Consider the following 72,089-nt stretch of genomic DNA (forward strand, 5'->3'; position numbering starts at 1 on the left):
CGATTAATGCGTGCAAGCCCAAAACTCACCCCTTTTGCCAGCCAAAGCACCCATTTTTGCGCTGCTGGGATTCCCCTGAGGCTCCCCTCCATGGGAAACCCCACCTCCAGACTTCTGTGTTTTTGTGATGCTGCAGGGGAATCCCAGCAGTGCAAAAATGAGCGCTTCTCTAGCAACGGAAGTCCGGAGGGGCATCCCAATGGCAACGGCTTGGGTTTGTAAGGTGAAAATAGTTTGGAAGAAGAGGCAAAAAAATCTTAAACCCCGGGTTTGTATCTCAAAAAGTTTGTATGACGAGGGGTTTGTAAGACGAGGTATCACTGTAGATAGATATAGCATAGTTGAAATCGAAGTTAAAACTAAACCAATTCAAATTCTAAAATCCATTAAACATAATAAAATCCAATTTAAGGAACCCTAAAAACCCATGTCTTAAAACCATTCGATCACATTCATCCATATCTCAGTCGTAATGTGGGCTGGGGAAGAATATCTACATTATGTTCAACAGCCCAAAACCTGCTGGCAAAGATGTGTCTTCAGTATCTTCCGAAAGGCCAGGAGAGTGGGAGCAGCACGAATCTCTGGGGGGAGTTGATTCCAAATGGCCGGAGCCACCACAAAGAAGGCTCTTCCTCTAGGGCAGTGATGGCGAACCTATGGTTGCCATAGGTGGCATGTGGAGCCATATCTGCTGGCATGTGAGCTCAGCTCCAACGTGAATGTGTGTGCTGGCCAACTGATTTTTGCCTTGCACAGAGACGTTGGGAGGGCATTTTGGCTTCCAGAGCGCCTCTGTGGTGATGGGGGAAGCCTTTGGAGCCTGGGGAGAGCAAAACACGAGTCTACTGGGCCCACCAGGATTTGGGAAACAGGCCGTTTCCAGCCTCCAGAGGGCTTCCAGGAAGTGGGAGCAGCTGTTTTTGCCCTCCCCAGGCATTGAATTATGGATGTGGGCACTCACGCAGGTGGGATAGCACGCATACACCCTCTTTCAGCACCCGAGGAAAAAAAGGTTCGCCATCACTGCCCTAAAGCCTGCCAGCCAAAAACCTTAGAGGTTTACGAGGGGCACTGTACTGTAATGATTCTCTTTCTTTTTCGGGGGTCAGTTTCAGTTGATGTAAGAAGGCAGGGAAAAATTAGCCTGAGGTAATTCCTATGCAGGGTCCCACATGGTTTGACACTATCCCACCTCTGTTTACATGGAGCCACTGGATGAGGTCTTCCATTACAAAAAGTCAGATATAGCATAGGAGTTGGAAGGGACCTTGGCGGTCTTCTAATCCAGTGTTTTTCAACCAGTGTGCCGCGGCACACTAGTGTGCCAGGAGATATGGTCAGGTGTGCTGTGGGGAAATTAAACATGGGTCCCCAAACTACAGCCCGCATGCTGGATACGGCCTGTGGAGGCCATTTATACGGCCTGCCGCCAGCCGCCTCCACCTGAACATAAACATTCCCCTCACAATCCCTCCAGCTATCAGCGACAGGAAGATTGGAGGCACAGGGAACACTCACTGACCAATCACCTTCTAGGATTCATCTCGACCACTAACGATGAATCAATAGCAGGCCTCCTCTCATCCACATCCAGGAAAGTCCCCGCTCAGGCTGCCGCGCACTTGTCATTGTGTGGCCCTGGTGAGTAGTTGAAGCTGCTACTCCTCCCCATGGTCCCGATTTTTAAGTGAGTATAAATACATTTAGAAACTGTATTATTAATTATATGTATAATATGTACTGTGTCATTTTGGTTGGTGGTGTGCCCCAGGATTTTGTAAATGTAAAAAATGTGCCGTGGCTCAAAAAAGGTTGAAAATCACTGTTCTAAGCCATCTCACCATGTAGACAGGTTACCAGTGGTATGTTGCTACCGGTATGGTAAAGGACAGCGCATCAGTAGCGATTGCTGCGTACGCAGCTTTGGGTCTCTTGCACACACATCCCAGCGTGGTTTTGCTTCTGTGCACGCGGTTGCAATATACAGTGGTACCTCTAACTACAAACGCCTCTACTTACGAACTTTTGTAGATAAGAACCAGGTGTTCAATATTTTTTCGCCTCTTCTCAAGAACCATTTTCCACTTAAAACCAGACCCTCCAAAACTGTAACCGGAAAAAAGGCAGGGAGAAACCTCCATGGGGCCTCTCTAGAAATCTCCTGGGAGGAAACAGGGCTGGGAAAGGTGGGGAGAAGCCTCCACGAGGCCTCTCTAGGAATCTCCTGGGAGGAAACAGGGCCTCTACCCTCCCTGTGGTTTCCCCAATCACACACATTATTTGCTTTTACATTGATTCCTGTAGGGAAAATTGCTTCTACTTACAAACTTTTCTACTTAAGAAACTAGTCACGGAATGAATTAAGTTTGTTATATATCATAATTTATTATCTGAAGCTCCTTGTTTATAAAAAGAGGGAGAGGAAATGATGACTTGTCAGGCATTTAAAAAGATTTAATGCTGGAATTATTTTAAAAGGATCTCAGTGGGGTCTCACATACTACTGATAATGGTCCCGATCACTAATATCTGTGTTAGAAAAATTAAGCAAGCACAATGCACAAACCTATCTTCTGTTGCTTTGTGTCTGCCTCCCCTCTTGCTTTGCCTAACCCCTTTCTAACAATCAGGCAAATGTTTTATCTTACAATGGATATATGTTTATCCCAGGCATTTAAACATGCCTGGGATAAACATATATCCATTGTAAGATAAAATACAGGAAATAGTAAAAGGGCAGACTAGATGGACCATGGGGTCTTTTTCTGCCGTCAGTCTTCTATGTTTCTATGTTTCTATGTTACAAATGCTACAGCCCCCGTTTATAGTTTGTGATGCTATTCAGACTATTGTAGTTTAGCTATTACTAACCCACTTAACAAAACAAGTAAATGCCCATCCCTCTCTCTTGTCCCAGCTTGGCTGGAAACTGGGAACCAGTTTCTCTTTTTTCTGAGATTTTAGGATATTTATTAAGCCAATGGCTATTTTGAACCATGACATTACCAAGCCCTTCAAATATAATTGTGTTCTTTTAGTAATTCTTGTCCATCATTAGAAGCAAATAGTTTAATTACAAAGCATATGCTTGGCATATGTAAGGGTTTAAGTCTCCAGCTCATGAAAGGTGCTGCTGTTTGTATGACACACGTACATGGATCAGCTGGAGGCTGAACTGACATTTCATTATCCCTCTTTGTATTTCTAGCCCTCTTTCTTTTTTTCTTGTGGTTTTTGTCTCTATTTTTTTTGTTAAGATTAATCCAGTGATGGCCAGCCTATGACACACGTCAAAGGTGACATGCCTTGTTTTAGGTGACACACTAATATTCACCAACACCCCACAACAGCTATTCTTGAAACCCTGCCCCAACATCATATGGTTTTCAGAGGCTGTGGATGCCATGTGAGAATAGGGCATGTTGTTGGGTAGCCTCCAGATCTTCTGGAAATCGCGCAAAGAGGCCATGCTTTCACACTTCACACAATTTTCTGAGAGCTGTAGAAGAGCAGTCTCTGAAGCTGCTTCAACAATGAAGGCCTTGCGTGACCCAGAATAGGCTGTGAAGACCTATCAGAAAGAGAACACCGTCTGAAGTTGTGTGCAGCAGATTCTGGGGAGTGCTGGGCTGAGGTTAGGGTGCAACATGCAATTGCTCAACTGTGCTATTCCCCAAAGGCTTGTCCAGCCACCACTCTAGAACCAGTCTTGACACTGCCAAGTGCCACTGTCCAGACTGAACCATCACATCTCTTGTCTCTGTTTAGAACAGTGGTCCCCAACGTTTTTTCCACCAGGGACCAGTTTCAGCAAGACAATTTTTCTATGGCCCAGTGGGGGTGGAAAGGGGCGTGGTTGGGGGGGTGGGATTAAGCATGGGGGTGCTGGTCCTCCCCGCCCCTCTTTCCCGCCATCGTCCTGTGGCCGGCAGAACCTGCCTCCCAAGCCCTCTTGCCCAGCAGGAGCTAAGCGCTGGAGAGAGGGGGTCAGGCTGGCCCTCCTGCCTCCCCCCAGCCAAAAACGCAAAAGCGCCCCATGGCAGAAGCCAAAAGAGGCTTGAGCCTCTCGGTCCTTCCCGCCCCTCTGTCCCATCCATCGTCCTGTGGCCGGCAGAACCTGCCTCCCGAGGCCTCTTGCCCGGCGGGAGGCGAAGCGCTGGAGGGAGGGGGTGGCGGCATGAGGGCCGGCAGCTGCTGACTCCATGGACCGGTGCAACATGCCCTGCGGCCCGGTACTGGTCCGCGGCCCGGTGGTTGGGGACCCCTGGTTTAGAAGATAAAGGAATTCCTTGAGGCCAAAGGCATGACAAAACATTAGGCAAAAGATGCAACCTGCGTCAGATACCATAGGAAAAGAGTACATCATGACATTAATTGCACAATGGTGCGCCATGATAGATATTAGATATTGACGTCATAGTGGCTTGTTATAGAAACCAAAAGGAGGAGAAATCTTGAATGTGCAACATCTTCATCTTCCATAGAAAAGGCTGATAAAACTGTAACAAATACAATCCAACTAAATTGTAAAACTCACTCCTGGTATTCCAAACCTAGCAATTTAATGATGAAAAAGAGAGCTAGGAGAGTTCTGTTACAATAGAACTAATTTTAAAATGATGCAGGCCAGATCAAGCGCCCCAAATCACAACCAAGTACACTACAATATTCTTCTTTTATTTAGTTTACAGAAGAATCTATCAGTACAGGTTGCAGAAGGAAAATGTTTAGTGCTATTTACAATTTGTTTAAAACTCTGCTCTATACAAATTTAATTTTGATCATTATGAACAATATCTTTGTAGGCCTACTGCATATAAAGCATTTTCTCAAAGCAGTAACATTGAATAAAGTAACCTGATTACATTTAAAATGAAGATCATTCAAACACGGAACGTCTGTAATGGCTATGGACTCAAATACAGAACACAATGTCAGTCTGCATCTTTAAAAGCCTAAATCTATTTATATAGTTTATTGTTGTATTATTTTACCCGCCAATCTATACTTAAGTTCTATAGCCATGTTTTTATAAGGTTTTTTAATTAAATATATTCTACATATTTTTTTACTTTCAACTAGGAAGGTTTCTCCCTAGTAGAAAAAAATATAAAATCTTTATATAATTTTTACAAGTTTAGATGAAACTACCTCATGCTTTAGTGCTGTGCAAATTTTTTAGCATATCTTTTTTTTTTTTAATTACATGAAATAAAATAATGGCATCCTTTGTAACTATGTATGCTTTAAAAAAAACCAGCTTTTGATTTCCAATACAATTGCAAGCACTAATATCAAATGCAAATGAACTCATCATTTAACATTTTTTTTTCTATTTTATCCTCTTTTTCTTTTAATTATCTCTTTGAAGTTCACTGTTGAGTAAGCATGACACTGGACACTAAGATCAGATGAATAAGGATGACTGAAAAACATCAATTGTAGATATTCAAAGACATAAATTGATTAATAAATGAGGTCTTTAATATTTATGCACAATAATAAAAGCCTATGAACTACAGGAAATTACCCCTCCCATATTAAGGCTAGGAAATGCACTCTCTGCACTTATTTGTGCTGTCTAAACAAGCACTCAACAAATGTACGAAAGAAGAGTGCACATCAATTAAAAAAAAAGTTGCAAGAGCCCTCTACAGAGTGCTTTAATATTACAGGCACATAGTTTGTTGCAGTGAGATATTTAAATATATATATATAGACAATTTTAGTAGTTAGTGTTTTGTGCCACTTGATCATCAAGGGTGACTTAGAAAGAATTTACTTAGCAGTTAACTCTTTCCCCGCCCATCTATCTCCCTGCTTTCTGTTGGCCATGACTGAATTTAAGAAAAAAAAAACCTATGGATTTTTTCCCCCAGTGCCGATTCATTTCTCGGTGTTGGAAATATTTAAGAACATTTGTTGATGAGGTCTATATATTGTCAACCGTTTTAGTGCAAATTGCCTCTAGTATTCGTGAATGGTTAAAGTTCCAGTTAAGAATGATTTTAAGATAGCAAAATGATTTCTGCTGAAGAGTAGTTAAATTTTTTTTTCTTGGAGAGAAAATTCATTGGCGAAATGATGCATTAATAAGCTTGTTCAACAACATAAAGAGTAGAAATAAAAAAAGTATTCATTGTTCTGGGAAAAAAAGGGCGAACAGGTTCATGTAATGTTTCAGTTCGGTGGATTCACAGATAGGCAGAAAGGGTTTTTGAAACGTTGTTGGTCTCTAATCCTGCAGCATGAGAGACAAAAACTATTCTACATCACAAGTAGCAGATACAGTGGCGCTTCTACAGGATGATACAACAATTGCTCTCTCCAGTTTTTTCACGATTTCTCTGCCCTACAGAAAAATAAACAAAATGTTTTCAAGATCATTAATACAAAACACCATGTATGCATTATAAAAGCTTTAGAGTGTTATCATAATGTTGAATAGGCTAGTAATAGAAACATAGAAACACAGAAGTCTGACCGCAGAAAAAGACCTCATGGTCCATCTAGTCTGCCCTTATACTATTTTCTGTATTTTATCTTAGGATGGATATATGTTTATCCCAGGCATGTTTAAATTCAGTTACTGTGGATTTATCTACCATGTCTGCTGGAAGTTTGTTCCAAGGATCTACTACACTTTCAGTAAAATAATATTTTATCATGTTGCTTTTGATCTTTCCCCCAACTAACTTCAGATTGTGTCCCCTTGTTCTTGTGTTCACTTTCCTATTAAAAACACTTCCCTCCTGAACCTTATTTAACCCTTTAATATATTTAAATGTTTCGATCATGTCCCCCCTTTTCCTTCTGTCCTCCAGACTATAGAGATTGAGTTCATTAAGTCTTTCCTGATACGTTTTATGCTTAAGACCTTCCACCATTCTTGTAGCCAATCTTTGGACCCGTTCAATTTTGTCAATATCTTTTTGTAGGTGAGGTCTCCAGAACTGAACACAGTATTCCAAATGTGGTCTCACCAGCATTCTATATAGCGGGATCATAATCTCCCTCTTCCTGCTTGTTATACCTCTAGCTATGCAGCCAAGCATCCTACTTGCTTTCCCTACCGTCTGACTGCACTGTTCACCCATTTTGAGACTGTCAGAAATCACTACCCCTAAATCCTTTTCTTCTGAAGTATAGGGTTTTATACTGGATGAAAACAATAGCTATCCTATTTTCGCAAAAGATTCACTGGAATATTTTGAACTGGCTTTGTTTTGATGGAGTAAGAGCCATAAAAATAATCAATAGGAAATGCCACAAGTTTTCTGTTGTCTTGTTTTTTTTTAAATTATTGAAATACAAAAGTATATTAGATGGTAGTTTTCTAATAATAATAAAAAATTAAAAATAGTGTATCAGATTGGCAGTAATAAATACTTAACAGACAAGCCTTACCTCTCACCTCATCAGAGGTGGGTTCCTCTCGGTTCAGACCATTTCACCCAAACTGGTAGCAAACTGCTGGTGATGTCATGATGATGTCACCAAACCAGATCGGTGCCAGTCTGTGAAGGCCACCATCTTTCTAAAACAAATTTCTTGAATATTTTGGGGGGGGATTTCCCCCCAGTTTTTTTCTTTCCGCGCATGCATAGAAGCAGAGTTCCCAGCACTGCGCATGCGGCATCATCTTGTTTTTGGCTTCTTTAGAGGGAGGGGATTTTTTCAGATTTTTTTGCTACTGTGTATTCTAACCTAACCCATGAGTTTAGGTCTCAGATTAATCCAGCAAATTAAATGTCCAATTCTGAATTTAAATTTAACAGTTCAAAGGAACCCAAGAAAACACTAGATTGATCATAAGTGTAACATATTTGCAACAAACAAAGGTTTTATTCTCAATTTTCCTCTATAATATCCAATTTAAAAATATGTTGCAATTTGCTAAGCCTACCTTGAGAATTTGGCTCTGGCAATGTCTCTCTAGCCACCAAATGCATCACTGTTGTTTTGCCAAATGGCAATTTTAATGCTGCAAAAAAGAAAAAAAATGTTTTGTAATGCTGCTCTATAAGGCACAATATTATTCCATAATTTCAACTCCATTACAATTGTTTCTTGACTCTGCTAGTATTCATAGTACACATTTTTTTAAAAAAAAAATATTAGCATTTTAAAAATTAAATCTCTCAAGCCACTTACAGACCATAAGTTGTAAAAGCAGAAAGTAAAGTATTTTATTAACTTCTCAAATCTACTGATGAGGAATAATTAAAAGTCTATGTAACCATAACTGAGTCAATTAAAATAACAGATAATGAAACTCTTCTATGCCCATGAGGTTGCTGTGGATTGAACAGCTGTTTTATATCACTTCATACTCACTGAACCTTCACATTAGTTGCTCTGTATTACCCATCATTATGCCAATGATTGCGTCAACTATGAACGGAAGAAACTGTAATGCAATATATGCTACAATCTATATAAATAAATTTAATAATACACTGATGATTAGGTGTGTCTGTGTATATAAACTCCTTTGCAATTGAGCTTGATTCCTGTTGATTTTATGGACCTGTCCATTCAGTATTCTTGTCAATAATAAATAGAGATAATGAAATGAATTTAAATAGGGTTATAGGAGAGTTGAAGTGAAGAGGGATAACTAAGATAGAACAGTTATATGAGAAGGATGGCAGGCCAAGTAGAAACCGTCTAGAATGGTGGTTAGGTAAGGAAAGATGGCTACAAATAAATGCAATATGTAAATATCTTAATGAAAGGGAGAAGAAAGAAGTACTATTGAGGGAGGAGACAGGGTTAGAGAAAATAATAAGAGAAAAAAGTGAGGGTATAAAGGCGCAAGCAACCAATATATATAAGTTGCTAGTGCAGTCAGACGGGGACACAATTGAAGGACTGACTAAATGGTGGCAAAATGAGATACAAGTAGAGGTACAAGAGATGGAAAATACAGTAGAAAATATAAGGAAAATTAAAAATACAAGAATTAGGGAAATGAGAAGGAAAATATTACATAAGTGGTATTATACTCCCGTTCAACTCGCACACTTTCAGCAGAATGTCAGGGGTATTTGTTGGCACGGATGTCAAGACAAAGGAGTGTTTATGCATATGTTTTGGGAATGCCCGATAGTGCAGGAATTTTGGCAAAAAGTGCAAGAGGACATTAATAGAATGCTAAACATACGATGGACAATCACTAAGAAATGGCAGTACTAGTTAAAAGCAATGCGATGGGAGAATTTAGAGCAATAAAACAAGCTGCAATAGAAAGCGCTCAGGCGGTAATAGTTTTGGGTTGGAAGGATGCGACAAAATTGACAATGCAAAATTGGTATAGGTACATGGTGGACCATATTCAATTTGAAATTATGGATAAAAGGATCAGTTTGGATAATGAAACTGAATTGAGACAACTGATGGGACGGTGGGACAAGGTAAGACGATATATGATGAGTAGAATCTGAGACCAAGCTACAAGAAATAAATTGGAATCACTCTATAATATGTAAATAGATATATTGCTCTTGGGTCAAAGTGGATTATATAAGAAACACCCCCGATTTTGTGGTGGGGTATGTGTGTGCGTCGGGGTGGTGGGCACATTTCACTATGCACTGTTTTATGTTGTGTGTATATTAAACCTGTTAAAAATTAATAAAAATGTTTTTTTAAAAATATATATAAAAGTGACTTGCTGTAGCCTTCTGAGACTTTTCAATTTCAAAGCATAATCTATAGCAGTGATGGTGAATCTTTTTTTTGCTTGGGTGCCAAAAGGGTGCGGGAGCGCATGATAATGCATGCTCACACCCAGAATGCAATTCCCTCCCTCCATGCACACATAAGCCCCCCCCCCCATGCTGTCACCCCCATGCATGATGTGCAGGTCTCTCTGAAGCCTCGAGACCTCTGGTAGACGTTGTGCCATTTTTCACCTTCCTCAGGCTTCAGGTGGCTTTCCTGAATCCTGGGAAGGACGAAAATGGTGTCTCCCCATCTTCTGGAAGGCCAAAAATCAGCTGGCCAGCACAAACATGCAAATTGGAGCTGACATAGGGCAATGCCTCACACGGTCTCAGATATGGCTCTGTGTGCCACTTGTGGTACGTGTGCCATAGTTTTGCCATCACAGATCTATAGCTTTGCTCTTTCCTGGAGATTTTGTCATCAAAGTCCTAATGTTAGTTAGTTAGTTAGTTATGGTTAACTCTAACTTTTAAAATTGAAGGTAAGTTTGAACACTGGCTGCTGCCATGCAGGTGTATGGATTCAGATAAGAAAAAAATGCTTTTCATCTGGTGTGGACACATTCATTGCACACAGGATCTGAAGCATTTTTCTAACTTTGAATCCAAATATTTGCACAGCCCAAATGCATTGTAATGATAGCAAGTTTATTTTGCTCTGTCTTAACTTTGTCAGTATCTGCCCGTCAGAGATGTCACTGAAACAAGCTTGGTAATTTCAAAACTCCATGATATTTACTTTTCAGATTAATGTAATAAACTGAGAAATTGGGATTTCATGATTTCTCAGTATATGGTCACACTGGCTGGGAGAAAATGGAAGGTGAAAGCAATTAGAAAAGCTGAAAAGAAATGAAAAACACAAGGATATGTTGTACTTCCTGTAGCTAGATTGATTTATATTGCTACCTAGTGGGTTTTCTACTTCCTGCTGTGAGATAAGTAGAGAGGAAATAGACAGAGACAATTTCCTCATGAGCTCTTTTAATTTTAGCTTTTCAATGGACATCTCTGATGGCTTCCTTGAAAGTCATTTAATTTGTTAGTCTTCTCAAACCTGAATTATAATGCCTTGCATGAGGCATTATTATAAAGAAGCCATTAAAATAGGGGGGGGGGAATGCCAGATGTAAATATAGAGAAGCAAGAGTACATTAATAATGCTACAAAAAAAATCATCTAATGTAATGCAGCAAATATCCTGAAAGAATGCAAACTATTCATAGAAAACTAATAATTTGATACTGATAAAACCTATTATCTGGGAAAAGCCTACATCAAGAATCACAATGCTTCCAACATTTCAAGAAATAATTTTTCTTCATGTTTGAAAACATCTTAATCCTGCACATTTCATTGTGACAGAGATAGTAGTAGAGAAAAAAGAAACAAGTTTATCAGTTCTAAAGTCAGAGTAGGAATCTTCTTATTTGAACTAGTTCTATTTCAGTATTCATAAGAATTTTTGCCTGCACTCATTCATTACATGTTCTGTCCCAGTTTCTTTCCTTTCTGTGTCTTGCTAACAAGATGAGCCTAAACACAGGATTGTTCTGTGAGTTCAATTTTGTTCATTTTCTGGAAGCTCAAAAATCTTCAAGTTTAAGTGCTATGGTAAAAATTGGAGGTAAATTTTCCATATCCAAATACATTTATACTCCATCTGTGACGTCGTTAGCAATCTAAGAATAACCCAGCAGGTACTGGATACTGTAAATGTTATTACGTTAAAAAGAATCAGTCAGGCACACCACAAGGGGGCACAACTGAATAGCTTTTCTACTCCAAGTGAGATAATACCATTCTTGTGTAACTAACTAATAGCCTGTATCTGAAAAGCAATGCTAGATGCTTTTTTGAATCAGCTATCAACCTTTTTTTACTCATAATCATAAGATCTAGGACACTTCCTTAATCTTAGTTTCATTTTGATTGTATTTTCTAACATTCCCAATGCAATATAAAAACTAAAACTATAATATAGTTATAACCTCAATTTAAAAACAATTCATATTAAAAGTACTCTCCTTTTCAATTTCAGCTATACCATTTGCCTGAACTTTCCATAAAGCGTATTTTAACTTTCGATTGTTCCGAAGTCAATGAAATATCTTTTTTGAAATTTTTAGTTAACTCAGATGATGTTTGTATGCCAATTTCTTTCATTACCTCCTAGTGTTACATTGCCATGAAGAAATCTTCCTTGATAAATAAGTCTCAGAATATTTGGACTGCTCACTTGTTCTTCTTCCCAATCTGGAAAAGCAAAGAAAAAAAATAACACAATTCAATTATCTAATTTTAAAATTATATATTACTTCTTATAAGCTTGCAGCAAGGCTAATCACACACCAGTTTATAAATATTCTTTTGAATATGCTTCTTTTCTTGTCATAAGGAGAGGTTTTTAACTTCAGCCTTAAAGAGACAAGTCAAGGGGAAATGAACTAGAAAATAACTCCAGAAATTCCTTCTAAAAATATACTCAAATATAATAACTATTTATACTGAAGTCATTTTGTAATTGATATTAAAAGATCGATGCAAATGAGGTGAAAATTTAGAAAAAGAAGGTCATTTAGGGAGTAAGGATCAAATTAGTAATTGTTTAGAAACTGCTTAGAAAAAGATCTGTTTCAACTATGTGGGTTAAGTATCAATCTATGCATATATCAAAATGGGATGATTCTAAAAGCACACACTTCATTTGATTGTTTGTGGTATAACACTGAGATAATTCACTAAGGACACAAGAGTGATAAAAGGTTTCAGTTAAGGACCAAATCATTATTTGGCTGAGTCAAGAGTAGAAATTGGAAAGAAAATAAAAGAAACTAATAAAACTAGAAAAATATAATGACTATAGATAAAGTACTAGTCCTATATCTACAAGAACAATTAAAAACAGATTCATTTTCCATAAAAAGGCTCAGCGGTTAAGATAGCAATAGCACTTAAACTTCACAGTACTTTACAGCCTTCTCTAAGTGGTTTACAGAGTCACCATATTGCCCCCAACAATCTGGGTCCTCATTTTACCGACCTCAGAAAAATGGAAGGCTGAGTCAACCCTGGAGCCTGATGAAATTCTAATTGCCAAATTGCAGGCAGCCAGCAGAAGTAACTAACCGCAGTATTGCATTGCTGGGCTTGTTGGCTGGAAAGCCAGCAGCCCAGGTTTGAAACCTGAGTGCCATGCAATGGGTGAGTTCCTGTCTTCGCCCTCCCTTCGCATGCAGCCAACTGCAAGCCTTGTGGGCTGTAAGGTAAGGCTGATGGCGAGGTAGAGAGATTCATTCCAAGCCCACCACACTCGACCAAAGGGCCACCTTGGGTGGGGGCATGACAAGACTCGTTCACCTATTGGGCCTGGCTAAATGAGCAAGCAGTTTGGGATTAAATTCCAAATGAAATTGGGTCTCCAGAAGAAGATATGAAGTACTTTCAAGTGCTTCATGTAAAAATCTATTAAAATGACATGTCTAGACGCAACTCTTTAACACATTAGTCCGGGAGCAAAAAAGATAGTGTCCCAATGAAAATCTTAGCGTATTTAGCTCAGGAATAACAGAATAACAGAGTTGAAAAGGATTTGGGAGGTCTTCCAGTCCAAATTGAGGATGCCAAAATCTGAGTGGAGGGTCTAGGAATGGCGTCAGACTAACAGAATAACACTTAGAACGGACCTTGGGGGAGACCTATACCAGACCTAGGGGACTAGAGGCTAAAACATATGACGAACGGTTGCAAGAACTGGCCATGGCTAGTTTAATGTAAAGAAGGACCAGGGGAGACATGATAGCAGTGTTCCCATATCCCAGGGGCTGCCACAAAGAAGAGGGAGTCCACCTATTCTCCAAAGCAGCTAAGGGTAGAACTAGAAGCAATGGGTGGAAGCTGAATAAGGAAAGAAGCAACTTAGAACTAAGGAGAACTTTCCTGACAGCTAGAACAATTAATCAGTGGAACAGCTTGCCTTCCAGAAGTTGCGAATGCTGCAATACTGGAAGTTTTTAAAAAGATGTTGGATTGCTGGATAACCATCTGTCTGAAGTAGTGTAGGGTTTCCTGCCTAAGCAGTGGGTTGGACTAGAAGACCTCCAAGGTCTCTTCCAACTCTGTTGTTATTATTATTACTATTTCAGAAAAAAGGCTGTCCAGTCACCTCCAGTGATCGAGCACCCAAAACTTCTGAAGAGAAGCAGTTCCACTGGTTAATTGTTCTCACTGTCAGGAAGTTTCTCCTTAGTTCTAGGTTGCTTCTTTATTCAGCTTCCATCCATTGCTTCTTGTTTTGTCTTCTGTTGCTTTGGAAAATACATTGTCCCCCCCTTCTTTTGTGCCAGCCCCTCAAACACTTATTTTGTGATCTGCCTATCATCATCATCATCATCATCATCATCATCACCATCACCATCATTACAACAACAACAACAACAACAACAACAACAATAATAATAATAATAATAATTTATTAGATTTGTATGCCGCTCCTCTCCGAAGATTCTTATACTATCATACTCTTGGGCAAAGCATGTGAGCCATTTCCTCCTTCCAGTGATCCATGAAAGTATATCTATAGTATGTAGATGCAGATGAGTAGAAGTAGGAAAGGGTGAACAAAGTTTTTACAGAACTATAGATATGTTGAGGTCTTTGAGGCAAGTGGCCAGGAGGCAAGAGGAGGCTGGGCGTGACAAGGTTAGGAGGGGAAGGGCATAATGAGAAGAGGAAAGGCGCCCCACGACGTGAGGGACTTTGAATTGGCCATACGTGTATGTGTGTATATTCAGACCACACACACACACACACACACACAGGGATAAATAACAGCAAAGGATGAATGAAGAGAATGTCCTTATCAAGCTTGGTCATGAAGTAGAGTTGTGGCTTGTAATTATTGCATTTTCCCATATAACATAGATAGGGCTGCTTATACACTCTGCTTACTGCTCTGTTAGGTGGAAAAATAAATGCATGAAAATTTGCTTTCAACATGGGAGAAATGCTATGTTTTCACTTTAGTATCATAAACACACAAGGGTATTCTACTTTAAGAAACATACTAGAAATACGGGTTAGTAGAGGAGATAATAAGATCCACGCTTGAGATTGTGTATGAGCTCAGACTTTGGATATTGACAGAGAAGCCATTATACAAAGGTTAACATTAACTCGGTTTCAGTTCTAAAGGAAATTAGATTACCCTAGTTTGAATTGCAAATCTGAGTTTGCTTTAGAATTGATCCACATAATTGTGGGTTGTTTTTTTTACTAGTTCAGGAGTAATCAAGCAGGAAATTCATTAATCACAGGCCATGATAAATACAGTCCAGGCAAGCCATCGCCATGGTCAAAGTACTAATATCTGGAAATGTTATTTCTTTAGCTAGCTTCGCTTCCAGACAGTTTATGCGTAAGAGTTCAGCAGCTTAAAGCTGCAAGATGTAAGAGCTCTAAGATTCAAGTTTAGCACTGTAACTATGCTAATCATTCAGTTGGAGCATTTAATTTAATTTGACAATAAACAAACTGCCACTTTGTTATATTCTTAAACCCCTCAGCAACTTGTGATATTTATTAGATTGGCTGGTAGACAAACTGTATACCAGTGGTAGGATATTTAATTGAAAATTAGTTCAAGGAGAAATTCTGACCATCCATATGCAACCAAAAACTGCCAGAACTGGCATGCTCTCAGGGAGACAAAATTTATACAAACTATAGTTACATCATCTTTCCATTTCCCAATTCTACTCTTCTATTATCAAATAATCCAGTGAGCCTTTGGGGGGGGGGGCGAGGTAAGTATCCTGAAGCTGATTAGGAAGTACACTTTGGACTTTTGTCTTGATGAGACAACTAGCCTCTTTTTAATTATAAAACTCTGCTTGTAAGTCCCTTGAATGTTGAAAAAAGCAGGTCAGAGTATAAATTCAATAAACAAATTCAGATTGTCCAGGTCATACGTTAATCAATTCTAACCAGCTGTTAGTCAGCGTGAATGTTGGTGAAGAATGGCAAGAACTACAGTCCAACATTTGGAGAGTCTTGCATGGCCACCTCTGAGATCAAGTTTGAAACATTAGATTACAATACCCAAAAGACATGTGTAATAAGAATGCCTTTTAATAACAGAATGTAATATACCAAGTGCACATCTTCGAATATTAAGCACCCATTGGTAACATTAACATAGACTACAACCTATTATACAATGGGCAACATAATTTTTTTTAATAAACATATATAAATTAAATAACTGACCATAATTAGTTGCTTGAAATTTTCTCTTCTTAAAAAGCAATTCTATTAGTTTTCAAAATGACTAGACAGAAATTATGATAGCTTTAAGTCGTACATGACTTGGTGCCTAGATATATTAAGGACTGCATAATCTTTGAATTGCTCAATCATTAAATTATAAAGATAAGAGCAATTAAGCACAGTATCTTTACTGAGGTGTATTTTGCCAATAGAACCCTCCTCCAAAATTTGATGAACTTGGTGCCACACTAAAATTTTCATTACTTTTCTTTGCTGTTGCTGCTGCAGCTATTATATTTTTCTTTTTACCATTTCTACAGCCTGTTAACCTTTTAACTTTACCCATTTTTAAAAAAATGTTGCCATTATTGTTTGAAGTTTTCCCCCCCAAGCCTCTACGTAAATTTTTAATTATAACGTTAGTAATCTATATATTGCTAAATATGACTTAATGGTAGTGTCACTATACTCCTAATTATATTTAAGTGCAGCAGAGAGCAATGCTAATCTAATTCCAATTATATGGTCAGTTACTTACATGCATTTAGATTTCATGAATTTTAAAGGCTTATCCATGCAAAAGAGGGCTCAGGTTAAAAAGTTTTGATATTATGAACCTTATCTGTTTATAAATATGCATATGAATATACATTTATAGAGAAACACAGGATCAATCCTATAGTCATATGCCTAGCAGACAACTTGTCTTTGGAGGTCTGATTCTTACTTTTTACTTCCAAATAGCATATGGAGAGTATAATTTTGTACGAGTTACAATGGCTTTATAGATGTATAATTAATAATATGCAAGATGCTATGAATGCGAGCCATATCACATTTAAAACCTTTTTTTAACAAAAATACTCTTTCAAAACAACTAAGGATATCTATTTGGATTGTGAAACAATTTAAAATGAGGTGGTTTGAACTTGAAATATTTTGCATTCCATTAGCCCCTTCCTTTCTTGACATTTTTTCTTGCTAGATAAGAATTCAAAATGTCTTTATGAAAAATATAGTTCTAGTGCACAATTTTGGCCCTATTGGTATTTGCATTCAATGTTATTCAACCCTCATTGATTTTAGACAGGGAAGAAATAAAACCTCATAAAGAGCTGATGCATATATTTTGAAATGCATATACAGTACAGTGGTACCTCAAGATACGAACCCCTCGTCTTACGAACAACTCGAGATACGAACCCGGGGTTCAGAAAAAATTTGCCTCTTCTTACGAAGTTTTTTCATGTTACGAACGCCAAACCCGAACTTCCGGGTTTGGCTTTCAGCTTCAGGAGACGGCTGGGAAGCCACCCGGCTGTTTTAAAAGGTCACAGCCGGGCTGGAGGGCTTCCCAGCAACCTCCCGAACCCTGAACTTTAGCCAAACTTCCGGGTTTGGGGTTCTGGAGGTTTCTGGGAAGCCCCCCAGCCCGGCTGTGACCTTTCAAAACAGCCGCGCGGCTCCCCAACAGTCTCCAAACGCAGAACGCAGTTTGCTCTCCGGAACCGGGAAGTTTGGCAAAATTTCAGGGTTCGGGAGGCTGCTGGGAAGTCCAGCAGCCTCCCGAAAAAAACCCTCCGTGAAAGGTTGGGGACACATGGAGAGCAAACTGGGAAGAGGAGAGGTGAAAAACCCTCCCTGAAAGGTTGAGGACACATGGAGATCAAACTGGGAAGAGGAGAGGTGAAAAACCCTCCCCGAAAGGTTGAGGACACATGGAGATCAAACTGGGAAGAGGAGAGGTGAAAAACCCTCCGTGAAAGGTTGAGGACACATGGAGATCAAACTGGGAAGAGGAGAGGTGAAAAACCCTCCGTGAAAGGTTGGGGACACATGGAGATCAAACTGGGAAAAGGAGAGGTGAAAAACCCTCCGTGAAAGGTTGAGGACACATGGAGATCAAACTGGGAAGAGGAGAGGTTAAAAACCCTCCGTGAAAGGTTGGGGACACATGGAGAGCAAACTGGGAAGAGGAGAGGTGAAAAACCCTCCGTGAAAGGTTGGGGACACATGGAGATCAAACTGGGAAGAGGAGAGGTGAAAAACCCTCCGTGAAAGGTTGAGGACACATGGAGATCAAACTGGGAAGAGGAGAGGTGAAAAACCCTCCGTGAAAGGTTGGGGACACATGGAGATCAAACTGGGAAAAGGAGAGGTGAAAAACCCTCCGTGAAAGGTTGAGGACACATGGAGATCAAACTGGGAAGAGGAGAGGTGAAAAACCCTCCGTGAAAGGTTGAGGACACATGGAGATCAAACTGGGAAGAGGAGAGGTGAAAAACCCTCCGTGAAAGGTTGAGGACACATGGAGATCAAACTGGGAAAAGGAGAGGTGAAAAACCCTCCGTGAAAGGTTGGGGACAAATGGAGAGCAAACTGGGAAGAGGAGAGGTGAAAAACCCTCCGTGAAAGGTTGAGGACACATGGAGATCAAACTGGGAAGAGGAGAGGTGAAAAACCCTCCCTGAAAGGTTGAGGACACATGGAGATCAAACTGGGAAGAGGAGAGGTGAAAACCCTCCATGAAAGGTTGGGGACACATGGAGATCAAACTGGGAAGAGGAGAGGTGAAAAACCCTCCGTGAAAGGTTGATCTCCCAGTTTGATCTCCATGTGTCCTCAACCTTTCACGGAGAGTTTTTCACCTCTCCTCTTCCCAGTTTGATCTCCATGTGTCCTCAACCTTTCACGGAGGGTTTTTCACCTCTCCTCTTCCCAGTTTGATCTCCATGTGTCCTCAACCTTTCACGGAGGGTTTTTCACCTCTCCTCTTCCCAGTTTGCTCTCCATGTGTCCTCAACCTTTCACGGAGGGTTTTTCACCTCTCCTCTTCCCAGTTTGCTCTCCATGTGTCCTCAACCTTTCACGAGGGTTTTTCACCTCTCCTCTTCCCAGTTTGATCTCCATGTGTCCTCAACCTTTCAGGGAGGGTTTTTCACCTCTCCTCTTCCCAGTTTGATCTCCATGTGTCCTCAACCTTTCACGGAGGGTTTTTCACCTCTCCTCTTCCCAGTTTGATCTCCATGTGTCCTCAACCTTTCAGGGAGGGTTTTTCACCTCTCCTCTTCCCAGTTTGATCTCCATGTGTCCTCAACCTTTCAGGGAGGGTTTTTCACCTCTCCTCTTCCCAGTTTGCTCTCCATGTGTCCTCAACCTTTCACGGAGGGTTTTTCACCTCTCCTCTTCCCAGTTTGCTCTCCATGTGTCCTCAACCTTTCACGGAGGGTTTTTCACCTCTCCTCTTCCCAGTTTGATCTCCATGTGTCCTCAACCTTTCACGGAGGGTTTTTCACCTCTCCTCTTCCCAGTTTGATCTCCATGTGTCCTCAACCTTTCACGGAGGGTTTTTCACCTCTCCTCTTCCCAGTTTGATCTCCATGTGTCCTCAACCTTTCACGGAGGGTTTTTCACCTCTCCTCTTCCCAGTTTGCTCTCCATGTGTCCTCAACCTTTCACGGAGGGTTTTTCACCTCTCCTCTTCCCAGTTTGCTCTCCATGTGTCCTCAACCTTTCACGGAGGGTTTTTCACCTCTCCTCTTCCCAGTTTGATCTCCATGTGTCCTCAACCTTTCACGGAGGGTTTTTCACCTCTCCTCTTCCCAGTTTGATCTCCATGTGTCCTCAACCTTTCACGGAGAGTTTTTCACCTCTCCTCTTCCCAGTTTGATCTCCATGTGTCCTCAACCTTTCACGGAGGGTTTTTCACCTCTCCTCTTCCCAGTTTGCTCTCCATGTGTCCTCAACCTTTCACGGAGGGTTTTTCACCTCTCCTCTTCCCAGTTTGCTCTCCATGTGTCCTCAACCTTTCACGGAGGGTTTTTCACCTCTCCTCTTCCCAGTTTGCTCTCCATGTGTCCTCAACCTTTCAGGGAGGGTTTTTCACCTCTCCTCTTCCCAGTTTGATCTCCATGTGTCCTCAACCTTTCAGGGAGGGTTTTTCACCTCTCTTCTTCCCAGTTTGCTCTCCATGTGTCCTCAACCTTTCACGGAGGGTTTTTCACCTCTCCTCTTCCCAGTTTGATCTCCATGTGTCCTCAACCTTTCAGGGAGGGTTTTTCACCTCTCCTCTTCCCAGTTTGATCTCCATGTGTCCTCAACCTTTCACGGAGGGTTTTTCACCTCTCCTCTTCCCAGTTTGCTCTCCATGTGTCCTCAACCTTTCACGGAGGGTTTTTCACCTCTCCTCTTCCCAGTTTGCTCTCCATGTGTCCTCAACCTTTCACGGAGGGTTTTTCACCTCTCCTCTTCCCAGTTTGCTCTCCATGTGTCCTCAACCCTTTCACGGAGGTTTTTCACCTCTCCCTCCTCTTCCCAGTTTGCTCTCCATGTGTCCTCAACCTTTCACGGAGGGTTTTTCACCTCTCCTCTTCCCAGTTTGATCTCCATGTGTCCTCAACCTTTCACGGAGGGTTTTTCACCTCTCCTCTTCCCAGTTTGATCTCCATGTGTCCCCAACCTTTCACGGAGGGTTTTTCACCCCTCCTCTTCCCAGTTTGCTCTCCATGTGTCCCCAACCTTTCACGGAGGGTTTTTCACCTCTCCTCTTCCCAGTTTGATCTCCATGTGTCCCCAACCTTTCAAGGAGGCTCTTCTCTTCACCATTTCTTCTCTATTTGTCCTCCAGCTTTCACGGAGAATGAGGAAGAGGAAAGCTAAGAAACCCTCCACGCCCTGAATGCCTCCTGGCTCAAGCTGGCGGCATCAGACCGCCTTTGTGTTTTCAGCTCGGGGAGGAGGGAGTTAGGAAGGTCCTCCTGCTCCCCCCGAGCGGAAAACCCAAAGGCGGAAGCCTCCCGGTTGTTGTGACAGCCGGGCTGCGGGGCTTCCCAGCAGCCTCCCGAACCCTGAAATTTTGCCAAACTTCCTGGTTCCGGAGGCTGCTGGGAAAGGCCCCCCCCCCCCCCGCTATTTTAAAAGGTGACAGCCAGGCAGCAGCGGGTTTTTGCGGGGTTTTTTTCTTGTTGCACGGATTAATTGACTTTACATTGTTTCCTATGGGAAACAATGTTTCGTCTTACGAACCTTTCGTCTTACGAACCTCCCCCTGGAACCAATTAGGTTCGTATCTTGAGGTACCACTGTATTAGAATTTCAATGTTTTATTTTTGATAGGATATTCTTTCTACCCCTTCCATGGAATAGACTGGAATACTGACCAAACAATAAACACTAACATTCTAGTACTTACCCATTGGCCAGTTGTCATATACATGTTTTGCAATGTCCCCTGCTGAATCATTTGGTGAGAACAAGAACTCTTTCGTTTTTCCACTTACCAAAATGAGGCGCAAATTTATCTGTAGAAAAAAAATAAAAAATCAGGAAGATCTGTTCTAAATTATAGAAGCAATTTTTTGCTATAAGTGTCTGAAGCATTCATTTAAAAGGAACATCTACTGTATGCAGAAAAAAAGAAAAAATGTCTTGTGTTTTATGATAATGTAATAGGATTGCAAGTACGACATAAAAAGTGATATCCCTACTCCCCCCCCCCTTTTTCTTCAGTTTCTAATACAAACACATTCAATAATACATTTGTATATTTACACGTTGGCTGGAAGAAAGAGACAACTCTAACTATCTGGATGATTAGAAAGTACTGTATTAACTATTTTTAGAAAACAAAATCAGAAGAACTGTTACAATAGTCCTAAATACTGAGACTTACTGATTTTACGACACAGAAAGATAACCTCAAAACATCAAATATAATTTTGCAGTACAGAAAACCCATTATATTACATTCATTAACACTAATTATATTTAAACATTTTGATTTAATTGATTAGTTATTTAACATATCAAATATGCCCTTTATGCTCAAATACAAATATAAATTTGACTGAATTGATGTTTACAGACAAAGAAAATCTAATTAATCCCACGGTTGGTCATGCAGAAAAAGATACATATGAAAGGTCTACTGGCATGAGGTTATAGCTCCCATTTGGTTAATCAATGTGTTTGACCAAAGCATCATCAGCTTAATTAGCAGAGTTTAAATCAAATTCTATACATGGAAAAGAAAACCTTGAAGTAAGACCATAAGGACATGTGGAAATTAAAATGTGGATGAAAAAGAACGAAACCACTCAAGAAATATCAGGAAAAAAATGAAAATTGGGTTATAAAATGCATGTCTTCTATTTTTATTCTAATGTTTGAAGTAGAAAAAATGAGGCCAAATATGATTTAATAGCAGAAAGGTGGTGACAGTTATAACAATATAGTAATTAAAAATACATTTGTTCAAAGGAAACGAAAACAAAAGAAAGGGAAAAGTTATACTGAGAGTTAAAAATATCCATTCATGCTCATAAATCCAAATGAATAAATCTGACAACACTGTACAGAACATTTGGATTAAAACAAGAGAAAGAGGAAAAAGAAGTTCAATGTTGTTGTTGATGTCTATTATTATTTGCATAACCAAGTAGAGGAAGTGGATGTGTCCTTGCAAAAGCAAATTGCATATCTTTCAAAGATGCATGAAGTTGCAGTGATGGAAAACTTTAATTACCCTGACATCTAGTGGACAACAATCACTGTGAAGGATAGACTTTCCAGGAAATTCCAGACTTATCTTGCTGACAGCATTCTCCTTCACAGGCACCAGACGATCAGTTATTTTATGCTTGACTTAATACTAATCAATAAAGAACACTTAGTTGAGGAAGCAGGAGGAACAGTAGGGTAACTCTGTAATGATGGAGTTCTTGATGTAAACTAAAACTGAGCGTAGTCATTTTATATTTCAGACTAAACTGTAGATTTTAATAAACTTCGAACTATGCTAAGGGAAAAAGGTATGGGAAAATGAGCTCAAGACGAGCTCAAAACCAACTACCAAAGACTGAAAAAAATTCAGTAAGAAAAAAAAATGAAGAAGAGCAGAAGGCAGCTGATACTTCTACCAAAATCTTAGGGAGAATCTGAAAATAAAAAATACAATATACGGGGCCAGGTCACAAAAGTAGTACAGACAGGTAGTTCACAATTGTTGAGGAATTACTGAGTCTGTCATTTGCACCTCTATAACTGTCTGGTTCGGTACTGCAACCCAACAAGACCGACACAGACTTCAGAGGATAGTCAGAACCGCAGAAAAAAACAATTGCTGCCAACCTGCCTTCCATTGAGGACCTGTATACTGCACAAGTCAAAAGAGGGCTTTGAAAATACTTAAGATCCCGGACACAAACTGCTTCAACTCCTACCGTCAAAATGATGCTATATAGCCCTGCACACTAGAACAACTAGACACAAGAAGAGTTTTTTCCCCAAATGCCATCACTCTGCTAAACAAATAATTACATCACCACCACTGCATTACTATTACTATTAGTCTTCTCATCATTCCTATCACCCATCTCCTCCCACTTATGACTGTAACCTGTTCCTTGTATCCTTACCATTTATATGAATATTGATTGTTTCCTGATTGCTTATTTGTACCCTATGACAATCATTAAGTGTTGTACCAGATGATTCTTGACAAATGTATCTTTTTCTTTTATGTACATCAAGAGCATATGCATCAAGACAAATTCCTTGTATGTCCAATCACACTTGGCCAATAAAGAATTCTATTCCATTCCATTCCACTCCACTCCATTAATACAAGCTGACTTTATCCTTTTAAGAGATGTAATAATTCCATCACTTTACCTCATTTCTATCATTCAAAACTATTTTTAATCTCTTATTCCACATTTTTCAAAATTACTTAACTTCTGTATTCATATAAATTTTTCATATATTTTCATATACTATTTTTTAAAATTCATTTCTACAGATTGTTCATGAATATATTTATTAAGTTATTTTATTCGCTTATACAATTCTAATTTTAATATACATTGCTTTTCGGCATTCATAGCATATATTCAAAAATAGGTTTTATTTCTTAAACTACAAATAAACAGTTATTCAGATTATTTAATTCTAATGTACTAATTTTCATATACATTCTTATTATACTTTTCAAAATATTTATTTCATATTTTTCTTTGTATTCTTTTTTATCCCTTGTCTTTTACTCTACTCCATATTTTTAATCTTTTTTTGTTGTCTCCCACATATTTTTTTAACTCTCATTTTGTCTACCCTTAAATCCATATTTTCCTATATTCTCTAGTTTTCTCTCCCCTCTTTTTTCCCCTTTGTTGTTTTGCTCTATCATTTATATCCCTTTATTCTTTTCTCCTTCTGCCTTTCTTTTTCTCCCATGTCTTTTCCATACCATCTGAAATCTTCCCCTCCTGTTCTAATCCTTTTTACCCTCAATCATCCCTTTATTATTTTTTCTTTCTTGTTTATTTTCCGGTTCCGCTGTTTCTTCCACTCTTCCAGGATCCTCCATATTTTCCTCATAAGTCTGGTCTGCGTTTTTTACTCTTTCTAGTATACTCTCCAGTTTTAATTCTATGCAACCTATGTCATCAAATATTTCCTCCATTTCCATAAACACTGTTTATTTATAATGTCCTTGATATCCTGATGTATCTGTTTCCTATCTTTATTTCCACTTGTTTTCATTTTTACAGTTCAACCAATTTTCAAAAGAATAATCTGGGGGTTTTACCACCTCTTTTCCCGTCTTCTTTTTTGTTTACTCAGCTATATTATCCAACAGAAACAAAAGTTCTGAGAATTACATCCTTTTTTTAAAAAATGGCACTCCTGCTTCAAGTCAATATTACTCCTCTTCGTTATTCTTGTATTCCCAATTGAATTATTTTGTATTTGATAATCCACTACATTAATGAGTAAGTAGTGATACAAATTAGAGACAAATTCCGATTCCAATTTCAATCTTTTCAGGACATATTTTCAAGATTCAAACAAGCTTTTCTTCCTTCCTAGTTCCCTTTTAAAGTGTTTTCTTCAAGTCCTTTTAATATGCTTGTCCTGCCGCTGGCATTTTACTTCCATATTCTTCCCCCTTGTGTTCTTGGTTGTTTTTTTAAAGATTTTTTTTATCCTAGATCGCAAACCACTCACTGTTCTCTCTTGCTCAGGCTTAGTTTTTCAGGTCTTCTTTCAACTTCATGGCAGCCATGTTTGCTGCCGCTTACTCCACACCGTTGGCTGAGGCGGTTTTCCAGTTCAGGGAGGGGAGATGCAGCTCCCCTCTACCTTTCTGGAGGTTCCCCATTGCTTTGACCCCTCTACGGGAGACGGGCTTAGGTCCCAACCCTTGAACACAGAGAGCGTGGAGCCAGCCGTAGAGGTTGCGGTCCCGGCTTCCAATATCACTGAAAGCAAAACCGGAAGTCCTTTGGTTGTTAGCACTTAATAGCTAACAATAGCTATTAAGCTCTCTAAGAGTCATTGAGGCCCCTTGGGATTTTTGTGAATCAGAGTGCAAATGGGTATGGAGTCTTCTTGAAACTGCTGAAAGAACTACAGTATTATAAACAGTTGAGAGGTTGTTGTTCAGTTTTAACATATATTTTTTACCCTTCTTTCAAACCAGTGATCCTCTTTGCCTTTTGAAAAATCACCTTTGGGATACCAAGGGCAGGCAACTTTTAACAATCAGTGCTACCACTTCTTTTTTTAAAAAAGGATCATACTGTTTAAGAAAGTGATAAACAACATCATACAGTACATGTGGGAGGATGTGATACTTTGAATTTTTTTTAAAAAAAATTATTGGTTTAATAGTTTAAACCAATCTGTGTAGCCTTTTTGAATTTTTTGATCATTGAAAATCAGTAGGAATTTCTTTTATTGATAGATTACCTGCCAAATTGGACCAGAACAATTTCCGGAGGCTTTAAGACAGGGGTCGACAAACCCAGGCGCCTGGTCGCCAGTGGCGCCTAGAAAATGTTGTCTGGCGCCTAGAAAATGTTGCCTGGTGCTTGAGGAGTTGAGAAAGGGTCGGACCACATGGCCACATCCCGCCCTTCTCCTCCCGGACCTGACGGAGCTGCTCTCTCTCCATTCTACCCCCCTCCACCTCCCCGAAGCCATTTCAAGAGGACGCCCCGCCGCTCCCTCAGCCGTCGGGGGAGAGCGGCTCTGCGGGGGCCGTCCACGACCTCCCCAATCGGGGCTCTCTCACACCCCGGGGCCCTTGTAGCCTCCCCGGGAGTCGCGGATTGGCTGGGCGTCCTCCCCGTCCCAGAATGCCTTGCATGGCGCGTCATTGAAGAGAGACCATGATGGCGGCGGCGGCGGCGGCGGCGGGGGGAGCCTCCGAGGTGATCGCCCAGCTGGAGAGCGCGGCCAAAGTGCTGATGGTGAGGGAGCCGTGCGAGGCCGGCAGCTCGGCCGGGGGGAGGCGGAGCGGGTGACGGGGCGGGAGGAGCCGGGCTCCGTCCTTTCACAGGGAAGCCCCGGGAGTTGCCCTCTTCCCCCGGGGGATGGCTTCTCTTTGGACTCCTCTAGGGAAGCATCCTCGCATAACCCCGGGAGGTTGCCCATCGCCCTTTCATGGCCCTAAGAAACTTTTTTTGCAACCGGGACGGGTCTTTACTCTCCCGTTCCGTCCGGTCGGAAGCTGCAAAACCCCGTGCAATCTTTTCTTCAGCTTTTACGAGCCTCTCCAGACCCCGAGGCGGGCAAAACCCGGGCAGAATCACGTTGTTGGCCACCCTTCGCTTTTCTCCCTGTGCGCTTTCCATTAACCTCTTGGGTGAAGCTTGGATTCCACTTCATTGATACCATCCTATCCCGGCGTAATTCTTTCCTTCTCACTTCCACAATCCACGTGTTCGAATCTATAATCAGGAGTGGTTCCCCCCTCCCAACACACACTTCTCTTCTTCCTCCCCTTTTAATACCATTTTATCCTCCCTCATCTATCTATCTATCCATCCATCCATCCATCCATCCATCCATCCATCCATCCATCTATCTATCTTCTATGCCGCCCAATCCATTCATCATCTAACATTTATTTATCTATCTGTCTATTTATCTATCATCTATAAATCCATCCATCTTCTGTCTTTCTGTCTATCTGTCTTTGACTATCTGCCTGACTGTCTATTTATATCTACCTACCTACGTCTGTCTGTCTGTCTGTCTGTCTATCTATCTATCATATACCCACCCTACCTATCTACCTACCTATCTATCATATATCTACCTACCTATCTATTTATCTATCTATCTATCATATATCTACCTATCTATCTATTTATCTTCTATGCTGCCCAATCCATTCATCATCTGTCTCTCTGTCTATCTCTCTTTGACTATCACTGTCTGTCTATTTATACCTATCTATCTATCTATCTATCTATCTATCTATCTATCTATCTATCTATCTATCATATATCTACCTATCTATCTATCTTCTAATCCCCAGCACTTCTCCTAGGAACACAGGGAGGCGAAGGGGTGAGGGGGGGGAGAGAAAACGGGAGGCTCAGGAAGGGAGCTCGGGAAGGAGCCCACGGTCAGTCGGCTGCGGGCGGGAGGAAGGCGATTGTTCCGCTGCCGCCAGCATGGCCTGGCTGGCAGCGGAAGATGTAACGGAGCCCACGGGGGATTCGCCTTCCTCCCACCCGCAGCCGAGACTGATCGTGGGCTCCTTCGCAACCTCGGAGAGCTTCCAGGGCATGAAAGCTCACGAAAACCAGGAAGCTCTCCGAGGTTGCGAAGGAGCCCACGATCAGTCGGCTGCGGGCGGGAGGAAAGCGAATGCCACGGGGCTGGGCTCGGCTCCCCCCTCGGCTCCCCCCCTTACCAGCCCCGCCGCGGAAGGCTCCATTCTGTTCCCTGCCGGCCCGATTTTTTTTGTTAAATTAAAAACCAAGTTTGCTTAAAAAAAATTCTGGCTCCTAAATTTTTTGGCTGGCTCCTAGATTCTGAACAACTTTGTCGACCCCTGCTTTAAGAAATACAAAACCCTGGATTTAGAGAACCACATGTAGGCTTCAGGATTTTGCAAAGATGTTTTTGCCATACAGTTTAGTACTGCCAGTATTTTGTGATTCATTCCTGGCAATACAGTATCTACTCTGGGGGCAGATGCACACTTCTAGATTCAAAATGTTTTGGCTGTTACAAGGACAGATGTGAATATCCCTTACCTTCAGATCATGTCTCATCTGCCTCTTAAAAAAACCTAAAAGATTTGACCATTTGTGTATGTTGGGCCTTCAACAAGCCAACCAGATCTCCTGGTGGTTATGAGAAAAACTCCCAAACTGCTTCAGCCCTACTCCAAGAAAAGATGGATTGATATTTTCCAGAATGAGGGTACTCCACAGCAGGTGTTATCAAACGCAAGGCCACTGATCTGGCCAGCAATGTGCTTGGATCTGGCTTGCGGGGCAGTCTACCCAACACAAAGAGGAAACATTGGGCCCAGCATGGCTTCAGCTTGGTCTACCCAATATGAACAGGAAACATCGGGCCACCGTGGCTTCAGCCTGGTCTATCCAGTGTGAAGAAAAAACACTGGGCCAGCATGGCTTTGGCCTTGCCTACCCAGTGCAAACAGAAAACATAGGGCCATCATGCTTTGGCCTGGTCTATCCAATGAAAAGAGGAAACACACCAGCAGTTTGGGGAGTGATGTCAAGCTGGCCACGCCCACCCCCTTGGCCACACCCACAGTCAGCCATGTCTAATGAGTGGCATTAAGCTGGCCATGCCCATCCACTTGGCCACCGTGTCAGAGTCAGCCACGCACGCCTGGATCACCATGGTCAACCACAGCCCTGGTGAAATTGAGTTTGACACCCCTGCTCCAAAGCAATCAAATAGCAGAATAAAGCAATTACAGCTATATCCCAAATGGGTATTACTTTGAGAGCGGGACTCCCCAAATATCAGTGATACACACAACCATGGTTGAGGTTTTGCTCTCAAGCATGAGTTGTGCATGAAGGAGGACTTCCTATAGGCAACTGTCAGCCCTCCTAAACCTTAACAAAATCTTACAAGCCAGAAAGTACAAATGTCCCCGGAGAGGTGCGGCATACAAATCTAATAAATAAATAAAATAAATAAATACATTTATAACTGCTAGTCCTTCCTAAGTTTTTTCTCTGACTGTAATCCACACATTCAATTACACCAGCAAACAACCGGAAACCAAGTCTATTGAGGCTGGTGATCTAGTTCCAGAATGAGCTTCGGGGAACTTACTGTAAGATACCAAACCCTCTTTCCCAAAAAGCAACCAGTCTTCTACTGTCATCATATCTCTCTCTGCTTGTCATCATAAGACTAATTTTTCTTGCTAATTCTCAAGCCCCTACCAATCTATTCTTCTCCAAAGACCCACACTTACATATTGCTTGAATTCACATGAACATGTATGCACAATGCATCGGTTGAGTGGCATTTGTAACAAGTAGTAACTTGTTAATGAAATTTTATTTCCTTCAAATATTATCACAAAAGTAGATTCTGAGTGAAAAGACAGATTTTTTTCATTTATGTGCACATCCGAAGGAGCTGGTTCTACTTTAGCAGAAATAGTAGCCCAGACATGAATGAAGCAAAAACAAAGAAATTCTCTCACAATAGTTTTGTAAATATTCAAACATATGCATGTTTAAGAAAAAAGACAGAGCTGCCCATTTCCCTGGAATAATATTGTAATAATGATTTATGACACAGCTTTTTCACAGCTGTGCATAAAACACTGTAACCTTCTTGCATCCCATGAATGGTTCATTAACTACTGCATCACAAAAACAAACACCTTTAAACATAGTTAATTCACTAGGTCAATCAATCTCTGTTTTACAACAAGCATGCAGAATTGTTTTATTGCTAATTAGCAAATATAGAAGTTTAAATGAACACAATATAATTTAGTCAGGTAATTACCAGGCCAATAATGTCATTCAAGAATCTTAATTCTGGGCATCCATATTGAGACTGTGTGTTCCACCTACACCAAACTGATCTTTCTCACACAGAATAGACAGTTAAGTCTTTGGAACCAATAATTAAAAGTATTTACTGAACACGCACTTCTGGGCAGAAAAAACAAAATTAATCCTTGAGGGATGCTAATTTTGAAATTAGCATTTAAAGGTAACTATATAACTGAGCAAAGCCAACTAAACTATAATAATAAACATATATTAATTATACCTTATAAAGCATAAAACTAAGATCAGAGGAATGCAGTTATTATGATAGAACTGAAAGCACTACTGAAGTTTATTTTTTCTCAAGGGCCATCTGAAACTGAAAAATAAAAAAGAGGAAACTTAAGAACAAGGTTTTTCTAAGAAAAATCAACACTTTTTATTCTGTGGAATTAGTTACTAATGTCCCCTTATGGAAGAGGAAGGAAGAACTAGAAGTTTTATCAAAGTGAAGCAATCAATCAAAATATTTGCAAGAATACTTAGCTTAAGTCCGAGGGAGCATGATGGCTCAGCAGCTAAAATGCTGAACTTGTCAGCTAGAGAACTAACAGCCTGGGTTCGAGACCTGAGCTTTGTGCAATAGGGTGAGCTCTCATTACTTGCCCCAGAGTTCCTCTTCGCCTAGCAGTTCTAAAACACGCAAATGCAAATAGATGGGGTGTTGGTCCAAGAATGGGTTAACTCATCTGTTGTGCTTAGAGACCGAGTTGTCAAGCTTGTAGCCATGCCCCATCGTTGCTCCCTCTAGCCAAGTTTTTGGTGAGGACGTAACTGTGGCTCAAATCTCAACAAGGTTAAGTCATAGCTCCTGGACTTCAGACCAAGTGGTTGCCAGGGTGGATTTGGACTCTTCCAGAGCTACTCAGCAAAAGGGCATACCAGATAGAACCAATGCCCCTTCTCCTGAGTGCTCCCGGGAGAGTCTAAGAATGGGACTTACCAAAACCTGCCCACGTAAGGGTGAGCCGCCTCTTGGTCGGAAGTCCTCATATCCACATGAACGTTTTGCAGGACCCTCTGTCTGAAGGATGCTTCTGCCAAAGCAAACATGTCTAACTTGTAATGTTGAATAAATGGCGAGCATGAAGCCCATGGCGCCATCCTTCAAATGTCTTCAATGGATTGCTTGCATTGCCCATGCTGCTGTAGTAGCTGCACTTCATGCAGAATGGTCAGTCACCCCTCTAGGAGCCGTAACACCTGTACTTTGCAGGCCTTAGCGATACAAACTCTCAGACAATGGCCTAGGTTGATGGAGTCACATTAGTATCCATCAATGAAGGATGGAAAGACATGAACAGTGCATTCATCTTTATAGTAGGGAATGTTCTCCTGATATAAATCTGGATGGCCCTCTTCACATCCAAGGTATGCCATTTCTTCTCCAGGGCATGAGTTGGTCCTGGGCATAAGTATGGCAAAATGATCCCGTGGGCCCTATGAAACCAGGAGTTTACCTTGGGGATGAAGGAGGGATCCATCCTGAGGACTACCCTACTCTGATGAAATCCACATAAGTCCTTTCTGACTGAAAGAGCTGCCAACTCCGATATGCGCCTAGCCAAGGTGATAGCCACAAGAAACACAAGCGCTTCGGGACAGAGGGTTGTCTATGTAGGCTTCGCACCGGTGAAAAGATTTGCAGAGATATTACCCATCGCAGTGTGAATAAGGCTGTCTCCACTCAGCTGGCCCATTGGGTCCCTCCTTGGGAAAGAAAACTTTGGCTGGGCCAAGTTCTGTCTTGTGGCCTCAGTTCCCGAATGGGGGTTGGTCTAACTTATGTTTAGTTGCCCAAATTGGTCAGGGAGCTCCATTAGCGATTGGCTCACCTTCGGAGCATTAGATCAAGTTAAGTTTCGGCAATCTCCACTTGTGGGCCAAGACTGATCCCGTGCCCAGATGGGGCTCCACAGCTGTTCTGTAGGAGAGCTCAGCCTTCCGGCTGCGACTTGAGAGGTCTGCTGAGAGGGGCGCTTGGGTGTTAGGTGTTTGCACTGAGCCTCCAGCTGGCGTTCCCTCTCTGCAATCTCAGCGGCATTCACCATAGTTTTGGAAGAAATGTAGAGGGCCTTGATGTGGATGCGTGATCTGTCCTCTACTGACTTCTCCGTGGCAGGCTTGTCTTCCTCCTTCTTCCCTAAATCTTTACACTGCCCACTGCCGGGCTCAAGACCCCAAACAGCGCTCCAATGATTAGGGGTAGCTGGGTGAATTTTAAGAGAGATTTGGGTTAGTGTCAGGGTTCCCAATAGCATCGAAATCTCAGAGTCCAAGCCAAACTATTCCTCAAAGTTCCAATTTATTAGCAGAGCCATGTTGTCACATCTGGGAGAAACCTGAATCTGAAGTCCCAGGGGTTTCTCCACCCAGCTCAAGTCCTTGTCCCCATACCTCCAAGTCCATCATGTCGGCCAATCTTTATCTGACATCTTGGCAGAAATGCCCATCTCCTTTCGTGCAGGTGTAGGAGTGCAAAGACAAAGGATGCCCTTGGCAATCTAGAAGGAATTTGTTGTGGCTATATGCAGACATCCCTCATGCAATTACCCCTCCCAACTTCCTACAGCAAGGAATACATTTTAAAATAGCATAATGTATGGCAGGTCAAAGGCCCAACTAAAATGGCTTCAGCCTGACATGATGCCCTGGGGATATATGAAGACTATACATATTTTTTCCAATTGGACACATTAATAGGATGATTAATTCAGAGTAAACATATTATTCACTCTAATCCTGAGTATATAAAATAAAATAAGCAATTGGGGACATACTTTCAACAATTTAGGAAGGGAATATGTTGCATATATTCTCTTTATCCTTGCATCGACATATGTTAAAATGATTAAAATTCACTATCATGTGAATTTAATATTCGGGGAATAGAGATAAAACCCAATGTAATGCTATGTAAGTGCATAAATAGCAAGATACCGTGTTTCCCCGAAAGTAAGACAGTGTCTTACTTTCTTTTTACCCCCAAAAGCCCCACTACGTCTTACTTTCGGGGTATGTCTTACATTGGAAAAAAATTGAAAGGGTCGCGTTCCCGAAGGCATCTCCCCAGAGTCCAGAAGGGCAGCCGCGGGACAGGAGCCTCATGAGCCCTTTTCCAAGTTCAACTTCAGGGCTCCAAGCGGCGTGCACGCGTGGAGCCGCAGACGCGTGTCGGGGAAGCGTGTGTCTGGAGGGGAGGAGCCGCTCTGCGCAGTTGGGCAGCCCCACCTGCCTGCCGGAAAGGAGGCGGGCGAAGGAGGGCGCAGCTCTGGCCGCTCGCCTTGGAGCCGGTCGGCCTTGCCGGCCGCTTGCAGCCGAGCCTCGGCAGGACTCAGTTGCTGGGATGAGCGCCTTCGCTACAAGCCGCCGCCCGCTCGGCTCGCTTCGGACCAGCGCCATCCTTCGCTTTGCCAAGCCGTGGAAGAGGCGGTGGCGCCGCAGCGAGGCGAGGGGCGCGCGGGGAGCTTGGAAGCGACGTCATCGGGCTCCCCCCCAGTAATACCCCCGTGTTTCCCCGAAAGTAAGACATATGTCTTACTTTCGGGGTACGGCTTATATTAGCCGACCCCCCTGAAACCCCCGATACGTCTTACAATCGGGGGTGTCTTACTATCGGGGAAACAGGGTAGTATATAACAACTCAGTAGTCATTAGATTAACAAATTTAGCTATATGCTCTAACATTTATACCAAAAAATGGTATGCAATCAAATTTATATGCTCTTCAATAATAATATTATTGGATAAGATCCAGGAATGGGATACATAATCCAGATCAAAGCTCAGATGTAATAAATACACACAGTCCTCACTTAACAATCCTAACTGGGACAAGGAACTCTGCCACTAAGCAAAGTAGTAATTAAGTGGGAAATAATTTGACTGTGACAGAGCTTTTCAGTCAGAAAGGGACAAGTTAATTTCACACTTAATTTCACTCCCCATCCTTTGGTATGCTCAAATACCTGCTTAATGTTTTGTATATATACTACTCAAAAAAAGGGAACACTTAAACAACACAATATAACTCCAAGAAAATCAAACTTCTGTGAAATCAAACTGTCCATTTAGGAAGCAACACTGATGGACAATCAATTTCACATGCTGTTGTGCACATTCAAATTTGTACAGAACAAAGTATTCAATGAGAATATTTCATTCATTCAGATGTAGGATGTGTTATTTGAGTGTTCCCTTTATTTTGTTTTTTTGAGCAGTATATTAAAAACAATATAATCATGCTGTAGCCCTGGACAGGAAGTCATAGTTATGCCAAACAGCTTATTCTCTTAAAATCCCTTTGTATCCAATCTCTCCACCATATGGGGGTGCAGAGCTTTTCTATATACTGTACAATCTTTCATTTGCCTGATTATTTCCCACTGCTAGCAAGGAAGGGTCAGGCAAAGAAGAGATTGCCTACAGAAATCGCTTACTTCCCCTAGCTTCACAGAGCAGAGAGAAATTGGAGAGAAAGAGATTTCAACAGAGTAAGCTGTTTGGTTTTTTCACCCATCAAAGGAATGTGACTTCACTAGCAGCAGGAAAAAATCAAGGAATAAGGGAGATTGGAGAGAAAGAGATTTCAAAAGAGCACTGTAAACACCCTGTCCAAGGCAAGAGACCTTATACCAAACCAGAGAAATGTATGAAAACCAGATATGAAGACAAAGTGGAAAATAAACAAGAGCAATATCAAAATTGTCTAGATCTGCAGATGAGGCTAAAGGACTAGAACAGATGTGTCAAACTCAAGGCCTAGAGGTCGGATTTGGCCCATAGCATGCTTAGATCTGGCCTGCGGGGCCACCCTGGAAACAGCAAAGGACTGGCCCATGGTGCCTGCGCCAGATAAAATGGAGCTCGGGCCGGCTGCCTGCAACCGTCCTGAGCTCCGTCTTCGCTGGCAGAAGGTTGCAGGAGGCCATCACAGTTGAAAACGGAGTGCACGAGGGTTACAGGCAGCACTCCCAAGCTCCGTTTTTACTGGCAGAGGGTTGCAGGAGACCATTGCAGCCTAAAACTGAACTCAGAAGCCCGTTTTCATTGGCAGAGTTTTCAGGCCACTACAGGTGCCCCTGACACAAATGATGTCAAGCTAGCCATGTCCACATCCATCCCAGCCCTCTATGGTCAAACACAGCCCCAATGCAGCCCTCAATGAAATTGAATTTGACACCCCTGGACTAGAGTAAAGAAAGAGGAGATATTACAATAATATATAAAACATAAATTCCAAATTAATAAAACCCAAATATAATGCACAGAATCCCAAAAGCCCTGCAGAAAATCTCTGTTCTCAGCTTTTTCCAGAAAGCAAGCAAATTTGCAGACAGATAAAATATCCAGAAGGAGCTTGTCAAAAATAATGCTTCTAGAAAATTTAAATAGAATTCTATTTAAGATATCCAAGACATAGATTCTGTTAACAGAATTTATCTTTTCTGTGTGTTCAATTATTAATAGCTTTTTATACAGGGTGCGTTCCAAAAGTAATGCAATTTTTTAAAAAGTAATTTATCGAACAGATTTGCACAAACACTTAAAATATTTCAAAGTACTTTCCTTGGGCCTCTACACATTTTTTCCAGTGACTCTGCCATGACCGGTACGTGCCCTGGAAGGTGACTTCGGGGACTTTTCGGAAGGTCTTCGTTATGGCTGATTGGATCTCTTCTATGGACGAAAAACGGGTTCCTTTCAGGGCTGCCTTAATCCGAGAGAACAAAAAGAAGTTTGCTGGGCCAATGTCAGGACTATTGGGGGGGAGCAGCATTGGCACCTGGTGTTTGGCCAGGAACTCGCAGACTCGTAGCGTGTTGTGGCAAGGCGTGTTATCATGACAGAGTTGCCAGGTAGCGGAGATGTTTTTTCTCATCCTGATGACTCTTTTCCGGAGTCTTTCCAGCACATCCACGTAGTAGGCAGCGTTAATTGTCTGTCCTTGAGGAACAAACTCCTTATGGACCACTCCTTTACTGTCGAAAAATACAATGAATATTGTTTTCACTTTTGATTTGCTCATTCTTGCCTTTTTGGGCTTGGGGGATTGGTAGGTGTGCCACTCAGAGCTTTGGCATTTTGTTTCTGGGTCGTATTCAGAAACCCAGGTTTCATCACCAGTGATGACGTTGTCCATATAATCAGGTTCAATTTCTATACGTTGCAAAAGTTCACTTGAAATTTCCATTCCATTTTTTTTGTGACATGGTCGGTGCACAGAGGTTTACAATAACTGACATACTGCCGCTTTTACAGCTTGGAGAGCAGTGAGACTAGTTTCGCGGCAAAGCTTAGCATCCCCCCTCACCTACTCCAAGTGCTTCGGTCCCACTCCGACCAATAGGAGCGGCGCGGGAAATTCAATTGCATTACTTTTGGAACCCTGTATATCTTCTCAAATTCATTTTCAAAAACTGAAAACTTTCAGAAAGACAAATATTTTAAAAACAATATATACTGCAGAAAAGAAGTACTTTCCTTTCTACAATAGCATAACACACTTACTTTGGACAATATTACCTTAGGAATGAAATATGACTTTAGATTGAGAAGTGAAAGGAAAAGGAAACATTGCTTCAAAACAAACTTTCTAAATCTAAGGCTTTCAAAGACATCCTTTAGTAATCTTTATTTTGTTATTTCATACTTTTTTAAAAAAGGAAATAAAAGGCAAAAAATATTTGTCAACGAAATCTTAGCTAATTCTTGCATATATTGGGATGGATTATAAAAACATTCATGACCTGTATGGAGCATGTTCAAATAGATAGGGTAAGAAAATGGAAGGAAGATAGTATGGCAATAGGTTTATGGAAAAAAAGAGACAGAAGTCATAAGTCCATTAAACAAAGTTAGGGCAAGTTTAAATCTTACCAAAAGGAAGAAATATCAATCTTATTTTAGACATTACTTATTTTGTAATTCTTAGTAATTAGTTCAGGTTGTATTTATTTTACATTTAAAGAAAAAAGGGTTTTTTGTCTCCAATTAGTAATGTTAATTTTTTATTAGTTTTTGAAAAAGTGTTTTAAGTAAATGGAAATTTGGAAAATATTACATTTTTACAGATACTTGATACATAAAAATACATTACAATCATGCTAATCCATAAGCAAACAGTCTTTGATTACTTATTTAAATTAAATATGTTGTTCAAATATAGTAAGCAAGTTACAAGCAACAATGGCTTAGCTTATTTTTATTCAATTAAACAAATTGAATGGATGTTTGGCTAGTCGTATCAAACAGGTATCATTCAAAACAATCACACCCTGCTGCGTTTTGGCTAATTAAGTTTTATGGCTTAGTTTAACTTGAACAAAGATTCAAAATGTTTTTATATAACTTCATACATTTAGTATATAATTATATCATGCTTGAAGATTTAATTTAAAAGGCTTGGTTGTTTTAAACATTTAAAACTGTGAATTAGTCACAACATGTAAGACTGAATTATTATCTATCAAAGTTTACTTAGCTAGATTAATCAGTTTCCTTAGTTAAATAGAGATTTAATACCATTAATTCAGAAATGCAATTTTTCCATGAAGTAGCCTGCAGTGCTTAGCCGCTCTGGCCTTTTTATGGATTTGACAAGCAGAATCACAAGACCAAGAGGGGTTCCCTCCAACTCCAAAACTTGTAGCAAGCAGATCAGTTCCATGTTTCCAATTTAGTCCCTATATAGAAAATACTGCCCAAACTATTATTTATCATAATAAACAAGAGAACACACAAGCTAAGAAAGCATAAATGACTTTTTCTTATACAGTATTGTGAAAATGGGAAAACCTTCTCTCCAACCTCATATTTAAGGCAGTAATAAAGGCTGCTCTTATAAAATGCTCTCTCTTTAGTAGTTTAGAAGTCATAGCAATCTCATTAAGAAAACTCTTCCTCTTGCATAGTTTTATAGATCATTTTGAAGGAGTAAATTATTAACATTTATGTCATATATAATTTAAATCAACAATGTTAATGCCATGAGTATTTTTAATTCATGTATTCCATAAACCTTTAGTATTTTTCTAAATTCTTTGGTGAAAAAAACATAATAGACTAAAAACAAGGGGGGGAAAATACACCTCCCCAAATCCTAGATTTTTCTTGTGTTGTCTTCTACTCATGAAACTAATACTATCTAGAAAATCACATTTAATATACTGTAATGCTAGACAAGATGACTCATTTAGTCATCTTTTCAGAGATATTTCCTTATCAGATCTCTCAATGCTTTCAATAACGGCATTGGGAACATTGTGAACTGCCGTCACTAGAACTGTGCTTAAAAAATTTGTGGAGATATTTAGAGGTGTGTCTCAGGGGTGGGTTCTAATTTACCTCGCTGCCAATTTGCTTCCTCCTGTGCTGCGCAGCCATGGCACCTGGCCATGCACATGCCCAGTGCCAAAAAATTCCAAAAAAAGACGGGTGTAAACAAGATGGTGACACATGCGCAGTGCCAGAGTTTTAATGGTACATAGAATGCCATCTTTTTCTTCTACATAGAAGGAAAAAAACTCAGAAAAAATTCCTCCTTTCCCACTCCCCAAATCCCCCCCATCCCCCAAAATAAGATGGCGGCATCCACGGACTGGCACTGGCAGAATCGGTTCTGTGACATCATTGTGACATCACCAGCAGATTGCGACACGTTCTGGCAAACCATGAGGAACCCACCTCTGGTGTGTCTGCCTTAAGAGTATACCATGTTGAATTATACAGCATAGACACAATAAGTGTTTTATGACACTTTGTATTATGTCATAAATGCCTTTATAATAATATTTATATCAAAAGATAGTGGTTTTTTTAATTTGTCAAATTTCAATTTCACAGGACTCCTAGTCCCTGATTTTGGATTCATTCTATAAATTATCCCCTTGGGTTCAAAACATTTTGCATTACAACACACCTTTTCACCCAGTTAAAGGTTACACACAAACAGCAGAATTTTAATGGTATACAGCAGTGATGGCGAACCTATGGCACAGGTGCTACAGGTGGCATGCGAAGCCATATCTGCTGGCATGTGAGCCATTGCCTTAGCTCAGCTCCAACATGAATGCATGTGCCAGCCAGCTGATTTTTTGCTCACACCGGGGCTCTGGAAGGGTGTTTTTGGCTTCCAGAGAGCCTCCAGGTGGGATGGGGGAGGCCATTTTTACTCTCCCCCATCTCTAGGGAAGACTTTGGAACCTGGGGAGGATGAAACATGAGCCTATTGGGCCCACCAGAAGTTGGGAAACACATTTCTGGCCTCCAGAGAGCCTCCAGGGGGCGGGGGGAGCTGTTTTCATCCTTCCAAGGCATTGAATTATGGGTGTGGGCACTCATGCATGCATGATAGCACTCACCCACACTTTTTTTGCACCTGAGGAAAAAAAGGTTCACCCTCATTGGTATATAGAATGCCATATTTAGCAACTGTAGATTAACATCAATCTTTTCAATGAACAATCTTTTCAACTGGTACCTAAATTGAATTCACTATACATCATGACCACAGTAATTTCTACCTCATTGACTTACCAAAATAATAATAATAATAGTAATAGTAGTAGTAATAATAATAATAATAATAATAATAATAATAATAATAATAATAATATATTAGAATTGTATGCCGCCCCTCTTCGAAGACCATATTTATTTGGGGCATCACATGAATCTGAATATTTAAGAAAAAAATTCTTTGATATATTTAATAAGTACCTATCAAATTGTACTTTTATGAAAAAATACGCTACTTCTGGAATAAAACAAGTCCGTGTAAAATATTATTTTTAAGAGAACTACTCTCTGGAATCTCTCTGGATACTACCCAGAACTTAAAATGCAAGGAGGATTGTGCCATTGATTATTGTCAGTTAATATTCTAATTCAATATTGAAAATTAACAATTTAACTAGTTCTTTAAGATCTACTCCTTCTATACTTACTATAATAAAGTAGCTTATACTATTTCAATAACGTGAATAAAAAGTCACATTGGAATGATAAAATGATGATACCCAGCTTTTCATCCCCTCCCCTGAATGTACTCCCGTTATTTCCACTGATTGTAAGAATCCTTTCAGGTTCAATTCAAGATCCCAGAAATGATCTATAAAGCGGTGAAATCCAATTATTTTTACTACCGGTTCTGTGGGTGTGGCTTGATGGATGTGGTGTGGCTTGGTGTGCATGGCTTGGTGTGTGTGGCAGGGGAAGCATACCACAAAACTTCCATTCCCACCCCACTCCAGAGGAAAGATACTGCAAAATCCCCATTCCCTCCTCACTCCTGGGGGAAGGATATTGCAAAATCCCCATTGCCACCCCACTCTGGGGCCAGCCAGAGGTGGTATTTGACGGTTCTCCCAACTATTCAAAATTTTCACCACTGGTTCTTCAGAACCTGTCAGAACCTGCTGGACTTCATTCCTGATGGTATGGGACCAGGTAAGCTGAGGGACTGTTTCCCTCCCACCATTACATCTTCCCATCTCATCAGGTGTAGCAGAAAACACATGTTAAAGATCCCACCCTCCAAAGAATGTCACCTGTAGGGATCCAGAAAGAGAACTTTCCCTACAGTGTGGCCATTAAAGTATTATTTCCTTCCAAATTTAGACTGACCCTGGTGCCCTTTAGGAAGGTCCCGAAGACATGGCTTTGCCAATGAGCTCTACTCTAGAGGCAGAAGAGTTTTTATTATGAAAATATTGAATGTGATGTAGTTATGAGCTTTGCTGCTGATTATGCTTAGTTTTTGTTATAGTATGGTTTAGTAATGGATTTATGTCTATATATTTAAATTTAGTTGTTTTTAACTGTGAACCACGCACCTAGAGTTAATCAAGTAAATCAAATCAATAAGGGTTCTATTACGCTATATTTTAACACAGTACTATATTTACTCAAAAATATGGATATATTCACCCATCTCATTATGCTAAATCTATGTCTTACATTTTCTATTTTCCTCCAAAATTAATCTTAATACCGGGAAGCAGGGAGGGAGAGGGATGACACAAGAAGTAAGGTTGTGTTTTTTGTCAACTACTAAGCTATATATTCCTGTCTCACAACAATGTAACTCTTCTCAGACAGAGTAGAACTTGTTTTACAACATTTTTCCCTCCCCTCTCCTTGACCTTATTTTTTTTAACTTGCATTCCTAGTGAGCTGCAAAGGTACACGTGCAGTCGCCAAATGTCTTTTAAAAATATAACTTGGAACAGCAGCAACACATCATTTCAGTAATGGCAATATTCACATGTTTACATATAAAATACATAGAATCCTTCAAGCATCATTTTTCTTGTTAGTGTTCTACAATGTACTAAACTGTAGCACTTCATTTTGTTCTAACACAGCAGACATGATATTGTATTCATCGGCGTGACATATTACTGTATATAATAATTCTTAGAGTGCCAATACCATAGTGATTGGATGGTGTAAACATTAACTTTAAAAAATTCTACCATGGCATATGTCCTACCCCACCAATAAACGACCAAGTAACATAATACATGAAAAAGATTGTCATTCAACACCATCAACTAGGTATCATGCCTCAAAGGCCTACTTACAAAAGAATGTTTAAGGGCTTCTTTGAGTGCCAAGAGAAAAGAGGCCAAGCATATTTTTGGAGGCAACAAAATGTCCAGGCAGTAATGTCCTCTGGCTTAAGTGTGCCTTACTTCTTGCTGGGATGGAACTTTGAGTAAGTCATCTGCAGGTGACTAGATAGGATGAATGAATTCATCCTGAACAAATCAGGTCTTAATGTAGGCTCAGACCATGCCAGTTAATGTCTCAAAGGTGGTTTTGCATTTCATTTTCAACTAAAGCTTCATAAGTGAAAACCAGCAGTAATTTGTACCAGAAACTGACTGATGACAGCAACCCTAAAACTGGGATTATTCTACATAGAGGGTGTTGTCTGCTAGTTACTCTGTACCAATTCTAGTTTCTGGGTCATCTTCAAAGATAACCCTATATGGAAAGGTTCTTTGTCACAAAGAAGAGGGAGGCAAGCTATTCTCCAAAGCACCTGAAGGCAGGACAAGAAGCAATGGGTGGAAACTAATCAAGCAGAGAAACAACCTAGAACTAAAAAGACATTTTCTGACAGTCAGAACAATTAATCAGTGGAACAACTTACCTCCAGAAGTTGTGAATAATCCAACCCTGGAAGTTTTTGAGATTGGACAACCCTCTGTCTGAAATGGTATAGGGTTTCCAGCTTGAGAAGGGTGTTGGACTAGAAGACCTCCAAGGTCCCTTCCAACTCTTATCTTCTCTTACACACTGCACAACAATCAAGTGCAGTGATCAATCAATATCTCCGGGACAGTCTTCTGCCGCACGAATCCCAGAGACCGGTTAGGTCCCACAGAGTTGGCCTTCTCCGGGTCCCGTCAACTAAACAATGTCGTTAGGCGGGACCCAGAGGAAGTGCCTTCTCTGTGGCGGCCCCGACCCTCTGGAACCAGCTCCCCCCCGGATATCAGGGTTGCCCCCATCCTCCTTTCCTTTCGTAAACTCCTTAAAACCCACCTCTGTCGTCAGGCACGGGGGAATTGAGATATTCCCTTCACCCTAAGCTTATAAAATTTATGCATGGTATGTCTGTTTGTATGATTGGTCTCTTAAATTGGGGTTTTTAAAATTACTTTTTATATTAGATTTGTTATATTTGTCTTTTTTACTGCTGTTAGCCGCCCCGAGTCTGCGGAGAGGGGCGGCATACAAATCAAATCAAATCAAATCAAATCAAATCAATCAATAAATAATAAAGTGGTAATGCAGGCAAAATCATTGTTGCCATGACCTCCAGATTCAGATACAACTGTATCTACATATCAACCAAAGCTAGGCAATCCTCGCACCCACCAACCCATTATGGCTTCCACTTACTGTTCAGAGAGAAATCACAATGTCAAGATGCACCACTGGCACAGGCCTGCTGGTTTGGTGAGCATGACAGCCCCTACAGCAGCAGTCCCCAATCTTTGCAGTTTGGCAAGAGAGAGGAGCTGGGCTGTGCAAGTAATGGACTGGTGTGCATACACCACACAGCTCAACTTGCCCTAGCGGCAGGCCAGCACGCATGTGTGTGCAACTCCATTTGCACAAGTCAAACTGTGCATACCTGTATGCCTCCCGAGTCCCAGCTGATCGGCTAGCTGCTAGGTCATCTTTTTTCCCCCTGCACAGGAGAATGGAGCTGGAAAGCAGGTTAATGGGGATTTTGCAGTATCCTTCCTGCAGGAGTGGATACTACTGGTTCTATGGGTGTGGTATGGAGACTTTGCCGTACCCTTCCCCTGCCACGCCCACCAAGCCATGCCCACCATACCACACCCATAGAACCAGTAGTAAACATTTTTGAATCCCACCACTGCTTCTGACGTAAGCCTAATACCAAAACTGATGTTTCTAGGAAACCAATATGAACAGCAACTTTGTTTTCCTTCGATTTAATCAGAGCTCAGCTTGTTTTTCCCAACTTTTAAAAATCAGGCATAACTATGCCTTTGCAAAGTTAGAAAGAATTTCAGTATAGCTACTACCAAAAAGCTAGAAGAATTTAAATGCAAAGCAACCAAACCATAGAAGGCTCTAATTTGTTGGAAATCCAAGATATCCTGAATTGTTTGCTGTCAATTGTTTTATACAGGTATGTCTTATTGAAATTACTTGCAGAAATCACATTTTCAATGTGAATTCAGCAGAGTTTAGAAGTCACAATGGTATTTAATAGCTTCATTATTAGCCCATCAGAAAGGAACTAGCAAAGATGGAACGGAGTTATATTTTTTCCCCCTGATGGACCCAAAAGAACACAAACATGTCTATTTAAAGATTCTGTTCATGCATCGGTATATTTGACATCATTTGCTAAATCATTAGCAGAACATCTCTCAATAGCACACTGTTAATAGAAACTCCCAGTAGCTGACGCAAATTCTCAAAGAGCCCAAGGCAATATCTGATTATGTCACTGTTGATACTTTATTCTTCTTCCAATACCAACTGGCAGTGTTGAAATTAAGGTCTGCATAGAATAAATCAGTATCATAAGCATTACTGTCTTTTTAAAAAGACAATCTTTTAATTCACTTATATTGCCAAATATTTTTTTTTAATCAAGGTATTTCTGCTTATGAAACAGCAGCAGTTCTGCAACTACAGTGGCTTAATCACATTTTGACAGCAGCATATTTGTACATTTAGGGGCTGACCAACAAAAACAGGAACAGAAACATATATCTGACAGTTTACAGCAATAGCAATTATGACAGAGATGGAAAAATTAAGACTCGGGTCTCGAAAGAATGTGGTACAAATGGTCAGAAGGATATTTTCTTCACTGGGGCAACTATTTAAATTGATAAACAAGAAATTCACATATCAGTTGACAGAATGTAGTGTCATAAAGATGACCCTAGATAAAGTACTAAAGTAAATATCTCACAGGTCAAATTCATCTCCTGTGACTTTCTGTGGCATTCAGCTGGTCCAGAGTGCATATGTATAGGCAAAGATGGGCATGCCTCAATATGCCCATGTAACACTTATTTCACAAGCTGCACTAATTGCCAGTTTGTGTCTGCGTACAATTCAAGGTGTTGGCCACTACCTCTACAAGTCCTAGTTATTTGAGAGACCACCTCTCTTCCATAGTATCAACCCAACTGGTTCAGGCAGGGTTAGTGTACTCCAGGTTCCATTGATTAAGCAATTCCACCTACCTGTGCCCTGTGCCTTATCTCTAATAGTACCTGCCCTGTGGATTGACGTTACTCCTGAATTCTGAACAGCTTCCACCCAACTTGGATTTCAAAGGGCCTTAAAGACTTTTTCAATCCTCTGGAGAGAATGATTGATGTCTCTTTCTTCCTTTTTTGTCCTCTCTGCCATTTTGTTCCTGTCTTATGCTTTAGGTATTGTTCTGTTTATTAAATGTTTTAACAATTGTAAAAAGCCCAGAAATTCTGGGAGTTGGGCTGCATATAAATTTAATATACAGTATTGCCATCTATACTACTATTATAGTGTTGTGATTATTACAAAAATTGTTTGCTATTGTCTCTTCAAAGTTATTTTTTCAACTTCTCACCTAGCCTATAGCTGTAGGATGAAGTCTTATTCAGCCATGCTGTTTTTCTCTATCCTAGAGGTTTTAACTATAGGCTTAAAAGGAGTCAAAAATATTAATAACATATTCTAGGTAACAGATACTTCCAATCTAAAACAAGCATATCTTTGATCATAACAAAACATGTTGTGAAATTAAATGATTTTTTGTTTGAATTCATAGTTTCTTAACTTTCAGATACATTTCCTTGCACTTTAGCTATATTCAGAATATAATGAGTTACAAAAATAATTCAAAATTTATGAGGAAATAGAATAGAATAACAGAGTTGGAAGGGACCTTGAAGATCTTCTAGTCCAATTCCTGGCTTAGGCAGAAAACCCTACACCACTTCAGACAAATGGTTATCCAACATCTTCTTAAAAACTTCCAGTAATGGAACATTCACAACTTCTGGAGGCAAGCTGTTCCATGGATTAATTGTTCTAACTGTCAGAAAATTTCTCCTTAGTTCTAAGTTGCTTCTCTCCTTGTTTAGTTTCCATTGTTCTTGTTCTACCATCAAGTGCTTTGGAGAATAGTTTGACTCCCTCTTCTTTGTGGCAACCCCTGAGATATTGGAACACTGCTTTCATGTCTCCCCTGGTGCTTCTTTTCATTAAACTAGCCATGTCCAGTTCCTGCAAATGTTCTTCATATGTTTTAGCCTTCAGTGCCCTAATCATCTTTGTTGCTCTTCTCTGCACTCTTTTTAGAGTCTCAGCATCCTTTTTGTACTGTGGTGACCAAAACTGAATGCAGTATTCCGAGTGTGGCCTTACCAAGGCCTTATAAAGTGGTATTAACACTTCACGTGATCTTGATTCTATGCCTCTGTTAATGTAGCCTTGAACTGTGTTGGCTTCTTTGGCAGCTATTGCACACTGCTGGCTCATATTTAAATGGTTGTCCACTAGGATTTCACGGTCCCTCACAGTTACTACTGTTGAGCAAGGTACCAAGATCATACTTTTAAAATTAATTTCACCTTGAATTGGTAAACAGCGAAGCATATTAAAACAGTAAACAGCGAAGCATATTAAAACTTTAAGTACTATTTAACTGCACATAATTGCTTTAGCATCACTTCAAATAATCCAATTAATTATTTCAATTTATAGGGCCACCCATCTCAAATACATGTTTTATAACAATTAAAAATTATATAAAAGAGCAGAAAGCAATATTGTAGATAAAATATAGCAGAATGAACAGCCAAGATATAAGACATCAAGAGCAATCATTTAACACTCTAAAAACTTCACCACACATCTACAGAATCATATCTTATGAAAAGCCTGCAGCATCAGATCTAACCTAATATCTGGAGAGACAATATTTCAAAGGAGTGTGCCAGGGCAGAAAAGACTCTCATCTTGGGCTCCACTGGGTGATATTTCCTGATCAGTGTGCCTCTTTTGTCAAACCAAGTGGGACAGGTATAATCAGAGATCAGGTCCCTCAAATAGATCAATCCCATGCATACATTCGTTCTGCCACAATAGCAATTACCAAGAAAAGACCATGGAATGAATCTATTTAGTCACCCAAAATGAAATTCAAATTAGGAAAGACCTGATTTTACTTAAGTTTGTATTACTTAATATATTTTTATTTCCTTAATTAAACAATATCAAAAGACTAATTCATGTGAAAAATAGCAAAAATAGTTTGGATTGCTAAAATGCATTTCAAGCTGATCCATAAGTGGAGTAGTAACTGTTACAAATATTTCATATGAGTGTCTCTTAACTAAAAAAACCCTTTCTTCATTGTTTCCTCTCCAGTAATGATTCTGTAAAGTTAAGGTATGTGATATGAAGTAAATCTAGACATATCTAGTCTAACATACAATTTCTGTTTATTTTTAAATATTTATAATCTAGAGATTGTAAATTCCATGCTCGTGGATTTCATTCATTAGACAATATGAGAAAAATTATAATATACCATATATCTATATAGCAACTGATCATGTTCTCATTCAGTTATAAAGATGCCAGCATTTCTATTCAAACAATGCCTAAATGTTGCAGTAGTGGTTTTACAGAGAATATGGGATCAACAAAGAGAAATAAAAGAATATTTTATTCTACTGTATTACAAATCTCAATTTTAAACACCACTAAATTAAAACATGTTCTTTAGTTCCACATATTTTAAATTTTAAGAAAACTATTATTTTTTCATGGAATGTTGACAATATTATTTTAGTGTTTGGAAATATACCTGGGCAAAGAAAATGGCACATAGTAAAGGTCTCTTAACATAAAACTGAAACAATCCAACAGACTTAATAGGCCTTAGGTCTTTAACAATTTTCATTCATCAGCTATACACAAGTTTGGCATGTCTGGAATGTGTAGAAAACATGATTATATTAATCAGGAAACAATGGAGAACAATTTCGTTAATACCTTTAACTAAAATATTTAGCAAATATATTATGCAGTTGAACTACAGTATTCATGTATTTTCAGACACATGAAAGCATCAAACTTTCAACATAATGAAGGTATTTTAAACATATTAATGCAAAATCAATTACTGTAGTTTCATAATAGAGAAATAATTTATTTACAGGTGGTCCATGTTCAATGATTGTTCAGTATTATTGCAACTTACAATTCCATTGAACAAGTGATAGTTACAACAGGTTCCTTGGAATTTTGGCTATTATAGTGTCTGCATGTTCACAATCTGGATATTTGGTTCATGATTACAACATCACAGGAACCATGGTCACATGATCGTAATTTCAGTCTTTCCGTGCTGGCTTCCCATAGCCAACAGCAAAGCTGGCAGGAAATCAGAAGTGGCAAAGTTTTTGTGAGGACCTTGCATAATGATAGCAATCAGGAATGCCAAAACTATCATCAGAAAACAATGCACATGATGTCACACTTTACTACCACATAGCTCTGGTCCCAATTGCTGAGGACTACCTATAATCACCCCATCCCTATTTAATGCACTATAGGGTATAAATATATACTTTATAAATATAAATACAAAATTTAAAAAAACCTACTGCATCTGAAGAAATTTAGATAAATATAACAAAATAATGTACTTTTAAGTGCTTCATGTGATGTATCAATTTGTTATCATTTACATAATAGTATTGTTAAATATTAAATGACTGGAAATGCTTTACTTGTGTATTTAATTGACATTTAACAGTAGTGGTACCCTCTCCTCTATTTTGTTAATACAAAATGTTATTCTAATTAAGAAAGCAGGTAGGTATAATCAGCTGCTTTTTTAAAAACACACACACATAACAAATAAGATGGTTGGACTCCTAGTTTTAACAGCTCTCTAAGTTCTAAGTTCTTCAATATTTTCCAGTTCTGTGATATCATGGTTATTATATGTTGGCATTAACATACCACACTTTACCCCAATGCTCCTAACAAGATCAGTATTAAAGTCTCATATACGAACTGGTAAATTAAAAAGAACAACTGCTGTTTTGTATTCTGTAAGCCAACTTTCTTAATGTAAGAAAAACAGTAAAATTTTATAGAACAATTTCATGTACAGAACAGCTGATTTTGGCTGGCTTATACCCAATATAAAACATGTGTTTTTGGTTCTGGATATGAAATGAAACAGGGTCATTTTGTTCCAAATACAGAGTAAAGTGCTGTTTGTTCCAGACTAAAAAATTTCAGTGGAAGAAATGTAGAGGAAAATGCCAAAGCTGAAGATTTTATTAAGTAATGGCAACTGAAAGAGGGTAGGAGTGGAAAAGATACCAGAAAGGATAAGAGTGAGCAGGCAGGCCTATGGGAAGGGAGACCATTTGGAAGTGGGTGCATAGGCCATATGGAGAAAATAAGAGAGGCACAAGGTATCCTTGTTTCTGCAGGAGGGGAGAAAGGAACAAATGGACACCAGCTTTGCCCTATCTACCCTACAAAAATCACTCTGGGATTGCTTTAGGTCTGGTTTCAGCTAAAGCACAAAACAAAAACATTCAAAGTTGTTTCTGCCAACAGCAACCAACCCATAATGGTTCATCAAAACATCCAGAATATGAGAGTTGTGCTTTAGGTTTGAAACAAAACACATTTTACATTCTATGCACACTCCTAAAACATTATATAGAAGGATATGATTTAATTATCCATCTTATTAAATGATGCTTTTCATACAATAATTGACATCCATTCAGAATTAAATTCCAACAAAATACAATGTCAAAAATACCAAATGGATAACATTGAGAGTTTACTGCTGTATATTTTATTATCTGAACAGAGGGGGTATTTTTCAAAACCATCACATGCTTTCAAGCATTTGTCAGAAAAAATGTATATTACAATGAAAGACAAGATGCCACAGTGTTGCAAAGAAAATCAAATAAAAACAATTCAAAGTTGAAATTAACATGATTTTCTGTCCTTTTTCCTCTAATACCTTTGCTCAGCTACTTTTAAGCAAACGTTTGAAGCTGTGGTACAACCTTTATTAAAGTAGTAACTTGGTCACAAATTATTGTTTTCCTGCTATGGAAAGCCAAAAATAATCTCCTACCAAGCATGAACTGAAGTTTTAAAAGCTGAGATTTGTATGCCTATATATAGCACATACAGAATACTAATGCCCCAAAGCAATTATCATTTATTTTTTTAACAGAATCACATAAGTAGTAAAAAACCATTACTGTATGTTTTAAATATGAAAACCAAAATAATTTCTTTAGTGCCAAAAAGGAATTGAGTTAATTATATGCCAAAGTTTAAAAATAATTCAGATTCAGACACGTTTATTCATACATATACCTGTAGGTGGTACTCTCTAAAGTACAGTATATAATTTTGCTTCCTTTTGTCCATACTTTAAAATATACCCAGATTACTAATCAGCACTTTATTAGTATAACATCTAATACTGCTTCAAAAAGACATGGCTCAAGAGAAGAGTTGCTAGAATGTTTTGTTGCAACCAATATACTGTATTAAATTATAGCCTCCTATACCATTTTAGGTTATTAAATACTGTAACTGTATTCAAAGAATAAAATTATAATAGGAAAAAAGATACCAGAATGTTGATTAAATAAAATAAGCTAATGAAAATATAATTTTGTTTTATGTATACTTGTGCTCAAGTTAAATCTCAAAAGTTTATAAAAAGGGAAATAAGAAAAGAAAGCAGAAGATTAATTCTACTATACTGAAAGTAGGATGCTTCTTCCTTTCAGATCTGTTGGAAAAAAACCAGTGTAGTACAGTACAGAACTGGAGAGATCCAGATTCAAATTCACCCTCATCAAAGGAAATTGGGTAACTTTGAGCCAATTATTCATTCACCACTCCACCTATATCGCAGGATCATTTATCTGTTGTAATAATAAATGAAAATAAAACGAAGGGAAACCCCTGTGTAAGCTATCCTGAAGTCTTGGAGTTCAGAATAGAGGAGTTTCCCTTGGTTTTATTTTCATTTATTATTACAACAAATATGAAAATAAAATGAAGGAAAACCCCATGTAATTTGCTTGTTGTAATAATAAATGAAAATAAAACCAGGGGTAAATACCAGTTGGATTCTAAAAAAAAAAAAGCTTATACAATATTATAACAATCTGGCTTTCGATATACAAAACCACTTCTTATTGCAACACAAATCTGGAAATCAGTTCTTGGCATTTCTGGAAATAAAGTCAAATCCCAAACTTACCATATCTGATGGTACACTGCTAGACATCTTGATAAAAGTACGTGGTCGGTTTCAAGAAACCAAAGGTGGAGGAAATGTCAAAGCCAGCCAAAGCAACACAGGTAACAGTAAAAAAAAAGATCTTCCCAGCTAACCAATCCTTGGTTCGTTCCTGGTTAAGTTGTGCGCGTTTGCTTCCTTCGGTTTTTTTTTTAAAATCACCTGACCCCCCCGCAGCAAGGAAACTGACCAAAAGAAATCCAATCGGTATTTTAAAAATTAAAAAATAAAATAAAAGGCTGGATCAGAGAGGAAAACTCCGGGCCGGAGACTTGTCAACAAGCAGCCCTGGGATCACCAGTTGTGCCAGATCGACCAGGCGAAAACACACCACGACGACGGCGACAACAACATGGATTTTGTGTAGGAGCGCTTTTTTTTTTTCCTCCTCTCTTCCTCCTCTCCAGCCCAGGCCAATAATGAATGACGGAGATGATTCAGAGGGATAGTTCTGTATTCGAGTCACCTTCTCATTAAAGGGGAAAAAAAAGCGACAGGCACTCAACGGAGGTAAATAAAAGCAGCGACCGTCCTCTTTCCCTGAGGCCAAAGTTTTGTGGGGTGTTGGGTTTTTTTTGGGGGGGGGGGCTTGATGTCGCACGAGCAAAAGTGTGTGTGTGAGGGGATTCCTCTTCCTCGGAAAGGCTTGTTAAAAGAATGACGTCTTTAAAAAAAACAACAAGCCGGGAGTCGAAGGGGACAAAGAAATTTTACGCTCCCCCCTCAAACTGCAGCCGCAGCAGCTCAAGGGGGGATTTAAACCGCAGTTGCCTCTCGCAGCAGGAGAAGCAGCAGCAGCCCTGGCCGCCCGCCTTCGCCTCAGGTCTCGGCTTTCATCGCCCCCGCCGGTTCGTTTCTCCACAGTCCCTCCTCCGCCTCCTCTTCCTACGCCGGGGTCTCCCTCAGCAGCCGACGGTTAACGGAAACACCCCCTCCCCCCCGCAGCAGAGGCGGAGGAGCGGCTCCTCCAGCCAGAACGAAGAAAGAAGGTGACGGGATACGGCTTTTTCTCCGGCTCGCTTCTTTGCTCCCCGGTACCCTTCAGCGCCTGCCGCCGCCGCTAGTCCCGCAGCCGCCTCTCGTCATCTTCCCTTCCAGCCAACATGGCGTCTGCGCCGAGCGGAGAAAAGGGGACACAGCAGGGGAAAGACGGACCCGACGCCCCCATCCCCCCCTCACACATACACACACACACGCTCCGCTTTTGGCTCCGCCTCCTCCCAGAACGCTTATTCGGTGAGCGCGTCGGAGTCGCGGCCCCGCCCACTCATTATGGACGCGAACGGATACAACGCCCCGCCCCCTCACCCCCCCGCGCGCGGGGCATCCTGGGAAGTGTAGTTCTTAAGGAAGCTTTTCACCGTGATTCAACTTTGGCTTTTGGCCGCTTGTTTTGCTGCGGTGGCGGCGGCAGCTCCGCCTTCGGCTTTAAAAGCTTGGAAATTCCCTCCTTAGAAGAGTCAAGAGTGCAATATCTGATTAGGGTGGGAGATTCGTTCTGACTGGTTTCAGTCATAGGACCAAACCACATTTCCTTTCTCTGCTAGCCGGAATCTGACACATACAAACCGAAGAAACAAACAAAAAACCCCGAGATTTAGACAGATTAACAAGAGACCATGTAGGAGGTCATCTAGTCCAACACCCTCCCTCCCCACCGCCCAAGCAGGAGAAAAAGAAACATTTCTTTCGAATGGAACCTAGGTTTGCCTAGGTATGAGAGTGAGAAAATGTATGTTTGGATGGGGTTTTTATTAATGATTTTATGCTGGTTTTTATGTATTTTATGTCTCGTTATTTATTGATAAGAACGATACATAAAATCAGAGAGTTTATGTACAGTCCTTCAGGAGTTGGGCGGCCTACAAGCACAATAAATAAACAAATAAGTAAATGAATTTCATTGATGCCCAGGATTAAGGAGCTACAAACCATAAATGAATGAACGAATGAATGAATAAATAAATAAATAAATTTATTTCATTGATACCCAGGATCAAGGAGTCTCAAACCATAATTGAATGAATGAATAAATTTATTTCATTGATGCCAGGAGCAAGGAGCCTCAAACTATGAATGAATGAATAAACAAACAAACAAATAAATAAACAAATAAACAAGTAAATTTATTTCATTGACAGCCAGGATCAAGGAGCTACAAATCATGAATGAATAAATAAATAAAGTTCATTGATGCCTAGGATCAAGGAGCTACAAACCGTGAATGAATGAATGAATGAATGAATGAATGAATGAATGAATGAATTTATTTATTTATTTCATTGATGCCCAGGATCAAAGGGCTACAAACCGGGGCATTTCAGGCAACTGGAAAAACCAAAACATTCACGACTGATACCCGAATTCAGTGCCAGCCCAAGGTGAGGACTTCCAAACTCTGTAGGCAGAAGGTCACAAAAGAGAAAGATTCGTGATTACCCAAACCCCAATCTGCCCTAGAAGAAGGTTGAGTGGGTCCTCCAATCCCAAGTAGTTGCCTGAAGTATGTAATAATAATAATAATAATAATAATAATAATAATAATAATGACATCACAATCCCAGGGGACACCAGAATTGAGGAGAAGCAGCTAGAGAAATTAGTGAAATACGAAGATCTAAAAATCGAGCTGCAACGACTGTGGCATAAGCCCGTGAAAGTGGTCCCAGTGGTACTTGGTACGCTGGGCGCAGTGCCAAAGGATCTCAGCGGACATTTGAAAAACATCAGAATTGACAAAATCTCCATCTGTCAATTGCAAAAGGCCGCTTTACTTGGATCGGCATGCATAATTCGCCGCTACATCATGCAGTCCTAGATGCTTGGAAAGCGCCCGATTGGTGATGAAATACGAAATTCAGCATAGTGATCTCGTTTGCTGTGTTGTATTGACATAATAATAATAATAATAATAATAATAATAATAATAATAACAACAACAACAACAACAACAACAACTGTTTATTTATAATGCCCTTTTAACGAAGGGCATAACAGCAAGCCCTCTACAGCTAGCAAAGAGACAGTAGGCAATACACACCCTTAGCTAAAACACAACTAATAAAACCACAAAACCTGTTAAAAACCATTCCCAACCTCTCCAATGTCTTCCCCTCTTGCTGATCCCCAGAACAAGGATGTTTCAGTCTGCCGAATCAAAGAGGAATGTCTTTAATGTCTTGCGAAGCAAGTGTGGTGAAAGTAAAATAGCCATGTAAATATAGATAGCTTATCTTCCTTTGTTTGCTTTTGGGAAAGGACCTTTGAGGGCATTTAAAACTTAGGAGCCAAGCATTCTAATTGTAGTTTTGGACAAGAATGCCGTAACAATCGTTGACAGCCTCTGTGAATGCATGCTCCTGCCTTAGTTGTGAAATACAGTGGTACTCCTACTTAAGAACTTAATTCGTTCCGTGACCAGGTTCTTAAGTAGAAACGTTTGTAAGTAGAAGCAATTTTTCGCATAGGAATCAATGTAAAAGGAAATAATGCGTGGAAACCCATTAGGAAAGAAATAAAAGCTCGGAATTTGGGTGGAAGGAGGAGGAGGAAGAAGAGGAGGAGGACAGTCGCTGCTGAAGGAAGAAGGTGAGGTGAGGGGAATCTAAAAAATCCAAAACTTTAAGGCTTAAAAAAAAAGAGGGACTCTGAGGCTGTGAGGAGGAGCATGTGCCTCCCATACACCCGGCGCGAGGCTGCCTCCCATACACTGCACCAGGGAGGATGGCAGGAAACTGGCTGGGCCTTCGTGCTGCTCTCAAACTTCCTGGGAATTTTTTCCGGGCTCGGGTCCTTAATTCGAAAATGGTTCTTAATAAGAGGCAAAAAAAATCTTGAACACCCGGTTCTTATCTAAAAAAAGTTCTTAAGTAGAGGCTTTCTTAGGTAGAGGTACCACTGTACCATATATGCACCCAACATGACATGGCTGAAGAAACCTTAACCCCCAGGAAATAGATGTCAAAATGTTTTTTTTAAAAAAAGTACAGAACATAATTAAAAATATTTTATTATTAAAAATGCTCATCGTCTGAACCTTCAGCAAGTCATATTGTTTTTGCTGTGGAGGGTCTTGTAAAATAGTCCAATATCTGTGAAGCACAATTAAGTGAAGCACAATAAAACAAGATATGCCTGTAGATGCCTACCGGTAATTGCCTATCTATAACTAGAGCCGATTTCCCCTATTTCCCATAAGCGCTTCCTAAATGAAGACAATCCCCTTGTTTAATTGGCCCAAGGGATCATATGATACATAGTTTCCATTTTCTGTTGTCAGAGAAAGATTCTTTCCAACTGTTTAGCCTACATGTAACAGAACAATTGTTTAGTGTTCTCCGGGAAATAGGAACACTAGAGTTTTCATTCTTTTTTTACATTTATTACGATAGATACCAGGCACAAATAACAAAGACTTCCCAAAGATGAATGATGTTACTATATGAAATGATGAATATGCCCTTTTTTGCTTTTTTTGAATGCTCTTTATAGACAAAAATGAAGACTAGAGAAATTCTATAATGATAAAGAAAAGCCACATCAATATACATTAGTTTGTGAAAAGTATTAATGTTATATTGTATAGTGGTAGCACGATACCATAGTCTTTCGAGACTGAAGGTTGCCAATGAATAGGGGTAGGTTTCTATTTAAGATATAAATAATGACTATTTAAGACATAAATAATAAAATATGTGTTTTGTATGCATGTATACTGTAGCTTTAATTGTATAAACTAACACATGTACAGTGATACCTTGTCTTACAAACTTAATTGGTTCCTTGACGAGGTTCTTAAGGTGAAAAGTTTGTAAGATGAAACAATGTTTTCCATAGGAATCAATGGAAAAGTGATTAATGCGTGCAAGCCCAAAATTCACCCCTTTTGCCAGCCGAAGGGCCCATTTTTGCACTGCTGGGATTCCCCTGAGGCTCCCCTCCCTGGGAAACCCCACCTCTGGACTTCCGTTGCCAGCGAAGCACCTGTTTTTGCGCTGCTGGGATTCCCCTGCAGCATCACAAAAACACGGAAGTCCGGAGGTGGGGTTTCCCATAGAGCGGAGCCTCAGGGGAATCCCAGCAGCACAAAAACGGGTGCTTCGCTGGCAATGGAAGTCTGGAGGCAGGACATCCCAGAGGCGGCGGTGGGTTTGTAAGGTGAAAATAGTTTGTAAGAAGAGGAAAAGAAATCTTAAACCTCGGGTTTGTATCTCGAAAAGTTTGTATGACGAGGCATTTGTAAGATGAGGTATCGCTGTATAAGAAAATAAACACCCAAGCGGAGAACTCAAATCCAGACAAGAACTAGAAATTTTAAATCATAAAATGGACTGGTGGACATATGCACAAATAGAATCTAGATTTAAGAAAGACAATCAAATACCCGGTATCCAAAAATCTATGAGTTCACTAGATAAGATTCTAATAGGGAATGAAAATAAACAAATAACTAGAATATACCAAATACTTCTGGAACAGGAAAGAATAAAAGAGACTACTAAAACACCTATGACAGCATGGGGAAAAAAATTGCAACACGAGATACACATAGCAGACTGGGAAAAAACATGGACTACAATATCCAAAATAACTCTCTCAGCAGCCTATAAGGAAAATTATTATAAACTTTTTTACAGATGGTATATTTCCCCTGCTAGGTTAGCAAAGATTTACCCAACACTATCAGACACATGTTGGAAGTGTAAAAACGAAAGAGGTACTTTTTTCCATATGTGATGGTCATGTCCTATGATACAAAAAATCTGGAAAACAACTCATACTTGGCTTTCAGAGATTACAAAAGAGGAAATAGAATTCACCCCGGAAGCTATGCTATTAGGAATTTGGAGAAAACACTACTCAAAACAAACAATGCTTCTTACAACACATATAAACACTGCAACAAGAATTGCGATAGCACAACTCTGGAAAAATGACCAGACCCCAACGGAAGACTTAATTATAGATAAGATATATACATGCGTGGAGATGGACGAACTCACTAACTCAAGGGAAACAAAATCATGGAATCAAAACGAACATGGCAAAAATGGCATGAATGGGTTCAAAAGAGAATATAGAAACAATATAATATGAAGCAATAGTACAATTGAAACAATCTACAGCTACCTTGTAAAAAGTTTTATTTACCAGTTAGTGAACGTAATAAATATTAGAATATAAAAGTATGAAATATAATGGAATGTAACTGGTAAAAATCTACTATAAGAATGTTAATAGAGATGGTTTATAACCTGTAAAACAGAATAATGTGTGATTTGAATTATTTGTGAAAACTTAATAAAGAAAATATTTTTAAAAAAAAGAAAATAAAAGGGAAACATCATCTGGTTGTTTCAAAATCAGCAGGCAGTTCCTAGAGAATTATCTTTCTGGGTTTGTTTTAGTTTTTTAATTACACTATTTATCTTCCTATGAAATCTAGCAGAGTTTTTAATAATAGCAGCCAGGCTAATTTATTTTTAAAGTTTAATTAGGGGCTATGTTGGTTTAAACTTGAAAGAAAAATATTATCTTCAGAAACACAGCATGCCAGCTGATGAATTCTGGGAGTTGAAGTCCACATAACGTTGCCAAGTTTGAAAAACACTGCCAACAGCAAACACCTGGGTTGGGCTTCTCTTTTATTATTAGCCTGCACATGTTTTCTTCAATGAAGGCAAGATGTTTTAAGATTGCAGCCTTAGATGTATGTTCCTTGGATTTACAATATTGCCACCCAGAGTTATATTTTATGAGATGGGCAGCTATGAGCAGTAAATACGATTGATTCCATCAATATTGTTTACCTTGATGTGCCAACAGTACAGTCCTGTCACAAAATGCACACAATGTGAGAAAAATCTTCCAAGTGAGAATTGCTAAAAGTGACCAACTACTGTATTTTTCAGAGTATAAAACGGACCGGAATATAAGACACACCTTAGTTTTGGGGAAGGAAAATAGGGGAAAGAATCTACTTACTAGGTATTTATCTGGCTAGTGTCCTTAGTCTGGTCAACTTCAGCACATTATTTTATAACCTGGTTAAGGGCTTAAAAAAATTTCTTCCGAGAGAGTAACAATGAAAGAGCTTGCATGCCCGTAAGAGCTGGGAACATCGTTAGCACCTGGTTAGGGCTGGAAAGAAACTTACTCAGAGCAACTTAGAGTAATGGAAAAACATTCTTAGGGCTTGGAAAACATTCTTCGCAGAGAGAAACAATGAAAGAGCCTGCAGTGCAAGAGCTGGGAAGATCGTTAGCAGCTAGTTAGGGCTGAAAAAAAAGCTACATTCAGAGTATAAGACACAGCCAAATTAACAGCCTCTTCTAGGAAGGAAAAAGGTGCATTTTATACACTGAAAAATACGGTAAGTAAAAGTTGTTTATGGTGTACACAAACATTCACTGAACTGATACAACTGTGAGGCAAGACACACTTTTATACCTTCTGTGAGATCTCCATATAGCAAGGCTGTCAAATTGACAGCTCGCGGTCTGAATGCCTCACATGCAGGACACACCCACCCTAGATCCACAAATGGAGAAGACATTGTGAGATGTCACATGACGACAACATGACGTTGCAGGTTTGACATCTGTTGAAGTGGCTTGGTACAGATTCGGACACGTAATTGCAGCTTTGCTTGAACTGCTTTATTCCAGCATAAACATAACGTTAATACAACAGTCAGTATTCAACTGACAAACCTCCTCGGGTTTCCCCTATTTAACTGCCAGCTGGCTGAGGAACGAACCAATGGTAATCCCTTATTTTCCCCGGTTGCTAGGTTACCGCCCCTCTCCCGGTGCCCTTTCCTGTTCTCATAACACTTCCTGTATGGAGCCTCTCTAGGCATCTCCTGTCGTTGGTCCTTCCATACATAACACCTGTGCCATATAGAGTTCAAAGGGGCATATGATGAAATGAGTGCCACACCATAAAAATGAAAACTTTGCTCCTTTTGTACATACTTGGTGACATTGCACAGACGGGGAAGAGGATGGAGAAAAAACCTTCCCTGTTTCCCTTGTATCACATACCCTATGGAAGTGATGGTACACCTATGGTACGGGTACCACAGATGGCACACGGAACCATATCTGCTGGCACCCAAGCCGTTTCCCTTGCTCAGCTCCAGCACACATGTATGTACCTGCCAGTTGATTTTCGGCTTGCACAGATGCACTGGGAGGGCATTTTTGGCTTCCAGAGGGCTTCCAGAGGGATGGGGCAGGGCATTTTTGCCTCTGCAAACTGGGGAGGGTGAAAAACTGGCCTACTGGGCTCACCAAAAGTTAGGAAATGGGCTGTTCCTGGCCTCTAGAAGGCCTCCAGGGGGGAAGGGGAGGCAGTTTTCATCCTCCCCAGGCAATGAAGTATGGGTGTGGGCAGTCATCTGGCATTTCACCAGTACTCCAAAATGTTCTGGTCTCTGGCTAAGGCCACTGATAATTGGAATAAAGGATTGCTAAATGCATATATTTGTAAAACACCACATCATCTTTATTTTTCTTTCCTTTGTTCCACACTGAATAATCTCAGCACCGCAGCGCTAATCTCTTATCTTAAACTTCTGTATGTGAGGCAACATCAAAACCATTAAAACATTCCACAAGTCATTCTAAGATTTATGGCTAGTCAGAGTTAGCCCAGAGTCATAAAAACTGCAATTAAAAACACACAAGGCAAAGCTTACATTCGGAGCTGCTTGAAAAAACCTCCATATTTCTTAATGGCAGATTGACGACTCAACTCTTCTCTTCCGCTGACACCCGGACGTGACAAATTAATTACTTAATTAATCCGTTCCTCTCCCTAATATTTCTTCCCTGACACTTGCTCTCTTCGCCTCTATAAGCGTCTGAAATAAGGATTTACCCATCTAGCATCTGCTTCTCCTTCAATTGAATCTGAACCCATAGAAACATCCTGTGGTTGGTCTCCTACTTCTTCTGCCTCTAAATCAGCCCCTACCACTAATTCATAACCACTTTCTGAATCAGAATTTGAAAAATCCCCAAACTGAACAGGAGTATACACAACACAAAATACCTCAGAAATAATGGTTAGGACAGACATCAACTAGTTAGTTCAGCACCCTACGATGCACTTCCTTTGGCTGGCCTGATACTTCACTTAATTAAAAGTAAAGAAGTATACCCTGACCATGTTTCTATTACAGCCTTGCTCCTTTTCATAATTATCTGATGAGACACATATTTTATTTATTGTTTGAGAAAGCTGAAGAGGAATTGAATAGCTCTGCATTTCCTTTGTTCCTTATTATCATGTTCCCATCTTTACTGAGGAACTAATATACCAGTGAAGGCAAATCGTTTTCCCCTCGCGTGTGTGCATGTGCTGCCGCGCATGCGCGAGTGCCCACACCCATAATTCAATGCCTGGGGACAGTGAAATTGGCCAACCTCCCCCCCCCCCTCCACAGAAGCTCTCTGGAGGCCTGAGTTTGGCTTCCCAAACTCTGGTGGGCCTAGTAGGCCCGTTTTTCACTCTCCCCAGGCTCCAGAGGCAAAATGGCCCTCTCCTATCTCCTCAGAGATAATGTTGGGCGAACTGAACATGCAAAGTTCGGGTAAAGTTTGGGTTTGGGTTCGGTCGAACACCGCGAAACGCTGCCACCCAGGAGAAGAATGGGGAATCCTATTGTGGGTTTCCCCACCTCCTTTTGCTTGTGGCGCTGCAAGACAAAGGAGGTGGGAAATCCCATGATGGGATTACGGGGGCGGGGCTTTGATGTCACGGAGACTACTTCCTGGCTGACCTGTCTCCGTGATGTCAAAGCCCCGCCTCTGGAATCCAATCATGGGATTTCTCACCTCCTTTTGCTTGCAGCACCGCTGTGGCATCCTTTTCTGTAAAAATAAAAGGAAGCAAAAGGAGGTGGGAAATTCCCCATCTCCTTGTTTATTTTTACAGAAAAGGACGCCGCAGCGGCGCTGCTGCTGTTTGGGTTCAGTAAAGTTCAGGTTCGGGTTCGGCAAACTCACCTGAACTTCACAGCAAAGTTTGGGTGAGCTCACCGAACCCGAACTTTGTTGGGTTCACCCAACCCTACTCGGAGAGTCTCAGGAAACCGAAAATGCCCTCCCAGAGCCTCCAGGTGAGCCAAAAATCAGCTGGCCGGCACGCACATGCACATTGGAGCTGAGCTAGGATAACGGCTCACATACCAGCAGCTATGGCTCCATGTGCCAACTGTGGCACCCGTGCCATAGGTTCGCCATCACTGTATTGTATTAATTCTTCCCATTAAAAGAAGCCCCTTTTATTTTCTTACCATCCGTTACTAATTAGCTTATTCTGATATTTAATTTAATGTCATATTTATATTTCTGGCCTACCCAGCTATCTTTGTGACCTGGTCCTCATTCCATTTCCTGTTTATCTTTTGCTTTCAAAACTACGGTAATTTTTCTACATGGGGCTACCTTTGAAAAGTGTTCGGAAACTCCAGATCGTGCAGAACGCGGCCGCAACAGCCATCGTGGGGCTTCCCAGATTCGCCCACGTATCTACAACACTCCATGGCCTGCATTGGCTGCCGATCAGTTTCCGGTCACAATTCAAAGTGTTGGTCATGACCTTTAAAGCCCTACATGGCATTGGACCAGAGTACCTCTGGAACTGCCTGCTACTGCACGAATCCCAGCGGCCGATATGCTCCCACAGAGTTGACCTTCTCGACTAAACAATGCCGTCTGGTGGGCGCCAGGGGAAGAGCCTTCTCTGTGGCGGCCCTGGCCCTCTGGAATCAACTCCCCCCGGAGATTAGAACTGCTCCCACCCTCCTTGTCTTCCGTAAACTACTTAAGACCCACCTATACCACCAGGCATGGGAGATTTGAGACATATTTTCCCCAGGCTTATTATAATTTATGTTTGGAATGTATGTGCTGTTCGGTTTTTATTTATTTATTTATTTATTTATTTATTTATTTATTTATTTATTTATCAGATTTGTATGCCACCCCTCTCCATAGATAGGGTTTTTATTTTTTTAATATTAGATTTGTGCCATTATAAGATTGTTTTTATCGTTGTTGTGAGCTGCCCCGAGTCTTCGGAGAGGGGCGGCATACAAATCTAATAAATAATAATAATAATAATAATAATTATTATTATTATTATTATTATTATTATTATTATTATTATTATTAAATTTTGGTTAGCCATAACAGCTTCTTGCAATTTATTTTCTCCTCCTAGAAATTGTTTGCAGTTATAATTTTAATAGCTTCTTTAGGAATTCGAATTCATTTTGCACTCATTATCTCATTAGTTTTCCTACACATGGGATCTTAATTTAACTTTCTTCTGCATTAATTAACATCATGTGTTTTAACTCTAAAAATGGGTGTCCAAATCCCAGTGTAATCTTGTTACTCTCCCCAGCAATCTTGCTACTTGCACCTGTACTTTTTGAACTTCCTGTTGGAAGTTTTCAACTTCTGAAAGAGAAAACAGTATCCCTATCAGATATGTGTCAATTTAGCGTTGCCAGATTAAAAACTACATTCAGAAGGTGAATTATAATATGCATGTCTTTCCTGTTGATAAAGATCATGAATTATTGTTGGTTTCTTCTAGAAATTGCTTTTAAACAAGTAGAGTATTTAGCAGCAATTTCTTTTCCCCCCCATAAAAGATACCTGCTAACTTTAGATTTCCAATTACAGAGCAATCTATAAAATTAAGTAGACATATGGGTATGCTTCTCTTTTTCTAGACTCAACTGTGAATGTTTAAAGACATTACAGACTAAATATTTGTTTTCAACGCCTAACTGTTCTTATTCTCTTTTTTTGCAAATGTGTTTGGATTTGAGAACAACAATCTGGAATTTTAGAAAGCTGTTTTTTCTAGCAGGTAAGACTTCTGAGTTTATCATCTCAGTGGATGAAGACTTTACTTATTTGTCATGACAGAGGGTCAGTTAATTCTGATTTGCTTCATTTTGAGAAATGACAATGGCAGGCTTCATCTTTTCATTTTCTAACTTCAATACAACATAATGTAAATAATGCTTTTTGCTCCAATCCTGCGACACCACAAAGTCCCTGAGGGGATCGAGGTCTTCAGAGGGACTTAGGGCAACCCAGACGCGTGGGGTCACTTACGAATGCGAATCCTAGAAAGAAAACTTGGACACATTTCTCTCCGGGTGAAATGACACAGTTTTGGGCCGTGCAATTCCTTTTATTGGGGGGACTATGCAAATTGGGTAAGGTTATACGTATATGTCAAGTGGTATACAAACATCCAATAACGTAACTCTAAGATATGACACAACTTCCAAGCCCTTCCTATCTACATATGTAGTTTGTAACTAGTTTCTACTGAACAAATGTCTCTCATGGCCAATTTCCTGGGACCTTTGTTGTTAATACTGCTATCTCCTGTTTACCACAAAGCAAAGTCTTTTATTGCTGCCTTCGTCCTGTTTATCCCAGGAAATGTAAATATGCACCCTTTTATCACACAGTTCTCATCCTGCTGACACATTCTTGTTATTCAAGGGGAGCTTCCATGAACCGCTTTATGGACAGTCACTTCCTAAGCAGATTTCACCAGAAATGCAGACTTATCTTATGTGGTTGTTACGTTCAGTCCTATTCTGGCTAATGAAGTCGGAGTGTATGAGGCATTTATGTCAGAAGTCCAGATATCAAATCCTATCCTAACATTATATGGCAGCTACACAATCCTTCAACATTTATCGTCTCATCAATAAATGCATCTTTCTTCCCACCTACATGTCTTCCTCCTCCAATGTGTGCCCTGTTCATCTGCAACAGCCATCTTTCTCATTTTTTTCTTTGTTCCTATTTTTGCCTTCTGAGATCCTCCCAAAGTACTGCAAATTCTACAGTTTAATTACCATAGATTCCTTTTCATGATCAATAGCTTACTTTCTTCCTCTGGAACATAAGCGGCCTCCTTTTCTGAATTACTGTACAATTTTTATTGCTACTTGCACCTGTACTTTTTGAACTTCCTGATCGAAGTGATCGAAACATTTAAATATGTTAAAGTGTTGTAATCATAGATTTTTAAGCACTGAAATTTGGAAATAAAATATTGCTGGAGAGTGATGTTTTAAGCTTAAATTATGTGCTGAATAAAATCTTAACTCTTCCTCTATGGAAAGGCAGCCCAGGCTGAATAAGCATCCTGCAGAATCATGACCATGTATGGAAAGCATTTCAAGAAAACCTATAGAACTTCCATATAAGGAAATATATGCATTACACATTCCTTTGCTAATCACCAGTAAATACACATTCCTGGGAAAAGGCAAGGAATGTAGCTTCTGAGAAGCTTGCCTTATAAGGTACAAAAGTAAATAGTTGCTGGAGAATGGTTTAATGTATGTGGCGTTCGCAATTGGTTATTCTGTACCACATGTCAGAACTGTGAATACACAATAAATAGGAGAGGTCTTGATGCATTCAAGGTCGTCCTCCCATCGAGAAAATCTCTGTCATTTCATTCTGATGTGACAATCATGGCATGCAGTGCCTTCCCTAGAGGGCGACCCACTGAAGGAAGGCTGCATGCCTTCATTAAAGGGTTAAATAAGGTCCAGGAGGGAAGTGTTTTTAATAGAAAAGTGAACACAAGAACAAGGGGACACAATCTGAAGTTAGTTGGGGGAAAGATCAAAAGCAACATGAGAAAATATTATTTTACTGAAAGAGTGGTAGATCCTTGGAACAAACTTCCAGCAGACGTGGTAAATAAATCCACAGTAACTGAATTTAAACATGCCTGGGATAAACATATATCCATCCTAAGATAAAATGCAGAAAATAGTATAAGGGCAGACTAGATGGACCATGAGGTCTTTTTCTGCCGTCAGACTTCTATGTTTCTATTTATTAAAGTATGAACATGGTATTGCCAAACAATAAATGTTTAAATGAAGGGGCCCATATAAAATAGGTGTTTACACAAGCCAATCCAAGAAAACCCTGACAATAAATAGATAGAATTAAACTGATCATGAAAAACTTGATAGCACATAATCGATTGAATCCCTATAAGTATACAAGGGTCGCCCAGAAAGTAATGCACCACATTTTTTTCTCAGCCCACAGTAATGGTACGAATGCAAAACATTTGATATACATTATTTGAATTATCAGACGTGCGTGTGTAAATTTTGCCTTTCTTCAGATAGATAGCGTAGCTGCAGCAGTGTTTCGAAATGGTGTCTGTAAGTGATGTGCGTTACAAGCAGCGTCTCGTCATTGAATTTCTCACTGCGGAGAAAGAAATTCTTGGGAACATTCACAAACATTTGTGTACAGTTTATGGAGAATCTGCAGTCGACAGAAGTACGGTTAGTCGCTGGGCAGTGCAGAAATGGCTTCATGGTCAGAACAAGGAGTGGTACCGACAGGGCATACATGCCCTTGTGTCCCGCTGGAGGAAGGCTATAGAACAGAATGAAGATTACGTGGAAAAATAGGGAGTTTAGAAGAAACATAATTCTTTCTTGTGTTTAAGTTTCTTTTTAAAAAAAAAAAAATCTTTATTAATTGTTAACATTAAAAAGAAGACAAAACAAATACAGAACAAAGACTAAAGACAAAAATAAAACAAACATAAATTTGCCAACCTACTTGTTGGCATTGCAACTACAGCTTTTTTTATTATTATAATTTTTATTTGTCATACAAATATAGTACAGTATTGTATTGTAGTATATTTAACGTAATATAAGCATAAAGTAGAGATAGAAAAGATAAAATACAAATCTAATTAATAATAATAATAATAATAATAATAATAATAATAATAATAATAATACATTAGGATAGGAATGGTAGGCACAAAAGTGCACTTATGCATGCCCCTTTCTAACTATTATTTTCTATATTCATTTATAAGAGTCTTGGCCATGTTAATTTCACACTTATGTTCAATATTTTTTTTAAAAAAGGAATGATAAAGAGTAACAAGATTGCTTAAGAATAATATATTTGACTGTAATATGCATATTTAGAATTTTAAATATTTTTTTTGGTTGACCCAATTATACCATCTATTCCACGTCTGGTAAAATGCTGTGTTGTCTTTTTGTTGAATTTCCATTGTCATTTTGTTCATTTCAGAGATTTCATAAATTTTATTTATTATGTTTAAAGTTGTAAGTTTCATTGTGTTCAATAAATAATTGTTGAAGGAAAACAATGTGGTGCATTACTTTCTGGGCGACCCTCGTAAAAGCCTAAAGGATGTTTGGATTTAAAACTTTCCCTGTCCCCTCTTAGTCATCTTTAGTTTTATTGTAACATTAAGGAAGAGCCTTCTCTGTGGCGGCCCCGGCCCTCTGGAACCAACTCCCCCCGGAGATTAGAACTGCCCCCACCCTCCCTGTCTTTCGTAAACTACTCAAGACTCATTTATACCTCCAGGCATGGGGGAGTTGAGATAGCTCTTCCCCCTAAGCCATTACAAGTTATGCATGGTATGTTTGTGTGGATGTTTGGTTTTATAATAGGGGTTTTTAGTTGTTTTTTATTATTGGATTGTACATGTTGTGTTTATTATTGTTGTTAGCCGCCCCGAGTCTACGGAGAGGGGCGGCATACAAATCCAATAAATTATTATTATTATTATTATTATTATTATTATTATTATTATTATTATTATTATTATTAGAAATTATTAAAAAAATACTCACACACAGAGAGACAGACAGATAGACACATTTTTCTCCCTCCTTTTCTTTCGCTTAGATTTTATTGGTCAGTGTATTCAAGCTTTATTGATGATACTTTCTTTTTTCTAAAAACCCATTAGCAGATGTTTATTTCATTGCCTGGGGTTTTAGACAACCATTTAAACCGAATCCACATTACAGCTTGAACTTCCTCCTCTTATGAAGAAGATTAATGCTCTCACAGTTCAGATTAAGCAACTAAACTGCAGCTCGCTTCATAATTCATGCACATATTTTGAAAGTTACTTATAAGGTTTCCAACAAGCAGTGCTTTGTCTCAGATAATATTTTATGTATCCATGCTAATATATAGACAAGGGGGATAATAAGAGCCAATTTTTCTAAAAAAGGGTTCTGTGCAGTAAGAAAGGAAACTATAGGCAAATTTGCTTGACATCTGTTCTATGGAAAATGGTTAAAAATATTATGATGTGAAAATAAGAAAAGTGTCTAGAAGAATGGGCCTCACTAAAAAGAAACAAAATCTTGACTCGGTGTCTAGACTTTTGGGGGATTATTAATAAGCATGTAAACTATGGTGACCCAAAAAAATAATAAAGTTACAGTGGTACCTCATCTTACGAACGCCTCTTCTAATGAACTTTTCAAGATACGAACCCAGTGTTTAAGATTTTTTTGCCTCTTCTTCCGAACTATTTTCACTTTACGAACCCAAGCAGCTGCTGCTGGGATGAAGGGGTTTATTCCCCCCCCCTTTTTTTGAAGAAAGAAAAGGGAGGGGCTGCTTGGAGTAGGAAACATTTTGCAGAGAACAGCGTGCTTGCAAAGGAACTGAAAGGGTGTCTTTTTAAGAAAGAAAAGGGAGGAGGGAGGGGCAGCTTGGGGGAGGAAAATTTTTGCAGAGAACAACGTGCTTGCAAAGGAACTGAAAGGGTGTCTTTTTAAGAAAGAAAAGGGAGGAGGGAAGGGCAGCTTGGGGGAGGAAAATTTTTGCAGAGAACAATGTGCTTGCAAAGGAACTGAAAGGGTGTCTTTTTAAGAAAGAAAAGGGAGGAAGGAGGGGCAGCTTGGGGGAGGAAAATTTTGGCAGAGAACAACGTGCTTGCAAAGGAACTGAAATGGTGTCTTTTGAAGAAAGAAAAGGGAGGGGCGCCCCCTTGCCTTTCTTCCTTCCCACTCCCTCTTTAGCCTAGCCTTGCTTCTTCCACCCGCCCCCTTTAGCTGCTCCTCCCTGCCCTCTGTTCGCCTCCCTTCTAAAATTTGGGATTTTCCTGAAGGATTCGCACGCATTACAGTGGAACCCCGACATAAGAGCTGCTCTACTTAAGAGCAACTCGAGATAAGAGCTGGGAGGGGAGAGATATTTTTGTTCTACTTACAAGCCCAAATTCGAGATACAAGCGCCAAGGAGCTGTCTCCTGAAGCCAAACGCTAACTTCCGCGTTCGGCTTCAGGAGACAGCTGCGAAGCGGCGCGCGTGTTTTAAAAGGTTGCAGCCGGCCTGGGGGGCTCGGGGGGGTGCTTGCAGCTTTCTTTCTTGCTCTTTTTCTTTCTCTCTTTTACCTTCTCTTCCTCTATTTCTTCTTTTCTTTCTCCTTCCCACCTTCTTCCCTCCCTCCCTCCCTTCACTCATTCCTCTCTTACTCTCCCCTTTCATAAGTTTCCTTGCTTCCTTCCTCTGTTCCTGTCCCTTCCCTCTTTCCTTCCTTCCTTCCCACCCTCCGTCCATTCATTCACCCATTCCTCTCTTGATCGCTTAAAGCCGGTCCCTGGTGCAAAAAGGGTTGGGGACCTCTGTCCTACAGGATTGGGTGGCAGAGAAGTTGAACATATGTAAATTTAAAAGTTTAAGAAAGTTTACAAGTTAAGTGAAAGAAACTTCATTATTCATTTATATGTACATGTACATTTCTTCATTAAAAACATGTCTTTCTGCATAATTTAGACTAACTTTGTGAGTTTTTTTAGGGCTGGAACCAATTAAAATTATTTAAATTAATTCCTATGGGGAAAAGTCGTTCGAGATAAGAGCTGCTCGACTTAAGAGCCCAGGTCCGGAACGAATTAAACTCGTATCTCGAGGTACCACTGTATTTGCTTTTACATTGATTCCTATGGGAAACATTGCTTCATCTTACGAACTTTTCACCTTACAAACCTCCTCCTGGAACCAATTAAGTTCATATGATGAGGTACCACTGTACTTCTAATGGCTTTTAAGTTAGCTAAATTATAATGAATAAGAGGGCAAGTACTCTCAGACAACTGATTTAAAATGGGAAACTTATATTGACAAGCAGGACAAAGTCAGCTCCTCTTGATCAATTTGGGGATACATGCTTCATTACCCAACTAACATCATCAATACCAAATGAGTGTGGGATTTGCTTCCTGTTTTGCCCAATCAGTGTTGGTGTGGTGTTGGCTATCTTTTTGGTAACGCCTTAATTAGGATATCGTTTTCTGCTTTATTGTTTGTCTGGTGTTAATTCCTGCTTATCTGTATATTGGGTTGTTCTATCGGGCTCTCTGGTACACTCCTCCCAAAAATTCACAGGTACAAATTTCAGACACACACACATTTGAAAATTCAAAACAATGTTCTTTATAATGAAAATTCACTTAACCTAAGCCCTCTTTTGGTATAGAAAAGAGCACTGGTCTCCAAACAAACTGGTAATTTGTACAAGTCCCTTATCAGTTCTGTGACACTTAGCTTGCAGCTGTAAGGCAATTCACAATCCTTCTTCTTTCACAAAGTCAAACACACTTTGCTCTGGTTTAGTTTCAAAGCGGGGAAAAAGCAACACACAAAAGGTCAAAGTCAGTAAAGCAGTCACGAAACACAACAATCAGATAATCCTCCACAATGGCCAAACCCACAGGCTGCTATTTATAGCAGCCTCACTAATTACCACAGCCCCACCCAACCACAGGTGGCCTCATTTTCTTTGATAATAATCTCTCAGTTGTTGTTGCCTATGCATCGCTCTCCGCATGTGTGGCTGTATCATTAACTCTTGTTCTGAATCCAAGGAGGAGCTAGATAATTGATCTCCTTCTGAGCTGTCTGCCACACTCTCCTCCTCCCTGTCACTCATGTCTTCCTGGTCAGAGGAGCCTTCATCAGCAGATTCCACTGGGGGCAAAACAGGCCTGCAACATGTGGATGTCTCCCCCACATCCACAGTCCTTGGGGCAGGAGCTGGGCCAGAGCTAACCACAACATTGGGTATTGGAGGGCATTTGTTTCTTTCTTAGATTTTTCTTGTCTCTTTTGGATGGTGTGTAAATATGGTTCATTTCTCTGTGTCTATTATCAGGGTATGTGCGTGTCAATCTGAGCTACATATATTTTCTTTTATGGCAATGTTTATATAAATGATTTAGAGTCACAACAGAGCAGTAGGTTGTCATGTTTGCAGATGATAGCAAACTGTTGACGTTGGTAAAATTAAAAAAGACATTGTGAAAAGCTCTGAATGGATCTCTCCAAGCCAGATAAAATGGCTTTAAAATGGCAAATAGACTTCACTGGAAACAAATTTTACTTTCCAAAAATCTAAGTGTCACTTATATTTGATAAGATCTGAATCAGCAACAACTGATAAGGAAAAAGATCTTGGAGTCTGGATGAACAGTGAAATAAAAGTGTCAGCTCAATAGGCAATTGCTGTCAGGGAAAATAAGGTCAGTAAGGGTCCTGCATAAGTGCCTTCCATCCCCTGACCTAATGTTTCTCTCTTACTAGCATCATGTATATAAACATTGTTATATTTTTGTGTACCACCAATCCGTACAAAACAAAACGAAACAAAACAACCCTCCCCCAAAAACCAAAAAACCCCCCAAAACAACAAATAAACAAATAAATAAAGGGTTCATTCCCTCTTTGGAAACTTTAGGAGCAGGAACAGAGAACAGAACTGCTGATGTGAAAATGTCCTTAAATAAATATATAATGGGACAGTGTTTGGAATACTAGATAGCCATAAAGAAGATACACAGGCACAATATCCTTAAGAGGGATATTACAAGGGTAGAAAAGATGCAAGGTGGGTTTGGGGACCCAAATTGCAGTGAAGTAGTTCTTTGTGTTGAAAGCGATTGCAGATGAACACTTTAGTTTGGAATAAAAGAGAGCAAAGGAGAGCCATCATGCTTATAATCATTCGTGATATAGACAACATGCAAAGAGAAGAATCTTCTTCCTGTCTGACAGTATTAGGTCAACCATTGAACTACACTGAAGGACAAGATTTAATGGATTTTAAATTTTGCATGGATTTAAAGGATTTAAGCCACCTTTGAAAACCCGTGAAGAAGCAAATCCACAAAAGATGAACAGCGAAGTATCGAGGGATTATTATAATTTAGTGAGAAGAACATTTTGCTGCTGCTCAGTGTAAGAACATCTGCCCTGAGTCTGCGGAACAGCAGCCCGCAGTGTAAGAACAGCCACCCCGAGTCTGCGGAACAGCGGACCGCAGTGTAAGAACATCCGCCCCGAGTCTGCGGAACAGCGGACCGCAGTGTAAGAACAGCCGCCCGGAGTCTGCGGAACAGTGGACCGCAGTGTAAGACCAGCCGCCCCGAGTCTGCGGAACAGCGGACCGCAGTGTAAGAACAGCCGCCCCGAGTCTGCGGAACAGCGGACCGCAGTGTAAGAACATCCGCCCCGAGTCTGCGGAACAGCGGACCGCAGTGTAAGAACATCCGCCCGGAGTCTGCGGAACAGCGGACCGCAGTGTAAGAACAGCCGCCCCGAGTCTGCGGAACAGCGGACCGCAGTGTAAGAACAGTCGCCCCGAGTCTGCGGAACAGCGGACCGCAGTGTAATAACATCCGCCCGGAGTCTGCGGAACAGCGGACCGCAATGTAAGAACAGCCGCCCCGAGTCTGCGGAAAGGGGCGGCATACAAATCTAATGAATAATAATAATAATAATAATAATAATAATAATAATAGTAATAATAGTAATAATAGTAATAATAATAATAATAATAATAATAATAATAATAATAATAATAATAATAATAATCCATAGTGGATTTCAATACCTTAGTAGAAAAGGAGTTTGGATATAGTTTGTTTCAATTTGGGTTTTGAAAATATTACCCCACCCACTCCCATATAATAATTTATGCCATTGTTTTTCACATGTTTTCCACAATAGAAGGTTTTTGGGGAAACAATCATGTATGCAATTAATTGTTAATTGCCCGTACTGTTATTTTACCTGCTACTCACCATTAAACTTGCACTGTTTATGTCACTCATAATTTGAGATGTTAATTGGTCTGTCAGCTGTTCCTCTGCCCTCTCAAATCCAAGTAGAAATAGCACAATGAACAGCAATCAACTATTTTGAAAGCATTCAAATGGATTGTTGCCAGCCTGTCAAATTAGGCTAGTGCAGTGCTTGTCAATTATTTTCTGTTATACCCTCCCCCCCTTCCCTTGTAAGAAGTAAACATTTCACGTGCCTCCCAACTCTCTACTGGGACAATTGTGTGCAATATTCGGCATGTTTTCGCTGAAAAAACTCAAGCGGCTTATCAGCGTGATTGGAGTATAATGTGTTTAAATGAGGCCTTAATATATTTCATGCTGTCCACTCTTCAATATATATTTCATGCTGTCCACTGCCAACA

At 40.0% G+C, this 72,089-nt stretch overlaps 1 protein-coding gene across 1 annotated transcript; it reads right to left on the reverse strand.

Annotated features, from left to right (window-relative positions):
• Positions 1-4,659: 4,659 nt before the first annotated feature.
• UBL3 (ubiquitin like 3) lies at positions 4,660-52,040 on the reverse strand. The gene is made up of 5 exons (XM_070749848.1): positions 50,682-52,040; positions 21,190-21,298; positions 11,901-11,987; positions 7,910-7,987; positions 4,660-6,355 (listed from the first exon to the last, which is right to left on the reverse strand). The coding sequence occupies exons 1-5, from the start codon at positions 50,706-50,708 to the stop codon at positions 6,303-6,305; spliced, it is 354 nt and encodes a 117-aa protein (XP_070605949.1). The 5' UTR covers positions 50,709-52,040; the 3' UTR covers positions 4,660-6,302.
• Positions 52,041-72,089: the final 20,049 nt, after the last annotated feature.

Source organism: Erythrolamprus reginae, chromosome 4, assembly GCF_031021105.1.
Source record: "Erythrolamprus reginae isolate rEryReg1 chromosome 4, rEryReg1.hap1, whole genome shotgun sequence".
Classification (NCBI taxonomy): Eukaryota; Metazoa; Chordata; class Lepidosauria; order Squamata; family Dipsadidae; genus Erythrolamprus; species Erythrolamprus reginae.

Bases quoted from the DNA above. Each gene is read 5' to 3' on its own strand.
- UBL3 (XM_070749848.1), bottom strand. From the start codon at position 50,708: ATGTCTAGCAGTGTACCATCAGATATG. The intron at 11,988-21,189 runs GTAAGTACTAGA...TTGCTTTTCCAG, and splicing joins ATATGACAACTGGCCAATGG to ATTGGGAAGAAGAACAAGTG. The intron at 7,988-11,900 runs GTAATGAAAGAA...TCTTTTTTGCAG, and splicing joins TGGCAATGTAACACTAGGAG to CATTAAAATTGCCATTTGGC.